Here is a 60,948-nt window from a genome sequence, read left to right as displayed (position 1 = left end):
TTCCGAACCTTAATCTACCGTCATCCAAACTATTAATCCATCACTTGAAGATAATGATGCAAATTTGTACATAGTTTGGACAACCAAAACTAATGGAATTGACAATTCAAAGTTACTGAACAAGTCTTAAGCAGGGTAGCAAATTGCGCATCAGCTTCATCTATTACTGGTAGCTTCTTTAACTCAACGCTCTCCCTAATGAAATGTCTTTTCAAGAGCAGTGCAACAGAAAAACAGAGAAAATATACCAAGCTGAATCCAAATTAGGAGCTGAAGCCATACCTGCATCCATGAGTTTGCTCGACTCGGTCAGTGATGCTGCTTAAGTTGGGGTCCCTCTGAAAAGGCAGAGAACTGTAACCAGTAGCCTCACTAAATTGTTAAGACTCCAGAAACCATATAGCAACTGTATTTTCATTCATACTTTCCCTTTTCAGGGAAGTAGAAACAAGCAAAGGATACAGGTAAAACGATGAATTGAAAATACTTGGCCAAGTAAAAACAGCCTGCAATGAAAAGCTAAACCACAAAAACTAGTCCTGCGGAAAATCGATTAAAATTACATATATGAGATACGAAAATTCCAGTGTCAGTTACGGAAACTCTCATTGTAGATGGAATAAAAGAAAGGCATACATTCAAAAGTTCTGCCACTTAAAGATTCTAATCCTAAGTCCTCTAAACTTCTTCTGCATCTGCTTTACTCTTTTTCTTTTTCTTCTTTTTCTCACTCTTATCAGCCTCGCCATCACCAGCGCCGGCAGAAGCCACAGTACCATTGTCCTCAGCATCTTTGTTTTTCTTCTTCTTCTTCTTCTCAGACTTTTCTGCTTCAGGTGAACCAGCTTCAACATTATCCACGGTGCCATTCTCTTTGTCCTTTTTCTTCTTTTTCTTTTCTGACTTCTCAACTTCAGGCTCAACTTCTTCGCCTTTGCTTTTCTTCGCAGGAACTGGAACAGGGCTCTCTGTGGCTTCCTCTAGTTTGCGCTTACGCCCCTCCTTAGCTTCCTTTTCATCCTTATGTTTGTCCTTCTTTTTCTTATCCTTCTTCTCCTTGTCTACGAGAGTGGTCTCCTTCTCTGCCACAGCAGTTTCAGTGGCAAGTGCACCAGCAGTGCTTGCAACAATAGAATCCCCACCAACAGGCAAAACCACATTCCTCATCCATTCTTGCGGAGTATTCTCAGTGGGCTTCCCATGCTTATCCAATTTTCCTTCGGCAATCAATTTCTTCTTCATGGATGCCCTCGGTCCCAATCCCCACTTTCTTGGGTAAGTATCCCGATCCATCACCACCCTCTTAATCTTTGCCACCACACCATGATCACAAGTTGCCATCACAGCAGTGGTCATCTCAGCAATTCCCAATGCAATGGCTTCTCCTTTGGTAGTCATCAGCACAACTTCCTCTCCTACCTCGATATCGTTCTCAAACCTGAGCAGCCCTGGAATCATTAACTTGGCACCGTAGCAAATGGCATTCACTGCTGAGTCCTTGACAACCAATCTCTTATAACTAGTCAAGAGAACCTCAAGAGGCATGATGACCCTCCTCAAATAACTCTCATCCCTATTAGTGTCATAAGCCCACTGAGCATCCATGACATCGTGCATTGTGACCATGTTGTCTTTCTCACCCATGATCCCAGACCTGACCCTCCTAAGCTCCTGCATATGACCTCCCACACCAAGAAGCAGACCCAAATGCACACAGAGCGTACGCACATAGGTTCCTGCTTCGCAAGAAATCCAGAAAACAACCAAATGTTTATCTGCATCATACTCAAGAAGCTTGCTTTCATAGATAGTCCTAATCCTAAGCTGCCTTTTGACGGCTGATATCAAAGGTGGCCTCTGAAAGACAGCCCCAGTCAGGGATTCAAGGGCCCGAGCCACCTTGGCAACATCAGGCACAGCTGAATGCAAGCGGGCAACACAAACATACTCTTTCCCTGCACCCTGCTGGGACTTGACAAGTCGTGTGGCTCGGTCAATGCAGACAATGAGATTACCTGTAACCTTAGGATCCAGGGTACCGCTGTGGCCAGTTTTCTCAACACGAAGGATGCGCTTAATCCAAGCGACAACCTCGTGCGACGAGGGGTTTGCAGGCTTGTCAAGATTGAGAACACCATATCGGATGTACTCAGCAAGAGGCCTCTTAAGGGGGGAAAACCCTGAGGGTAGAGGAGTGTAGTGTCCCGTTCGAACATTGAGGCGGTCATAATTTTTAAGAAGGATAGGCCACTGAGAGGTGTCCAAGGAGGGAGTTGAGCTCTGGGGCTTGATCATGAAGTCTTTGTCCAAATTGCTGTCCTTGTCCCTATGTTTCTTCTTCTTCTTCTTCTCTGAATCTGTTACTTTCTCCACAGCCTCAGTGGCCAATCGGTCATCATCAGATGAAACCATTTCCTGCACATTAGACAGAACAAAATATCGCTCAATTTTTTCTCGGAAAAAAAAAAGACCCAACAAAACACAAACAGCAGGTACCCCAACAGATGTACAAAACATGCACAGTGATAATACCTTTCCTATACACATAATATATAAAATATACAATAGTTATCGGTGCAGCGGCATGTTTGGCTAGCACATGAACAACAATATCTCCCACCCCATAACTTCTAAAACACAAAAGAAGAAATTTATGCTTAAATTTTACATGAAATCAGAGCATCCCTCAATCATAACAGTAAACCCACAACAGTGATTAGGTTTCCACCTTGTTTATGCAAACAGATTACTCTTAGCATCTATCAAACCCTTTGATATTTTCAGAAATGTAAAAGCTACTGACATACGAAACTCAGAAAAGCTTCGGAATTTGTCGTACGAACACATGAAACAAGCGCAGAAATACGAAAAAATTGAAAAATGATTATCAAGCTCTGGGAGAAGTCGAGGAGATAATGAGTACCTTTGAATTTTGATTCCGGCTGCGGGCAAACCCTAAGGACTGAGACGGTTGAGAGAGATAGAGCGCGGCCACCCTGTGCGTCTGCGGTTCTCACTCACTCTTCGCTTTGCTTCTAAAACCCTAATCTGGGGTTTAAAAGCACCTTTTAATGAGGAAAAGGACAATCATGTCAACACGGCCTATGTGCTCTACGCTATGCATATGAGGGTAAAGTCGACTTTTCGACTTCTTCATAATTCATTGGGTGAAATTATTAAGAGCAGCAAGTGCCTGTTTACCACAATGGTGAAAATATGTTGGGCGTTTACATGACAGTATGAATTTGAACCTCATCAGTGACTAATTTAACATTTAATTTAACAAAATTTATCATTTGACAAAAAAAGAATTATTAAGAGAAACTCCATCCCACTAGCCTCTTATCCTATGATCTAGTAATATTTATCTTCATTTGTAAATAAAAGGTTTTAAGTTTGATTCTTGTTAAACATAAATTTGAATCATATTATTGATATCCTATTATAAAGCATGAGCCCATTTCCCCATCCCTTATTATATATAATTTTGTTTGTTCAATAAAAAAAAAAGAAAAAAACTTTACCCCACTTAGGCAATAATTATCCCATCAATTAGACAAAGGCAATTACTACCTTAATGAATAATAATTAACAATAACATTTAGACCAGGTAATTTTTTACACGATCCGTTAACACAACACAAATGATACGAAAATAACGGTTTTTGGATCAACACGATAACTTATCGGGTCGTTATCGAGTTACACAATAAGAACCCGTTAATAATGGGTTCTTAACAGGTTTATACGAGAGTAACACGCGAGTAACCTGTTTCGACATGATAAAGAAAATGTTATTTTGATGATTTTAATTGAATCCATATCCTTTTTGTGAGAGTTCCGAGGATCCATTCCTCGTACATTACGTAGTCAGAATCATTTAAATATTTTTATTTAAAATTAAATATAAACAATACCTAACAAAAACTGACTACACGATTTACGATAAACGAACACAATTTACGAATCCGCACGATCCTCACCAAAAAGATTTGAAGAGAATCCTGTTGGATTTTAATTTTTTAAACTTACTAAAAAAACTTACTATAAAATACAATAGATAAGTGGATATGTATATATTGTTTATTAATTATTAATTTTAAAAATTTAAGTTTTATTTATTTATTTATTTTTATAGAATACTATAGGAGATTTAAAAATTATAAAACACATTAAAAATAAAAATATCAAGTAATTTAAAAATACCAAACACATTAAAAAAATTAATTAATTTATAAGTGCGAAAAATGTGAAAAAAAACTTGCAAATGCTTGTAATCACATCCTCTACGCTTTGAGGATTGGTACATTGTCGTTTAAATTTTTAAAACCATACAAACCCTCATGAATAGTATTTTTAAAGGAGTTCAAAATAAATAAAATTCATAATCATTAATGTATAAATCTGAAAAATGTGAAAGCATATATAAACACTCATGATTGCATCCTCTACGCTTAGACGATGGTTACATGGTCGTTTGGATTTTTAAAACCCTCCCAATCTCATGAATAGTGTTTTTTATTTGAGTGCAAAATTAATAAAATTAATAATAATTATTGTAGACGTGTGAAAAATGTAAAAAAAATAAATACAATAACTCGTAATGACAAACTTTACAACTTTTCTCACAGCCCGTCCCGAATTATTTTATTGATGGCGTGAAATGACTAAATTGCCCTTGGACGTCGAGTACGTTATATAGTGTTGTGGTTTGAGTTTGGGTTATAGACTAATCTAGCTAGTTCCTAAGTTTTTGGAACTTAAAGTTAGTGGGTTTAGTTGTTGTTAGTAACCCAAAACAGGACCGACCACACACATACTTACTCATACCCATACCCAACCCCGTTGACTCTTTTTTCTCTCCCCTTCTCGAGTTTCTTCCATTGTCTGTACAATATGTATGGACAAACCTCACCAAACAATTTCTTCACGGATCGAGGTTTTGGAGGCCATATTCGTGTTCCTGGTGAGCTCAGGAACTCATCCATACCCTTAGTTGAATGTGAATCCTTAAAAAACCTGAGAACCCAGGAACGCTGATCGTGGGTACTGTTCATGCACTCGTGATAACGGCATTTTCTTCAAGTTTTAAGGTTCTAGGAAGCTTTAGGATGTCTTCACGAAGCTCGGGGAGTAATTTTGAAGCGTTTTGGACATTGGGAATCTTGGGTTTGGTGAGTTGCAGGAGTGATCGGAATATCAAAGGATTTTCCAGCAACTTCATGTTGGCTTTAGGACTTTTGAGTGGTAAGAACTTGTTCCTTTTGTCCCAAGCTTCATTTCGGTTTAAGTTTCATGAGTTTTGGTTGAGAATTGAAGAATATATGAAATTTAAAATTTTCCCAGTTTCCGACGATCGCAGTGGTGACCGACGCCGGACTCTAGCGAACCAAGGAAGAAGGAGGAGAATATTGACGGAATATTCTAACGCCGTCAGGTAACTTTAATGGCATATACTTATATTTAACGGAATATTCCCTACGTCATTAGGGAATCTGTTTGGTGTGCCAGACACGTGCTTGCTCGTGAGCAGCGCGTCTGGCCGTGCCTTGGCAGGTGCGTGAGGGCGCGTGGGTGCTCGAAATTTTTTTCTAAAAATATGGGAATGTTCCTGAGGTTGAGTAGGTCATAGTGGTATATTCAAATACCCCATTTGAGCAATGTATGAGAAGTTATTTCCTAGTTTTGTATATGTGCTTTAAATAACGCTTATTTAGTTATTTCGCATATAGGTGAAACCTATCCGGAGGACGAGTGCCATCAATCGAGACTTGGAGGATACGACCCTTCGACATACCAGTGAGTGGGCTTTTGGTTTTCCATATATACACTTATATGCTTGAGATTTTCCCAGAAAATGAATTTGAATAATTATACGTTTTGAAATACCATGCAAAGTATCTGCGTATTTTATTTATGCATTAGTAGTTGCATATATTTATGATTGGTGATGCGGACGCACAAGTAAGTGCCAGGTAAGTTCATGAATTAAAGATATGAGATTGCTTCAGTTATGTGAGATACGATGTGATGTATTGAGAGCTCATAAACCTGCACCCTGGTGTTAGTGCTCCCGCCTAGAGTTAGGGCATAATCATTCACGTGATGTTCACCTTCCGCACCATATGCTCACCTTGGATCCAAGTAGGTTCACATGCTTATCCTACAGACCACATTAGGTGGTTCCTACTCGTAGGTGACCCGCGATCATTCGCACAACCTTCATGTGATCGTAGCACTAGAGCATATTTATTTTACACCTACTCTTGTCGTACATACCACTTTAGGTGGTTCCGACTTGTGTGCAGGATTTGATATGATTAAGATTGGTTATGAGCTATATACGCAGCCGCGCAGGTGACATTAGGTGGATCCGGCTGATATGATATCTGGCATTGATACATTTTAACTGAATTATTTGTGGCATTTTATTGAGATACTTTGGCATGGTATATTTCTAAGGATTTTGTCCTGAGCATGATTTCTGATATAGCATATATTATATTTTCTAGGAAATTATACAGGTTTTACAGCAAGAGGTTAAAACTTTTGAGAAATGAAATGATTTTGAAAAACTTTGTTTTTGCCCACTCACACTTTATGTTTTGCGCCCTTCCAGGTTTTAGGTAGAAGTGCTTTGGTGGCTCACAGAGATTTCGACGGTGGTTTTGACAGAACATCTCAAATGTAGGATCACTTTTAGGTGTAGTATAATTAGTACTTGTCCAGTTAGACTGCACTTAGGCTATTTATGCTCTGATTGTATATTTCACACTTAATCTCGCACTTGCACCTTATCTTATTTAGTACTCTAGTTGAATTGGTTTTTGTTGATTCACATTTCCTTATATCTTTATTGCTTCCGTACTATGCACATGGCTACGTTACCTTCACGTGATGGCTAGCATGCCTCCATTCTGGTCAGGGTGTGTCAACTTTCGTGAAGGGATCAACTTCGAAATTTGACACCAAAATCCATAAACCTTTGATTTAAATTTAACCATCCATTGTCGTTTACACTTTATTCTACTCACCAAATTTCATTTTTGAAAAATGGTCTTTTAGCAGATGTAGAAAAATGAAAGGTTCGGATTGTTGGTATGACATTCCTATATTTACGGTTAACTAAAACATGAGTTGATGTTATATAGTTTCTACAGACTTTATAAACTTTGAGCTATATTTTCACTAATGGTAAAACTCTGAACGTAATATCAACAATCCGAACCGTTCATCTTTCTGCATCCTCTAAGAGATCATGTTTTCAAAAAAGAAAATCCGAAAAAAAAAATTTGGTGAAAAGAATGGAGTGCAAATATAAACAACAATCAACGGTTAAATTCAGATCTATAGCTTATGGATTATGGAAAATCTTAGTGAAAACATCATCAATATAACTCTTGAAGATAATATATTAGCCAAAGTTGCAATATCATTTCTCTTGGTGATTGATGAAAATTGAAGGTTTTATTTTAAAAAACATGCAAGGTTCCTCAACCTTGAAACACAACTCTCTTCATTTTGCATATATTTGAACATTTGTATTTTGTAGTATGCACTAATGTTTTTTCACTAGCCTCTTATTTTGGGGTATGTAAACTTGAAAGACAAATGTTTTTTTTTATATTTTATTTTATTTTTTTATAATGTTTTGAAGTAATATTTATGTGACAATGTGATATGTATATACTAATTTAGTATTATGTTTTGGGTAAAATTAAGTTTTTCATTTTCATTATTTGTTGATTTAAGTATATTTTTCTTAACAAGTAACGGGTTTGGTTATATTACCTGATAATATTAACAGGTTGAGTCATATTACACGTTTATTTTAACGGATGTTACACGAGACGACCCGTTAAGTTATCGGGTATGACATAAAAACGAAACAAAGATGAAAAACATGGCACAAATGTCAAATCTAAGTACATTTCCACCCGTAAAATAAATTATCTCAAAGCTATTAAAACATATTATACAAAAAAAAAAAAAAAAAAAAATTTCACTTTCTTCTTCCTTTTTCCCTTTGCCCTTTTCTTTCTTTCTTTCCTTCACCTTCTCGAGGCCTCTCCCCCTCCTTATCTTTCCTTCCAGCTTCTCGAGACCTCTCCCCCGTCTATTTTTCTTTCTTCATATAGTAAGTGAAAGCTTTGAACATTGGAAGACCAACAACAATGGCTATGCTCTGAAAAAAATAAAATAAATTTAAGGTAACAAACATTTTGCCCATCAAGTTTGGATATAATTGTAACTTCATATGACATTTTTAAAACATTTTAATTTCATACGTCTAAAAAATCAGTTTCAATATAACGGAGTTGAGCAAGTACAATTAAATAGTTTAATTGTTTATGGCTATGATTAATTAATAAGTTAATTAATCGAATGAATAGGTTTGTATTAGACGTTGAGTTAGTATTGAGCTTTAAGGCCCAATGATATTCGAACCGTTAAGCCCATTAACTTAAGTTTTATAACAACTTAAAACTCAAAGGCCACAAAAGCTCAATGGCTTTACACAGCCGGTCATAGAGAGGGTAAAGATTTTTCTCTCTTAACTCTCTCCTTTCTCTCTAGTAGGCCGGCCACCATAGGAGAGGATAGTAGCATCTTCCTTTCCCTTGGTCACTCATCTCGCCAACATGGGAGAGGATACCAACATCTTCCTCTCCCTTGGTCACTCATCTCTTCTTCCCATCTCACATCAACATCTCTCTTTGATGTGGAGATATTAGAGGATCCCTATTTTGAGAAATTGGAGATTCCTATTCAACCATCCAAATTAAAGAAGCGAAAGATCCAAATGAGCAAAGGAATGAAGACCCTAAACAGCCTTTGCAAATGCAAAGAGGATCTACAAAGGTATTATGGATTCTCAACTCTCTTGTAAATTTGAGTTGAGCCTTGGTTTACCACACCACTAGACTTTGAATTCCATGATTAATATTTGTTTTTTAATACATATGAACATACTTCCGCTTTTTAATTGTTAATATTTCTATGTATATTACTCGAATGATATTTGGTTTTCCTAAATTTATACTTCAATAATCCATGGTCCTTAAATCTTTATTTATCTGAAAATGGAGAAAATTGTACCCCCAAAAAGGAAATTAACGGACAAAATTGTGCTGAGCAGATTACTGCTTAAGGAATGGAGAAAAAAAGAAAGAAAGAAAATGCATGGTGGAAAGAAGAAAATGCATGGGAAATGATTGATTAGCCAGTTATGGCAGAGTTGAGAGCACTATGAACATCAACTCCAATCTGAGCCTCAGCTTTCTCCAAATCAGTGGTAGCAGAAGAAAGCTTCTGGGTGAACTCCGCAAGCCCCTTTTGTACTAAGCTTGCGTCAATCTGGTCAATCGGCACTGCCTCCACAGCCACTATATCAGCAACAGAATTTGCATGAATGAAAGCAAACCCGCTGCTCACAAAATACTTTGTCACGTCGCTGCCTTCATGCACCGATAGGACCCCGGGCTTGAGCTCCGCGATCGTTGGAACATGGCCTGGCAAAACACCCATTTGCCCAGTTGTTGCTGGTACCATGACCATGTCAACCTGACACACATTCTTCAGCTTGTTAATAAATTGTGGTTGGAATCCAATAAAACAACCATCAATGTAGTTAAGCAGCTAGCTATCTGAAAGTTTGAACATTATAAGTTAGCCAGTGAATATATCACGAATACTATATGTTCACCAAGGCGAAACCAATAAACTAGAAACAAATCGAGTGTCAAGCTGCATTTTCAAATGTAAGTTCAGCCCAGACGAGTTTCGAACCCTAGCTATGCAGCTATGCCGGCCGAGTTTCAAACCCTAGCTAGTCACACAGATAGATATGAGAGGAAAGATTGCCATGAAGGAGGACCTGCTACTTCCAATTGAACGGGGTGAAGCATGCATAATGATTGTATATGTTCCTGATGCCTCTCAAACAAAGCATACTGATTGTATATATTATGTTTTCTTCTTTTGGGTTGTCACACGATTGCTGTATTCATTTGGACCAAAAAAAAAAGAAAAAGAATACCGCAATCGTGTGACAACCCAAAAGAAGAAAACATAATACTAATATAATATCTGAATCATTTGACAAACTAAATCAAAATAATATCCAGATATGATAAAACTGCATGTATGTAGTGAAGTGAACCAATAAAAAAACCAAATGAATCCATGAGAATTAAGGCAAAATCCCACAACATAAAATAATCATAATTGGAACGTGAGAAGCAGATGAATAAGTATCTGCTTCATGAAGAAATTGAAGGATTTCTTGGAAATCCTACAAGATTTATTCGTTTTTTTTTTCTCTGACAGATGGTTAGAACTTCATCTGGGTTCGAATCGTAGTGACAGGTCCACTAGAGATTAGAAATTGTGGAAGAAATAACAAGATGTTTCTTTTGTCCCTTCTAGGCATCGGCAATAAAGAAATAGTTAATATACTCAAGATAATTACATATTTACAAAATACCGTCTCACTTCATCATATTTCATCATATTCATGATGTAATATGGTTCCGAATGCAGATAAAAACAATAAATGTACAAATCATAATAAAAATAAGGAAGTAAACAATCCAAATATGAGAAGATACAAACAATAAAGCAAAAAAAAAAAAAAAAAAAAACCAAAACTTAAGTGGGAAATCACGTATTAAAAAACATGAAGGGTTAAGAAAAACAAAGCAAATGTTAAATCCAAAAGAACAGGCAATGGGGAGAAACGCAGACCGACCTCTTTGCCGGAGAGCTGGGAGGAATAAGGGAGGACGAAGTTGACGGTGAGTTTGGAAGGGAGGGAAGAAGGGGTGGGAGGGCGAGGTTCCATGTACGTTGATGGAGTGTGGGGTGGCTCCATGGTTGGACTCACTTTCTTCCATGCTTCCACGAAGGCTGAGTCCTTGTTGCTATTCGCTGGGACCTCCGTGCACATGGCTCGGACACTCGGTGGCCGACTGGATCGACCCAAGAGACGTGATGCTTGCCGGAACATGGTGCTTGCGTGCTGCCTTTCCGGGTTTCTTGTGTTAACCAAGGAATTCAGAACAAATTGAAAATGTTGAAAAAAGGCCTAGTCCCTTTTCCTAATGATTTTCCTCATTTTTATAGGACTCTGATCTGAAAAGTGAGTGGATTTTGGTGAAGTTGAGTGGATTTTGGTGAAGTTGTTACAGACTTTTGAGTTTTTTTGAAAAGAAAAAAAAATGCTTTTCATGCTTATTGGTTAATTTGCGTTTAAATTTAGTATTCATCTTCATTTGTAAGTGAGAGGTCTTAGGTTCAATTATCATCAAATATGACTTTGAACTATATTATTGCTAGCCCAATGTTAGGCTAAGCCTAGCCATTCCCTTTTAGTATAAATGATAACGTTTGTTAAAAAAAGAACTCATCGAGCTTTTTTTTTAATAAAAAAATTGGAGTGCACAATAATTTTTTATGGAGCGTCAATAATAGCATATAAAAATAATGCATATCACTTTAACTTCTCTAAGTGTCAGATTCAAGCCACTTAGGGGTGGTTTGGTATTGCTGTGCTTTAAAAAAAAACTGCTATGAGAATAAGCGGCTGTGCTGTGAGAATAAGCGGCTGTGAAATAAAGCAGCAAAGTGTTTGGTAAACTTTTTTGTAAAAATGCTTTTAGAAAAAAAAGCTGTATGATAGTGCTTGGTAAACTTTTATGTAAAACAGTTGTGACTGTGTGAAATGATAAAAAAAAATATAATACTCTAAAAATCTCTTTCCAATTTTATTTCAGCCATAAGAAAGTCCAACTCTACACCTTCACTCATATGAACTTCGGCTATCTATATAAACATAAGGTTTACAGCTAACATTAGTTATGGAAAAAGTAATTGTCAAAAGTATTGAAGCAAGAATTATGAAGGATGAAGCAAGAATTATGAAGGCTGAAACAATAAAATTCAAGCATTCCCCAGAAGAAACAAATGTAAATTGCATCTGGGTTCTTCTTCAAATTACAGAATTTACGAAATGCTGGCACATTCAAAGAATCACAAAAGCAAAGTGCTAAAGAGAAAACCTCAGCGCCAGTCTTGGCAGCCTTCTCAACCGCTCCAACGAGCTGACCAATTGGAATTGGTCCAGTTGAATTGGCCCCAACTTTCCCATACAGCTCCTGGTTCGGAATTTCAGACAGCACAGCCTTGGTGCAGAGACTTCTCGTTGGTTTGGCAACTGATAGTCCAAATCTTTGAAACCCATGTTGCAATTTTTGCTTTGAGTTCAGTAAAAGTGAGTGGTTAGGTCGATTGGGCGGTAAAATTGATCTAGGTATTTGAGAAATTCTCATAGGAACATTTGGGGAGAAACCTGGAGAAACCATACCCTCATTGTTTTTCCCGACACCCATACCCTCATCCTTTTGCTCTTCCCACCCCTCTTTCCCGTCAATCTCCCATCCCCAAATTGAAAAATCCAAACAAATTAATAACAAATTTTTACAAGAGAAGCTTACCAAAGGAACCTGGAGAAACCTGGAGAAGGAGAGAAGGAGAGAGATCGCTGGTTTTTGGAACGAGAGGACGAGAGAGTGGTTTACGGTGCAGTTTGGGAGGTACGCGAGAGCTCTGAAGGCGAGAGCGGAGGGTAATTGAAAGTTTCATTAAACGTAACACTGTTCATCCGTGTTTTCAAAATAAGCTGTTTTTGGAAGCTGATATTTGCAGCTTCAGGTCTTCTTCACGTTTTGGGCTTTTTTTCACCCCTAACTTTGAAATAAAGCTGTTTTTCAAAGTTTACCAAACAACAAAAATTCTCATAGTTTTTTTTCATCCCATCTTTTTTATTAAGGAAAACTAATGAAAAGGGCTTGAAAACTTTGAGTTTTAATGATAAGGACAAAATAAAGGGTAAAGTGAATAGTACCAGGATTGACTTTTTAGTGTAAAAATGTGGTTTTTCGTTAAAGTGAACAGTACCGGATGCTTTTCGTTAAAGTTCCCTTTTTATTAAGCACCTCAATCCCAAACTGCACCTTAGTACTACAGTCTAATGGTCTATCTCTTTACTTGTAAATGAGAGGTCTTAGATTTGATTCTTACCAAAAACGAATATGAACCACATTATTGCTGGCCCATTGTGAGACTTAGCCTACTCCCCCACCCCCTTAGGTAAATAATATCGTTTGTTAAAAAAAAAAATGTCGGATTCAAGAACTTTTCCTTAAATAGGCGATGTAAAAAAACTTATAATTTATTTCTTAAATAGAAAGTGATAAATTGCCTTAATAGTTAAAACTCTCCCCCACTTTCCTTTGTGTACAATATCGCTTGTACACAAAAAATGGTGCTTTACTGCAACAATGGTGGAAAGTAATTACATTTATGCATCATGACGCGGGTTTGATCCTCACCGACTCTGATCCTCTTAATAATTAACTGTCTGACCCACTAACGATATTGTTCTACTAAAAAAAAAAAATCACATATCCATCGTCCACAACCACAAATTCTACTAATACAAAGTCAATATAAAAAGATTTCTTTTATCAATAATATACTAAGATTGTTTTAGCAGCTGTTATTGACACTCTAAAAAAAGTCCTCAGACACTTCTCCTAAGCATATTTTTTTTTTCTTCATATATTTCTACATGGCTATAGTGCAACATGACTTTTGTAGAGTACCAATAATATATTTTTTATTACAAACGGTATTCTACGTTAATAGGAAGTTTAAATCTAAGATTTGGTGGGTTAAAAAAAAAAAAAAAAGGCTAATCACTAAGGCAATTCACTACTTGCGGGGTGACAAGGTTAACAATATTATACATATACTAAAACCCAGTTTCCTGTCACTGTTTTGCAATGTTAATGAACAGTAAAATGTCGAAAATGCCATTATTTTCTTCTCTGTTCTCCGTTGTTTTTCGTCCTTGGCACAGTAATTTACTTATTTGTCCACGCTGCCCACGTGTCGATCATCGTCGACTGCTCCGCTTCCACTACATCTGGAATCTTCCTTCCTTTTCCACCCCTCCATTTGCTTCTGGAATCTCTCTATTTCTCTCTCTCACAAACCAGGAACCTAAACATCTCCTCTCTCAAAATCGACGAACCACAACACGATCTCGCTCAAAACCTGCGAACCACAACACGAATCCAACTGCCTCTTCTTTCCTCTCCACTTCCACCACAACATTTTCGGTAAGCTCTAAAACATTTTTATGAGTGTTAATTTCTGAATTCATGTCTAAACTTCATTTGGAATTTGGTTGTTTCCTCAATTTCATCATCAACTCCTTCTCACAAATTTCATGTTCGTGTAAGTCATTTCAAATGGATTTCAAGCTGGCCTGCGGAGATTTGATTCAAATTTGTGGATTTGGGTAAGAAATTAAGAACCCCTAATCTTTTCCTACGGTTTTAAATGCCACATCATCACAATGATCCATCTAAAATCGCATTTTATATGATTCATTTTGCTGATTTTATTTTCTAGGATTTGAGTTTTTATCTCCTGATTATTTTTTGTGGAGGTATTAATTTTCCTTTTTGACTGGAAATTTAAGGGTTTTAAGTATAATGCTATCAAATTAATTCTATTTTTCTAATTTTCAGATTTTGGTGCAAAGCACGAAGTGCTAATATACTGATCCTGGGATTTTTTGTCTTTGTAGGATTTTGGTCTTTGAAATGGGTATGTGTTGTTTTTAACATTTCGGTTCTCACGTATTCTGGTCTTTGATTTCAGTTGTCTGCCTCTTTGTAAAAATAGTTGTAGTTTTCTGAGAAGGTTGGGACTTTAGTTATATTTTCTGTGTAATCTCAATTGAGTTTAAGACTCTCAAAACAATGGAAAACAGATAAGAATGATTAAATTTTTGTATCCGAATCGAGGAATTGTTTGCAACACTAAATCATCATACTGTTCTTCATATTTTGGAAACAGATTTTTATTTTTTGGTTTTATTATTATTATTATTTTTGTTGTTGTTATTAGTATGAATTTTGTTTGATGGGAGGCTGGTTGAGTGTGGAAAAGATTGTATGGGTCCTCTGTATTTGAAGGAAGATTTTCATAAAATTCCAGTATTTTTTTGCAAGTAAGTACTTTTGTGTGTTTGAGCACTGTACTATTGTTTCTTGCCATTTCCATTCTTATTTTTGTGTTATTTGAGGCTAAGCTATACATATTTCTTAATAACGTACTACCAATTATGTTTCCATAATCTTAATGACTTGCAAAGATTTGTGTTGCAATTACTCTGTGAACTTTAGTATTGTATAATATTTCAATCAGTTGAATATATTTTCAAATTTTAGTATCAGATTCTTTTGGGGATGTGAGCAATCTATATAAATCCTTTGTTTCCCTTTTAGATTGTGAAAGAAAAGGGGATACTGGAACTTTCGTGACCTTTGATAATCAATACATTTTGGAAAGCAGTTTTTTCCGTTTCTTATTACTTGATGTGGAAGTGGTACTCGTATCAAGATTTTTTACCATAATGTTTAGCTTCATAGTTGTGCATATTTCAGTTGATCCTCTCTTTTGCTCATCTTCTGCAGAAATGGATGAGTTTGGGAAATGGGTTGTCCGAATCCAAAGCTAAAGACTTGAAAAGAAGGAGATTTGAGTAGTTGGAGCGTTTCCCAAAAGTTTGATTCACGAAATTCAGTATCTTACTAGCTTATTCATGAAAACGTTTTTATGAAATGTTATTACTGCTTCTGAGTAAGCCTTTGTTTGGAGCAGGTTGGAAAGGCTCGAGGTGTTGTGGTGTCAATAGAATTGTGCTTTTCCCCAAAGTTTCAGATGCTTTGAAAGGTTTTACTCTTACTCTCTTGCTTTTGTTCAACTGTTTTGCAGTGTGATTTGATTTTTTGGATGGCTTTTCTGGATTGTTCTTAATTTTATGTTTTCTGTTTGCATTTGATTTGGTTCAATGGAGCTAATATGTAAATTATTAGGGTTTATTGGTAATTTTACTGAATTTGGCAATAATGCAGAAAAGGGTATGAAGCAATCGCAGAATGCAACAACCGCCGCCAATTGGAAGGGTTCTTTGTTTCTGGACTCTAGCTTTACTTTTGCTTTAACTTTCAAATCATCAAATAAGCTTACGTAGAGACATGAGTTCAGCCTGAATAGAAATATCCTAATATTGATTTTGGTTTGATTTTTGTTTCCTTATTCTTTTTATTTTATTTTTATTAATTTTCTGAACAATTTTATTTATTAGTTTTAAGTCCTAATTCACACAATCAACCAACATGCTTGCAATTTTGTCTAATAGTCTAAAATTCATATAATCATTTTATAAAATGGGATGTGTGAGGAAGTGTATCTCAATTCGAAATTATACATTTATGTTGAAATTAAGCATGTGTTTGATATTTGTGAATTTACAACTGCTTAATGTTAAGGTAAATACTGATTACAAAATTTTTGTACGGTTTTCAATCCCGCAGCATCTCGCGGGCTATTCTTTGCTAGTCTTTTCGAAAATCAAAGTCTGAATCAATTCCAATGTTTTCCTAGATAAAGCAAAGTTAATAGTTGACAATAAGTTACAGAACATAACGGTGTTATAGTCAGTTCCATATAATCAAATGTAATTTATTTTGTCACTTAGTACTACAATTTAGTGGTATTCTTCTTTACTTGTAAATAAGAGGTCTTAGGTTCGATTCCCGTCATAGGCGAATTTGAATCCCATTATTGCTAGTCTATTGTGAGGCTAAGCACACCCATTCCTTTTAGATTAGATAATATGCTTGTTAAGTCATTCACTTTGAAAATAAATGTGGCTCAAACTTCCAACCACAAAAAAATGACCAAAATAAACAAGAAATTATACGTATACGTCTATGGTAATTAAACTGATGTCGTCCTCCTATAAAACTGGATCACGAATCAATGATAATCAAATGTCGTTTTTCCTTCACTGTGATCTTCAGTTCTGTAGAACAACTTGAGATAAATTTCTGGCTGTGAAAATTTTGGTTAAACTTTCATGTACGTGAAATTCCGTCTCCGAATTTCACTATTTTTGTATTTTGCAGTTACTTATTTAGAATCTGTAGACCTTTTGGGAATCACTCGTAGTATTTTTGGGTAGAACACGGTCTTATCAATGTGTAGGCAAAAACCGTCCACAAAACGGAGTAATAATGAAGGAGAAACAAGCAAGCAAAGGCAGGGTTAAAATGATCATTTGGACCATCTATTTCTGAAAGGCTGCAGCAAAGCCGGAGTAGCTTTCCCGTTTTAGAAAGCTACGTGTGTGGCCCATAAAGGTTTCCCACGTTGACCCACGACTGACCCGTTTCTGGGCAATTTTTGCAGGCAAATTTCCGGCTGCTTACGGTGGTTTGTCCCGCTGAATTTATCCACAACCAAAGAAAGCTCTCTGTATTAGAAACGGCAATTTTTTACATTAGACTATTAATTTCTTGTATAAACTAACTGATCGTGCTATCTACACATTCATTTTTATCTCTCACGCACTATTAACGTGCGACCCGACCCGTTAAATATCCATCCAAATACAAATATTAACGGGTTGGGTCGGGTCGGGTTAACGGGTTAGGTCCAAAATGCCAAGTCTAGGTGTATGAAATGTGTGGGTGTGAGGGTAGTTTCAATTAGTAAGTAGGGTGTATTAAGATAATTTTTAGTTTAAAAAGTAAGCATGAGGTGTTTTAAGTATGTGGAGTGTCTTCATCAATATGTAAGGTGCTAATAAAACAACCCTTTTGTATTTCGCAGTTACTTATTTAGAATCGTAGACCTTTTGGGAATCACTCCTAGTATTTTTGGGTAGAACACGATCTTATCAACGTGTAGGCAAAAATCGTTCACAAAACGGAGTAATAATGAAGGAGAAACAAGCAAGCAAAGGCAGGGTTAAAATGATCATTTGGACCATCTATTTCTGAAAGGCTGCAGCAAAGCTGGAGTAGCTTTCCCGTTTTAGAAAGCTACGTGTGTGGCCCAGATGGCTTTCTCCCCTTGACCCACGACTGACCCGTTTCTGGGCAATTTTTGCAGGCAAATTTCCGGCTGCTTACGGTGGTTTGTCCCACTGAATTTATCCACAACCAAAGAAAGCTCTCTATATTAGAAACGGCGATTTTTTACATTAGACTATTAATTTCTAGTATAAACTAACTGATCGTGCTATCTACACATTCATTTTTATCGCTCACACACTATTAATTTATGCCATTGATCTTCAATTCATTCGATACAATAGAAAACCCACGAGAGGTAAAAAAAGGTGTAGATATAGCACCACCCTAAACTGACAACCTATGCTCTGTCGTCTTTAATTTGCCCTAAAATTTTTACACTCCATGTGCCTCTATGATTCCATGGAGGAAAGCTGCACACCTATAACCAATTATTTCATACAACTTTCAACCTATTTACAAAAGAAAGCAGCCACACCGATGCCGGAGCAGAAAATACCGGCGAAGAAGCCACACCGGTGCCGTGCCAATGCAAAACATAAAAGGATCCTTGCTTACAGCAGAATAGCAGAAAACCATAGAACCATCACGATCTCTATTGTCTTTCGTTTGTCTTACGGGCCAGACTCTTGTGCCCAAAAGGCGTCCGGATCTGGGATATATACAGAAGGATCTTCGATTTCCAAATTTGCTATATGCCAGTCCACAAACCGCGCTTGTATTAACTTCAATAGCAGGAGAATCGTTGGCAAAAGCCACCATTTATCATCATCCCTGAGACCACGCACAAGTCATAAGGAAATATACGTCACATTGATATGTATGTAAGATACAATGCACATATGAAGAAGATAAAAAGAATACTATTATGCAGTGGAAGAATACTAGTCACGCCAGGGCTTCTCGCAGCATAAAACCATCAGTGCAGTGAGAATATTCTTCAACTTCCAAGACTTCGACACAGTTTGTGCAGCTATGTGAGTAATAAAAAGTCCAAAAAGGAGAACCGTGTTGTGTGATTAAATTTGTTTTCTCAAAATTTTCACTCTCTACCATAACCAAGCATGAACAGTCTTTTGGATGCCTTTCTATGCAACTACAATGGATGATTAAACTATTTTCTGTTGTTCGGTTTTGGATCCTTCACAAGGTTGTCACATTTAAGGCACTAAGGCTAAACATGATTGCACCCATCGGAAATTTAACATCAGCTCATTTCTAAAATTTTTAGTGGTTCACCAAAGTTGAGCAGAACAAAGAACTCTTCATGCTCTACAAACAGGTGAATATGGTAATGGCCACAAACCACAGATGAATTGGATTCGTCACCTTCTAATATTGAATCGATTACACTAATTTTGTAAACGTTCCCCTCACCTTGTCCTGGGCCTCCTGGCTATGCCAGTGCAATCACAGTTCTTATGGATAGAAATATTGGTCCTAACTACATAGTTTCCTATCCCAATAATGTTGTATTTGAAAAAGATTTGCAGATGTACTATGAACTTTAGACACCCAAATCAATATAGCCTGGTGAAGCACAAGTCTTTCATTTATCGCATAGTTATGGAAGTGATCTTAATCCGCAAGGAGCACTATAAGCAATCAGGGTAAAGCGGAAGTTTTCACAGAGACATTAACATGCGTAACAAGGAATCTGACTATTAGTTTCAACTTTCAAGATAGAATGAAGTTGAGTTGAGGACTCACCTTCTAGTGTTCCATGTATCTGACTTGCCAGGTGGCCGGAAAAAGGAAAATCCATAATAAAAAATGCCACACATTAATGCGACCACCTGCAGAAGTCAAAATTGATTATATGATTATTAGAATAATACGCGACTGCAGAAGAACTGAACACTAATGCTTAGGCTCATCCATGCATCACAGTAATTTTTAATGAGTATGTGTACATAAAAGAAGATATGTTATAATTAGATTAAGATAAAAGGAAAGCCAGGAGCATCTCATGAAACAAAATTTGCACTCTACAAGGGATGTGACATAGCTCAGTGTCTCATTTATAACCATAAGTTGGCCTAACTTGCGATAGGGATTTCAAAAGGCAATCCCGCTAAACCATATTTCAAGCTCTGAAACTCACCACATTAGAAAGGGATGTAGCATTCCACAATGCATATACACGAGCAAGTGAAGCTCTTCTAAGTTCCTTACTGAATAAAGCATTTAATCCAGCGAGGAAGGGAGAAAGCAAGGATAGAGGTAGTATAAGCAATACAGCAAGGAAAGCCCCCAGAGATATCCAGTAGAACTGAAGCAACATAAGAAGAGTGACAGAAAGGTCTGCTAAAAGCATGAAACTTATCAGCAGCAACAGGGTGTCCTGCAACATGAGTTTTATTAGGTCTTGGACAGCATCGAGATTCAGCCTACATTTAAACACCACAGAAGACCTATTTGAAGTACCTGATGACCAACAGGTCTTGTGTTGTGCAGTAAGAGAGAAAGTGGAAACAGGAAGTCCCTTTTATAATCCAAAGATTTCAAGGTAGTATGATTTATAAGACCTCCATTAATTCCTCCAGTTATCCTTTTAACAGATAATGCATGACCTACCAACGGCCAACTTTGCTGCATCTGCTTAAGACATTTTCTTGTACATGCAACATTAGACCTGAATTTTGATAGACAATGTAATCAATAATCAACCATACTAAACAATAGATACAGGGTTCAGAAATTAATCATGTGAGCATTATAAGGGTTCTAGCAGGCTATTTACTTTATCTCCAAATGACGTCAGTTACTCGGAAGTTTACACCTACAAATGATCAAATAAAAAAGGAAAATAAAAATTCATTGTTCCCTCCATATCATGCCAGTCGTACTAGTTTGATAAAATTTCCAATGAACACTGACATAATTGAATGGCGTCATCCTGATCTCACAATTGTACTTTTCGTTACTTTTCAACATGAAGATTTATTTCTTTGGTCCCACTATTTTTTCCTTCCCAGTTCTTGGTGGAGGGAGAATTTCTTCCATTCCAAATCAAAGTCCAGTGTTGGAATATATGTTGTCCCACATCCTAGCGGCTTAAGCTTTTGAGAATTTAAACAAACAATTTTATCATGGTATCACAGTGGAGACCCTTGTATCAGACTCAACAACCATCCCCTCACATTTGTCCAGACTCAGCCGTTCTGTGGATCAGTTATATCAGGTCATGCGCAGCATGCCTGGCTAAACAGAACATGTCTCGTGATAACATGCCCATGCAATACCATGTTCCATTTTAAAGCTTTCAACCAAAACTAATCGGCAAGAAGTGGAGAGGTCCAGGCTCTTATATTTATTTTATACACAGCTTATGATTCCAGATGTAGGATCGTATTTATGAACACATTGTACTTTCAGTTCCATTTTGTTTTCGATTTGTCAACTAAAGGAAAACTAATCTATTACCGTGTTCTCAACTTCAAATCAAACACAATTTTCATATAGGTAGATTAGACAAGGAAAATTAACATCTTCATCAGAAACAATCAGTCTGAAAGGTTCAAAGGTTGCATCTTAAATTGGTTGTGGAAACTCAAAATGGAAAACGGATAATCTCATTATATGTGTTTTGAAACATAAAAAATTGGTGATCCAGTGTGTGTTAGCAATCAACCTTCTCTTGAAAAAAAAAAAGAAACAAAAGTGCAATTGCTCAAAGTTACCTTGGTAGCTCGTTACCATTTCTATCCCCCATATCAGACTGGTGCACACTTTGAAGAGGATAATCCCCAACGACTACCAATATCCCCAGCTGATAATAACCAGTAGCTGTTGCTTGAAACCATCCAAGTTCAACTTTAACCCCATGAAATGCAAGTTGAGGGTTTGCATGGCTGTTTATCCAATTAATCACAGGAATGAGGTGAGAACGAATAGATCCATGCCTCACCATCCTCAACTGGGCATTCAAACCAGCCACCAAATGATTCCAAACAGTTTCTGGAACATGCTGAGAATAGAATGACATAATTTACATCAGATATAGATAACAAAAATAATGATTATATGGTTACTTAAGTATCATGTGAATCCACAGACCTGACCAAGGAGGTTGGTCAACAACGTATCATTGTGAAGATTGTAAGGTGACATATAGCTGCCATCACCACCAAAAATTATGCACATGGGAAACCTTTTCTGTATGATTGATACCATATCTAGACGCTTCTCATCACCACCAAGGAAAAAATCAATATATGCCACCATTAAGTCTGGTGTTGCTCCAACCTGCATCATTTTCAATTCTGAATATGAGAGATAGAAAACATAGACCATTGAATAGCTAAGTGCCAAAAATAGAAAAGTGAAGAACCAATGAAAACCCTATTACACAACAGAACCAAAATGACCAACGAAATTTGACAAAGTAGGAAAGGAAGTACAACCCGTTTACTCATTCATAATGAGACCTCGACATAACCAGTTCATACACTCAATGTTTGTTTCAATGCCTTGAGAGGATTTTTTTTTCTACAGTTCCTCTCCTAAACAATCTACATAATCGAAGAGACATTGCTCCACAAACATCTACTTTTTTCTCCCCTAAGCCCACTTCTAATGCACCTTTTTTTTTTACTTTACACCTTTTTATTTTACTTTAAAGTGAAGTCAGTAGAGGAAATATCCTAATCTATTAGTGAAAAGGAACAGGTAAATCGTGAATGCAGCTCCATTACAGACTGAGGTATAACCAAGGGAACTTTGGAAACCTAATAGAACCTACAATACTTACTTTATTGTTCACTACCAAGGATTTGCAGTTAAGGAACTTGATGATCAATTCAAAAAATCATCCCACTATGATTTTATGATATGCAAGCAGATTGATAGAAAAAGCGGCACATCCAGATAACAATGTTCAATGACATGTAAAATATGTTATAATTGCCTGACAACCTTTTCTATAGTCCAGATAATAACCTGCTAACTGATGTACTTATTTTATTTTCTTTGGTAAAAATTCTCACATAAAATGACCACTTGGGAGTTGGGATATAATCCTTGTGTGATTTATTTTCATTTCCAGAGATCGTACCATTTTTTTTCGTTTCAGCAGTGAATGATAACTTTCACTAATGCTTGAGCTTGATTGATCCTAAGCTGATAAAGGAATGAATCTTGCCAAGAGTTGAAGACAGGAATCCCACTTTCACATTACATTACGGATGGATGCATGAAGAAAGATAAACGAAAGATCCGCACTCAATTAATGATGTTAAACGGCATCTGTAAGTTGTCTACTTCTGAGAGCTCGAGCAAGTTCCACAGAAGGTGTTGAAATCTTTTTGGATTAAATTTTCTTTTTTTATTTCTAAATCTGGTGAAATGAGCATCCAACTGAGAGGAACAGCCAGCATTAGTCTCTAACGACCACTAGAGGTTCGCCAATCTTGAAAACCTACGGAGTATGTATATGAACTATGAAGCTTGAAAAGAAATTATTCATATAATAAATGTAATTACAAAAATACTGGTAAGGAAGTGTAATAGAAAGAGTAAAACCTTCATCCCTTTGTACAAGGCTCGTGATCTGCAAGACCGAAGGCATGAATGGTCATATTCTGACTTCACATATTCCTGAAGGCGGTGAACTTTATTTCTTTGCCGCCACTGTTTCCAGGACCAGGAACAAGGATATGCAAGAACTGAAAGTATACTATGCACAGACCCTTCCCACCAATCATATGCAGCAACAGAATTGATCTCATCAATAAATCTGTTAAATGCATCTTCGTACCTGTACCCAAAAGTAAGGGTTGAAAGTTGAAACACAAATAAATATTGTAATTTAGTAGACAGAACAACGGAATACTAACCTAAGTGGTGCTTTCGATTCAAGACTTATCTTGGACCAACAGTTAACTAATTATAGTAGTTTTAAGAGAGAAATGTGTTATTTACTAAAGCAAAAAGTCCCGAGAGAAAAAAAAAATCAAATCAAATGATTAGAACCAACATGTTGGTTTCAAGTGTACTGATACCAATGGGCAATACCCACCCCAACCATAATCCCAGTATCAGATATACTAATTCAAAAGATCAACACCGCATAAAAATTATAGTGTCGTATGGTCTCAAAGTTCAGTTATTTTCTTACACAATTTCAATGACCGCACTAGGTGGAGAGTATGGAAGATGCCATGGTTCTCTGAAAGTATTTGGACCCATAAAGTACATCCGATGAACATGGCTTTGAGTTTCTTCAACTCTGGTTCCCCGCACCTAAGTTATTATTATTTATGAAAAAAAAAACACATAAATAGGTCAAAAATTCTGAAAGTCAATAAAATCATCTCTGATAAAAAAAAAAAAAAAAAAAAAAAAAAAAAGAGCATAAAAAATGAAGTGATACTTATGTATACCTCAGATAGGGAAAGAAGATAGGGTAAGTGATGATGACTGTGCTGTTCAATTGAACCACCCCTCTGGTAAGAACAGGTTCCAACCAATTTGATTCTCAATGTACTTAACAACAGAGCAAGAATCCCCAAAATGCATGACAGTAAAATTGCAAAAGGCCAGGGACCCCCAAAGGTATACAAAAGCTCCTCAAGAGGTGTATAGCATTTTGGCATCCTATACTTGTCTGATACACATTTATAGGGACATGATGGCTGAGTCACCCCACCTGCAGCAAGTGCGCACGATTCATGAGATGAAAGCCAGCATTTAAAAAGAAAGATCATAAGACAAAAACTCCATTGGTAAATTTGGGAGGGGGGGGGAGGGGGGGGGGGGGGGGTGGGGGTTGGACAAGGTCATCATAGTACCTCGCACATAGATAAACTCAGAACGACTGGGAAGAAGATCAACAGAACAGGGAGTACAAAGATGTGAATCAGAGCCATCAACATTTTTGAATGAGCCAACAGGACATTCCTGTAAAAGAAATCAATGCTCAAAATCCTTCAAACAAACCCAAATGGATCAATAAACCTCTGATTTCTATATATAGAATCTGCAACGCTGAGACTCAGCCCAATTCTGTCCAAGGGTTCAATCAATTCTTTTATGATGTCTTACCCAGAAAAGGAAGGGAAGGGCAAAAATTGTTGAAAAGGAGTCCAAGAAGTCAAGCTTGAGGCCAAGAAAAGCCCCTGCTGCTTTCCTTTCTGTTATAGTGGTTTCTCTGAATTTATTAGTAGAATAAAGCTAGTCGTGTCAAGGTGGTGTGTTTCTTAGGTCCAAGGTCAAAGACACAACAGATGTGAAATCCAATTTTTTTAAGCATGTCCAATTGGTTTAGGTTGGGTTCATGTGAAAGTGCATGGGGTTTCCATCATTTGTTACGACAAATAAGAAAAGGAAATATCAATTACAAAAAATGCCACATGAATTCCTATTTAAATGGGTTGAGGTACATATCAAGCAGTCCTCTTTTAATTCCTTTCAGGTTGTTTTGGAAATCTAAGGTTGCAACCAAGGTTAGGTTTTGTCTTGGTTATTGGTACACGGGAAGGTTAACACCTGAGATTTTCTCCAGACACATGCAATAGTTTGGGGGAGAATGCACCGTGTTTTCTTCTCTTGCTCTTTTAGCTCGAAGTTACAGCTTTTCATAAATGGTATAAAGTTTGTTCAGAGGTGGCAAAACACTGTTTTTCTTTGTTTGGTGAGAATTTTAAAGTATTGGGTGGTGGATAAAGGCTTAATACATATGGATCATATGATGATGTAGATTATTAGAGCTATTTGGACAGAAAGGAGTCAGCAAATCTTTGAAAATGTTAGAGGGTGGAAGTGGAGGAGATGTGGGAGAAGGTCAAGTATTGGGCAGCGCTTTGGTCTTCTGTCTCTCCTGTCTTTAGGAACATATCTCTATCTGATATTATACCAGGATAAGAAAGCTGTAGTGTCATTATTAATTTTGGTTTCTTAACCTAGAGACAGTTTCTCTTACGAAATAAAATTTCATTTGTTTCGTATAAAAAGAAAAGAAAAGAGACAATATCAAATAAAATTTACCTTGCAGAAGGTGCCGTATAGGCCCTTAGGGCATTTTTTTCCAGTGATAGTGCCATCATTTCCATGACGACCTCCATCATCCCCAGCACCTCCACTAACAGACACCACCAAGAAAGTAAATGCTGTTATTGGGTTTTTTTCGTGCTATACCTTATTAAAAAAAGAAAACCATTCAAGAAACATTGATTCCAAGATGAAAATTCTGAGCTCAAAGATGCTTAAACCAATAAGCTGCATGTAGATCTGAATGGAAACTTAAAAGACAACATGTAATATTGAAAACAGAAAAGCATGTTTCAAAACACTTTTAGCATAGCATATAATCACTTCCACATGCAGCGTATTGGTTTTAGCATAGCAAATTATTTTTTGTATATGGAGTTTCTGCATTTTATGAGAGGCCCCACAGAATCTGGCATTAAAATCATGCACAGAATTTGGGTGTAAGGAAGTGATAGTGCTGTTTTCCAAGAGTATCAGAACAAAAAGCTGGAAACAACACACAGCGTACTGTGTTAATTAACTATTTGTCATCCAAAAAGGATATTCAAAGAGTTGAAAGCAGCACCAAGTGTACCAATGTGCAGCTTATGTAAAATATAAAGAAACTAAATTTTACCTGCTGTTAATGGAGCCACTTATACTAGCAACCGGAACATATTCATCTCCAAAATCTATCTTAGACCAATGAAAATGAACTCTTCCACCCCCACCTCCACCTCCACCCAGCGGACCACCTTTTCCCCCAGCAACGGATAAAGATGAACTCTGTGTAAGTAATCTAAGCTCCTGAAGGAAAATAAGGATTGTCCCACCTGAGCCTCCACCAAGTCCACCAATCGAAGAACCATTACCCTTTCTAGCTGCTTTATCAAAGCTTTGACCATCAGCACTCAAAGTTCCAAAGACATCAAGCCTTAAGAGTGGCCACTGGATGGACCCCATGACTGACAAGCATGAGATTGATTGTAAGTGAGATTCAAGTACAATGTCAAATATATGTAAACTATTAATAAAGTTATGCTGAACTGTGCAAGATCTTTTACTGTTGCAAAATCTTTGTTACGTCGTGGGTTAACAATAACCTTATATCCTAACACCACCCGCATATGCAGGACACTTTCACCACCAGAGCCTAACACATAAATTTCAGCGTCTGTTGGCAGGTTGCAGTTGCATGGATTTGAACTGAAGATCTCACGAATACTATGAAAAATTGCTGGTTTACCTCTATTCTTAAAAGCTGCTATGATGTGGGCACAATTTAATCTATACTATAACATTTACCAATCATTCCCCCCTCCAACCACATATTTGAACTGAAGATCTCACGAATACTATGAAAAATTGCTGGTTTACCTCTATTCTTAAAAGCTGCTATGATGTGGGCACAATTTAATCCGTACTATAACACTTACCAATCATTCCCCCTCCAACCACATTCCCATACGACGGATTCGGACCCTCAGCTCCACTCCCCAATTCACATGGGAGATCTGCATTGCCATATTCATTACCACCATTGCATACCCTCCCATTAAAATATCCAGAGCCCCCTCTTCCCCCATGTCCAGCACCACTACCAGCTCCATTTGAATAGTTTCCACTTCCAATACCTTTACTGCAACCTGAAAAACATGGTTTTGATTTAGTTAGATGCTTAAAAGATTGCACATCTTAGTTCCCGAATAAACTCCTTTACCTAGTTCTGATGCAGTGATCAGGCCATTATTATTAACAATAATAGTCCTCGCCCTGTGGATGTGAATAACACTTCCCTTCACAATGCCATCTACAAGAAGATCCTCAACACGACATATCTGTAAAATGTTAACAAATATTATTTTAACAATAACAATGAGCCTACAAGTTGATACTTCAAGGGGTAACCAACTGGTAAGAAAAAGTTATTTCATTAAAGAGTTGAAGCCGGATATAGAAGAAAGTAACCAAAAACAGAAGTGTTGGTATTAGAAAAACTCATGGCCAGCACCATAAGACCATAAATGGAAGTCTGTACAAACTTGGACCAGTGTCCTGCTTTTACTCTACAGGGACAAAATATAGATAGATGGAAAGAAAGAAAGTAAGAAAGAAGAGACGGGAATTCCTCTTGCAGGTAAAAAATAACATTATGATTTATTATTTAAACTTAGTAACTAATATGGTTCCACCAAGGAAAGGTTAGATTCTGTATAGGAATTAAATGACTAGAAATCTAAGCATTCAAAAAATAGAGACTTCTAACCTTAAAAAGTAACAATAAAACATGCATAAGAAAATAAACAACAATTAATATACAGCAGATATCGCTGAATATGCATTAAAATCTCCATGTATCTCTAATAAAATTCTGCCTCTTACTTGAAGTGAAAAGGAAAGTGTATAATTAACATGGCAATCATCTGGTGGAGTAATCAAATCCAACGGGCATGTTTGACTCTCACACAGGGATTTTGTTACCCTACAAAATTGGATTCAAAACAAATATTCATAGAACTTCTCAGGCCAAATAAATAAGAAAACGTAAGCTGAGAGCAACAATACGCTAAACTTCATACTCACACATTTCTGCTAGCATCATCATCCAATGGAGCCTGAAGTAAAGAACCAGCACCAACCTGTTGTAAGAAGCATAAAAAGTTGTAAGGCGGTTTTACAAATGGAATTCAAGAGTTTCACATCCATAGAAAAGAATGTAGCAGAACTCATACAAAAATATCCACTTTGGTCAGAATAAAGGAAACAAAATGGAGCACTAGGGAGAAAAACACACATATAAAGTTAGTAATAGCAAAAATGTCACAATCTAAAAGCATTGAAAACAAAAACTTCTCATAGGTTCTAGATAGGGCCAAGTGTCGATACCACATCTTATTTAAAACAAATATCATATAGGATTGATGTGAGGATGATGATGATGTTGATAATGATGACAACAACGAGATAATGTATACTTATAAAAGAATCGATAGACAAACAGGATTGATTTTGCAAATCTATGAGCTCTTGCTTTTTCAAATTAGAATTGCACTAAAATATTAGAAGCAAACTTTTAGAACATGATAGAAAGAAAGTAGTAAAATAATTTCGTGATACAAATTTATCCACGAATGGCTTACTGTTATGTTATAAAAGAGAGACAAGGAGAGTCGCTGGGCTTTTATTGCATCACCATGGCCAGTCAACTTCAGTAGTCCCTGACCATATACACCCAAGTTTGTATTTGAACTGATGACAGAGTTATGCTGCAAAACACAAAGCACCAACCCAGATTTTCAATTCCAAGAAAGGTGAAAGGTATAAGTGCAAGAAATTTAAAGCATAAATTAGGATGAGGTTCAGACAATCATACCCTCAGAACAATCAGATTCCTGACTTCAAGAACGGAAGCAGTAACAATGGTATTTCCACCACCATCTATTTGAATTTTGGAGTTCCACATGAGTAACATCTTGACAGAAACTCTAAATGCACCAAAAACCTTCATTTTAATTAAAACAAAGAGAAAGCTTCACTCAATTAGTTCATGAACAACACTCATGAGTCAGCTTATAACATAGGCAGACATGATTATATTACAGCTATAATACACAGAATCTAAAAGTACAAAAAAAAATTCTAATAAAACTACATATAGAAGTTGGATCCACTTTGGTGTTCCGCCTAAGAAACCAATTCTATTCCTTTTGACTTTCTTGGTCGGGTACCATAAAAAAGTTATGTTAGCAAAATTTGTAAGTGCCATAAAAAAGTTTGAACTTGAGCTTAGCCTCATCTTTCTAAGGCAGCTTGAGCTTTGGTTCGAGCCCCTTCATAGAGGTAATGTCTCAAGCTTAATTGAGATTAGATCAACCCAAACTCAAACAAGTCAGATAATGAACCTGTCTTGGCTTTCTTGGCTTGTTTTCATCAAGGATTTAAACTCCAGGCAATTGCTTGTAATTCAATAGAACATTCTATTTACGAAAATGAAATGTTCTAATAGTTGCTTGCCTTTATGATGGAATCACTCATCAGAAGTTCTTCAGCAACAAGCTCAAATTCTGAAATTGGATACTCAGACAGTCCAAAGATGATGCTGCCTCCACGGTATAGACTGATTTGGCCTCTCACCTTTCAATCAAAGAGGATGTATTCATAAGTTCAGTGCATGTATCTTCTGTACAGTGTATAAAATACAGGAATCCACTTATACTAAAGGTGAAATAAATACACGATAAAAACGTAATACTAGACACAAGCTTCTTGAACAAGTCTATGGACATGCCATAGTACCTTTAAGATGAAAAAACAGGTGCCTGAATCAAGTCTATATAACAGGGGAGATCCCACAATGAAATGTTATGAAGCCAGATTTTATGCATTATATAATTGTCACACCACCATGGGAACAGAAATATTTTTATAAAAACAAATAAATTGTCACATGAAAACTAATTAATTACTTGAGAAGACTTAAAATTGGCAACCTGAACTCTGGTCCAAAGAAGTGGAACCAACACTTTTGCATTATTCTCCACAAAAACATGAGACCATAACGGCCTGGTAGGAAAATCGAGCAAAGGGGTTTCAGTTGCTGTTGTGATATTGTCATTTCCAACTCTTAAACTAAGTAAATCTGCATTAAAGTATGTGCCAGCTGCTCCTGCATTCCCAGGACACCCGATACTCAAACCACCTGACATGGAAAAAGCATAATAAATTCAAAAGCTCCATTTTTCTGTAGAAAATAGCTTTACAAAAGAAAACGAATAGTTCTTCTAGAAATAATCAATGTTGGAAACTAGACATAAGCTTGTGTTTGTGAGTCTTTATAAACACTAGACGCTTAGAAACTGAAAAGTTTATTACTTGAAAGTACGTATAGCAATTAATAGAATAACACAGATATGCTTTTTATCATTAAAAAAGAAACAATTTTATTAGAAGCAAACTAGTACAGACAGTAAACAAATGTCCACCAAGAACCAGTTACATACAGATTAACAAAAACAATACCATAATGGTAACGTTATCCTAAAAAGGCCTTCCAATCTAGAAAAATAGACGACAGAGAACAATGAACAATCCATGTACTCAAGCCCAAAGTGAAGTCAACAACCTCATCCTTTCCCACACAGCTATTCCTCCATATGTTTTAAGGACGTAATTTCTGCATCTTGAAATAGGGGGAAACAATGACACCCTTGTAAAGGGCATATTTGTAGTAGTGACACCCCCTTATTATTGTTAAAATATTTGTATTGTGGTAGTGCTACCCCCTTATTATTTGTTAGAAAATTTCATATTGTAGTAGTAGTGCCACCCCCATATATCAACATAAGGCTCTGCCTCTAAAAGTCATACCATTAGAGGCAGGGTGCGTTATACAGTGGTGCCTGGATATATATTGGAGGCAACTAGCTACAAAAGAAAAGTGAGGCCGGAACATCCTTAGTCAGGAAAAGTTTTTACATCTGTCCGATAAACAATACAGATTGAAAGGTCTCATACGTATACTTTCTAAGGTTTCACATAAATTAGGACTTTTGATCTACTTTCTAGTAGATAGAACAACAACAACAACAACAACAACAAAGCCTTTTCCCACTAAGTGGGGTCGGCTATATGAATCCTAGAACGCCATTGCGCTCGGTTTTGTGTCATGTCCTCCGTTAGAACCAAGTACTCTAAGTCTTTTCTTAGAGTCTCTTCCAAAGTTTTCCTAGGTCTTCCTCTACCCCTTTGGCCCTGAACCTCTGTCCCGTAGTCACATCTTCGAACCGGAACCGATTTTCTCTCATGTCCAAATCACCGGAACCGATTTTCTCTCATCTTTCCTTCAATTTCGGCCACTCCTACTTTACCTCGAATATCCTCATTTCCAATCTTATCATTTCTTGTGTGCCCACACATCCCACGAAGCATCCTCGTCTCCGCCACACCCATTTTGTGTACGTGTTGATGCTTCACCGCCCAACATTCTGTGCCATACAACATCGCTGGCCTTATTGCCGTCCTATAAAATTTTCCCTTGAGCTTCAGTGGCCTACGACGGTCACACAACCCGCCGGATGCACTCTTACACTTCATCTATCCAACTTCTATTCTATGGTTGAGATCTCTCTCTAATTCTCCGTTCTCTTGCACGATATATCCTAGGTAGCGAAAACGGTCGCTTTTTGTGATCTTCGCTAGATTGCTCCGATCATTAGTGTGGATAAGTATATAAATGGATATAGATAGGAAAGCAAACACAAGATGTACGTGGTTCACCCAGATTGGTTACGTCCACGGAATAGAGGAGTTCTCATTAATTGTGAAGGGTTTACACAAGTACATAGGTTCAAGCTTTCCTTTAGTGAGTACAGGTGAATGATTTAGTACAAATGACATTAGGAAATATTGTGGGAGAATGATCTCGTAATCACGAAACTTCTAAGTATCGGAATGTGGTATCGTCTTGACTTGCCTTATCTGTCTCATAGGTAGATGTGGCATCTTCTCTGGAAGTACTCTTCCTCCATCCAGGGGTGGTATCTTTAACTGGTGGAGATGCACAAGGTAATGTATCAATTTCACTTGAAGCTTACTTGTAGTTTCAGGCTTGGTCAAGCGCGATACAAACCATGTAGTAGGAGTCCCTCAAGTTGCCGAGCTAGGGGATTTGCTGAAAGAGGTGACAGACAAGGTAAGCAATCAGAGCTCTGGCTGATTGTTCACATTCTCCCTATCTTGCAGGCAGCATGAAGGATAAAGAGAAGAAAAATGAGAAGAGATGATATGGGATACTTTTGCTTTTGAAGAAGTAACTTTCCACAGGCTTATTCTTGAACTGAGCTGGAGGGTTTTCTGGTTTCCTCCAGAGTATAAGGCCGACTGAAGAAATTGAGGGTCAAAACAAGTCCATCAAATCTAGAGTACGTTCGACCCTACTGATATGGGATACTTTTGCTTTGACAGAGTAATGGATGTATCGGCACGTGTGCTGTTACGCTTGTCTCCACATGCTTCCTTGTATCCTTCTCACTTGCCCTATCTGTTCCTCAGGCAGATGCGGTATCTTCCCTGGAAGCATAAGATGTTGAAGATGAGTACTCGAGAGCAATGCCAGGTAAGTAAGTTCCAGGCTGGAAGCTTGATTCCAAGTGCTGACTGATTGCTCTCTTTCTCCTTGTCTTGCAGGTAAGAACAAGGCCAAAGGAAAAGACAGGGAAAAAGCATGATATGGGATACTCTTGCTTTTAACCCTGATGATATGAGATATTCTTGCTCTAGTATAACTTGTTTGCAGAGGTATTATCGGGGGGAAAGAAAGCTGAATATTTCGAAAGGCTTCGTTGAGAGTGCCCTCTCATATATGAGGAAGGGTTGAGCATTTTTGCAGGTCTGTCTGTCCGTTGGGGATGGAGGTTGACATATATAGGAGTCTCCTTAACAACAAGTAGTAATGCTATTCCTTTACCCTGTCAGAGCACTTTGAAAAAGTGGTCTGTGGTATGTGGAAAGCTGATGTTGCGTGTGAAGATTACAGACAGCTTTATCCAAGGAGATCCGGCTCTTGTAGTTGGGAAAGTGTTGCCTCTTCGGTTTTCGAACAAGCAATCCTATCAGGGATCTGGCTCTCGAGATTCGGAGAACGATGTCTCTTCGATTTTTGAGAAAGTAATCATGTTGGGAGTCTGGCTCTCGAGATTCGGATGGCGGTGCCTCTTCGATTTTGGAGCAAGCAATCTTGTTGGGAGTGTTTTCTCGAATGTGAGTAAAGGTTGGGCATGTTTGCTAGTCTACCTTGCCGCGAAGCACAGAGGTTGACACACAGGGACTTTCCAATTATCCAGCAATGGTACTGTTCCTTTACCCTCTCTTCGATTTTTGAGAAAGTAGTCATGTTGGGAGTCTGGCTCTCGAGATTCGGAGGACGGTGCCTCTTCGATTTTGGAGCAAGCAATCTTGTTGGGAGTGTTTTCTCGAATGTGAGTAAAGGTTGGGCATGTTTGCTAGTCTACCTTGCCACGAAGCACAGAGGTTGACACACAAGGACTTTCCAATTATCCAGCAGTGATACTGTTCCTTTACCCTTGTGGGTAATAATATGGGGTAGCTAGACCTTCAAAATTTATGTGTCTAAACTTTGTTAGTGCTGTTTCTTTGCTATTCTTTTACCCGTCTTGGTCAGAGCGATGTAGTGGAAGCTGCAAGCTTCACGTGCTCAACTTTGGCAGAGAACTTTGGCAAAGTTATCTGTGATACACATGAACTACTATTGCGTGTGGGAAGTGGGTGATTGAACAGTAAGACTCATGTGCTTTCTACTTCACCAGAAGTCTTCGACAGAATGCCCATAATTTCCGCAAAGCTGAGTGTGCGTGTGACAGGTGCTGCCAAGGCTGGAAAAGTAGGTGCCTCTTCGATTTCTGAGATCGGCCCTCGTGGTCTCTGAGCAGCCCAACTTTTGAGAAAGCAAGCGCCTCTTCGATTTCTGAGATCGGCCTTCGTGGTCTTTGAGCAGCCCAACTTTTGAGAAAGCAGACGCCTCTTCGATTTATGAGATCGACCCTCGTGGTCTCTGAGCAGCCCAGCTTTTGAGAAAGCAAACGCCTCTTCGATTTCTGAGCAGGCGCCTCTTCGATTTCTGAAGCTCCGTCGAGTGCAGATTTTTATAGGGGCTGACATTAAGTTCCAAAGCACACTTGAATCTCCACCAGTAGAAGCTCCATTCTTACACTTCTAAGATCTTGATTTGTTCGACCTCTTCTCTCTTCAACACCTTTGAAAATGTCTGGCCCCTCCGACCGTCGTTTTGACTTGAACCTTGTTGAAGAGGCAGCCCCGCCTTCTCCAGACAACATATGGCGCCCATCCTTCGTCTCCCCTACTGGTCCTCTTACCGTTGGGGATTCCGTTATGAAGAATGATATGACCGCTGCGGTGGTGGCCAGGAACCTTCTCACTCCCAAAGATAACAGACTACTTTCCAAACGATCTGATGAGTTAGCTGTTAAGGATTCTCTGGCTCTCAGTGTTCAGTGTGCAGGTTCTGTGTCTAATATGGCCCAACGCCTATTTGCTCGAACCCGCCAAGTTGAATCATTGGCGGCTGAAGTGATGAGTCTCAAACAGGAGATTAGAGGGCTCAAGCATGAGAATAAACAGTTGCACCGTCTCGCACATGACTATGCTACAAACATGAAGAGGAAGCTGGACCAGATGAAGGAATCTGATGGTCAGGTTTTACTTGATCATCAGAGATTTGTGGGTTTGTTCCAAAGGCATTTATTGCCTTCGTCTTCTGGGGCTGTACCGCGTAATGAAGCTCCAAATGATCAACCTCTGATGCCTCCTCATTCTAGGGTTCTGTCCAGTACTGAGGCTCGGAATGATCCCCCTCCGGTGCCTTCTCTTTCTGGGGCTCTACCGACTGCTGCGACTTCTCCTAAGCAACCTTTGTGAAGGCTCTCTCTTGTTTGTTTATTTTGACTCATGTATATGTACATATTTGTAGCTTATCGGGGATATCAATAAATAAGTTTTCCTTCATTTCAACGTATTGTGTTAAATACACCAAAGCCTTCTTCGCTAAGTTCTTTGAATTTTCTTTTGTTGGAGCTTTGTGAGTGGAGCATGTAGGTTGAGGTAGTGTTCCCTTAATTTCCTGAGTGAGGAAAACTTCTCGGTTGGAGACTTGGAAAATCCAAGTCACTGAGTGGGATCGGCTACATGAATCTTAGAACGCCATTGTGCTCGGTCCTGTGTCATGTCCTTCGTTAGATCCAAGTACTCTAAGTCTTTTCTTAGAGTCTCTTCCAAAGTTTTCCTAGGTCTTCCTCTACCCCTTCGGCCCTGAACCTCTGTCCCATAGTCGCATCTTCTAATCGGAGCGTCAGTAGGCCTTCTTTGCACATGTCCAAACCACCGTAACCGATTTTCTCTCATCTTTCCTTCAATTTCGGCTACTCCTACTTTACCCTGGATATCCTCATTCCTAATCTTATCCTTTCTCGTGTGCCCACACATCCAACGAAGCATCCTCATCTCCGCTACACCCATTTTGTGTACGTGTTGATGCTTCACCGCCCAACATTCTGTGCCATACAGCATCGTCGGCCTTATTGCCGTCCTATAAAATTTTCCCTTGAGCTTCAGTGGCATACGGCAGTCACACAACACGCCGAATGCACTCTTCCACTTCATCCATCCAGCTTGTATTCTATGGTTGAGATCTCCATCTAATTCTCCGTTCTTTTGCAAGATAGATCCTAGGTAACGAAAACGATCGCTCTTTGGTATTTCTTGATCACCGATCCTCACCCCTAACTCGTTTTGGCCTCCATTTGCACTGAACTTGCACTCCATATATTCTGTCTTTGATCGGCTTAGGCGAAGACCTTTAGATTCCAACACTTCTTTCCAAAGGTTAAGCTTTGCATTTACCCCTTCCTGAGTTTCATCTATCAACACTATATCGTCTGCGAAAAGCATACACCAAGGAATATCATCTTGAATATGTCCTGTTAACTCATCCATTACCAACGCAAAAAGGTAAGGACTTAAGGATGAGCCTTGATGTAATCCTACAGTTATGGGAAAGCTTTCAGTTTGTCCTTCATGAGTTCTTACGGCAGTCTTTGCTCCTTCATACATATCCTTTATAGCTTGGATATATGCTACTCGTACTCCTTTCTTCTCTAAAATCCTCCAAAGAATGTCTCTTGGAACCCTATCGTACGCTTTCTCCAAATCTATAACATTACCACATTATGAACAATTTCTTGTACGCAACCATTCAGATGGATATATTTACAACTCTAACATAAGAACCAAACATTTATAAGTTTAAAATTTTTTGCTCTATCTACCAGCTAAAGATGTCTGAAAAATGGTACAAACCATGCACAGTGACCGTTACATCTTCTTGTATGCTGTAGCAATCAAGTGATATTCTTCCACCACCACCTCCACCCAATCCTCTTCCGCCAGCAGCACTTACAGTACCATATCCCTTCCTGTGGACAGGACCAAAATGCAAACAATTGAAAAGAATCAGAGAAGTTAATTTAGTTTGAATGCATTCTTTGAAGTAAATAAATGCATAAGCATATCAACATTCATCTACCAACATTCTCAAGAAAAAAACAAAATGAAATAAGAAGAAAGAATGTTAATCCTATAAAGGTTTTGATGAAGTGTTCATCATTATGGAAATTGATATAATTTTAAATTGAAGGTGAAGTGAACAATGAACAAGAGAAACAAATTGTTCAGTGTCCATGTATCTCTATAAAAATGCCAGTGGATAAACATTTTCAGCCTTGTTGAGTGAAGGGCATGCAAAACTGGAAGGTGGGAACAGAATAACTTTTGAAAAGTATAAGGGCAGGGGTCGAAGATCTGTGGTATAGAGTGAATGTTTGGTCATCCTTATGGTCATCTTTCCCTAAACACTTGACTGACGTTCACGTTAGTCCAACTCATATTGATTTGGCTGGAATTTTGTAGTGTGTGCTTTTCTCTGTTTTGCGCTTCTTAGTTTCTCTTGCCTAGGTCAACTATTGTCCTCTATGAACTTTCTTTTCCAACCCATAAAATAATAACAAATAAAAAATGTATCGACCAGCCCTTAAACAGTTTTGTGCATCATCCACACCCAAAGTAGAAGGACAATATAAAAAGTATCTACTCACAACTTTACAGCATGTACAAAAATACTTCCACCAGATCCTCCTCCGCCAGTAGTCCCTCCGTCCCCTCCTTCTGCAGTTACAGACCCATTTATATATACCATATCCTTGACTAGAAGCTTGACACGTCCTCCACCATTCCCTCCAAATGGAATTTTAGTAGATGTACCACCACCCTTGCTCCCATAACTCCATGGCTCAGACAAAGTTGACCAAGTATAAACATCACCACCCCAGTAACTTGTCTGGTTATTTTTCAAGCAAGAAGCACCTCTGCCGCCATGCCCTCCACCACCTCCATCATAGCCCACTGGAGTCCCACTAGTTTGAGAAGGCGGCAATCCACCCAAAGATGTTGTATTAATAGAAGAGTTGTATTCCATAGTCAGATTTGCCGCCGAAAAAACTACAGAACCAGCAACTATTTCTGCAGAGTGACCAATTTTAACATTTCCTGACATATTAAATGTAATCATGCAGCCTTCTATTGGACACACAATTGATACATGAGGGAGAATCTCCAAGTTTCCAGTCCCACGAATGTAAAGGTCAGAACTTAAATACAAGTTTGAGTTTAGCAAGCATGTAGTATTGAATGATCCAACACCCTCTAGGTCCTCACAAGATACTTTATCTTTCAACAGGGATGATGGCACTGGGATCTTGTAAGTTGAGGTGCTTCTTTGAAAACCATCTATTATATCTGAGCTGAGATTATGCAACCAGTCTTTTGAAACAGCTCTTGCACTTCTGTACTGCCCTGAAGTAAGAGAAAGGGCAGAAATGCAAACATGCCCCGCCAGAATGCAAAACCAAAGGTACCATTTCATTTGTAAAGGAGACATTACCACTCAGAGTGACGGAATAATTTACTCTGTCATATGCACATAGATTTAACATAAATGTAATTTTTCAGTTCAGCTTCAGCATGCAGTAGTAGTTGCACAGAAAAATATCAGGTTTGTCAAACCATCTTCATGAACATTGCCACTTCTACTGTCCATTAACATTCAATGTTGTCCTGCAACTACAGCCATCAAGTTAAAGATGACTTTGTATCAAGGAATGGAGAAATCAAATAAACATAGGAAAACAAACCAATAATCAGACTACAGGGTACAGGGAAACACAAAACAAAACGGACAATTTAAAACTCAACACCTAAAACAGCAGCTTCAAGTTACAAAACGTCTAAGTCTTGCAGCAGCCATATCCTTGACCCACCGAATCAAGAACCAGTAAAACAAGCACCACCTGATGGAGATAACTCAACAACACAACTCAATAATATAACTTTTACTCCCCTTTCTATTGTTGAGACTTGAGAGCGAGACTTCAACCTGGGGGGGCACTAAATAAAACCGCAAGAAAACCGCTTCAGCTAACAGTATCTATTTTATCCCCTTTTCTATCTTAAAATAACTTCTTCAGTCTCAAGCCTAGTTGATCAGAATGCATAAGATAAGATCTAAATATTATGTTGGCATAATCCTTTTAAAACCCACACCTTCAGTTACTGCCGCCTCTAAAAACATTATTATTATCAGTATTTTGCTATTTTTGTGGAGTAGTTTGATATTTTACCGCTACAAAATATGCTTCTATGTGCCCAATCTACCTTCCAGGCCGTTTTCCATTTAAAACTGTTCAGCAGAATCTCATAATAACGCTAGACGTCTGCTGTTTAGTCTGTAAGAGTCATCCTAAACCCGAAAAACTGATGTAAATAGGAAATTGGAAAGTTCTTCTAGAGTAAGTACGACATGGATGAGACACCAATCATTGGAGGGGCCTAGATTCTAAGGAAATTCCTACAATACACTAATAACAACAGGGAGTTTCTACGAAACAGTACTTAATTACCAAACAAACAAAGAAACATTGCATAATTTTCTGATATTTCTAAGCGGCCGTTTAGTATCCCAACTCCCTAAAAGTTACACAATAAAAAGCTAAAAAGAATCCTTGACTATCCGTTAGATTCCACAAGTGATTTGCATCAAAAACACGAGTGCTCGATGCAATGACATGAAACCACATTGGGTAAATTTCCTAAAAGACAAAGTTTTAATCACGTACAAATGCATTAGTTAGTTTACGTTCAACCCCACTAGATAAACACTTTGTGTGTAGAATACTAGAATGTCATACTATAAGAGAAAAACCTTAGTATGGAACAATTCATTTACATTCAAAGACTCTTTAATGCATTTTCAACACCCCGTCCTTTCGAAAATACCAGCCCCAATTCACTATCCAGATATCATACTAGTCTTTCCAATTAATCCCGCACCGCAATTACAAGCTTCATTCATTGCCCGGAAGAAAAAAGCACAATAACGGAAGAGAGCTAAACAATCACTCACAAATTCAAGAAGACATACACGCACAAACGCAATCACTCAAACCAAGTGAACACAGAAAACAGTAGAGAAAAGGGGATTCGGCGTTCCATGATGATCTGCCATTTCAGCTTCTGGACTCACATTTATACAATAACTAGCAGAATCAAGCAAACTAAACCACGAACAAAAAACTCCGAACACATCTGTCAATTCAAGAAAGAATCAAACAATTCAAATTCCGAATTCAGTCAGCAGAAATAGCATGAAAATTGTACCGTTCGGGCGGAAGAGAGAAGGCAGCAGACGAAAATTCCCAAAGCGCTGGCAAAGGAAGCTTCGCTTTTTCTTTTTTCCGCGCTTTGCTTTTATGTACTGTTTTTAATTGGATTGGACTGTTTGTTTTTCCTTCTCTGTTTGTTTGTTTTTGTATTTATTCACAACTGTGGAGAGAGAAAGAGAGAGTAGAGTCGAGTGGAGAGTGAGTGAGAGAAAAGTCTGTTACGGACGAGTCCGAGGTCTCCACGGCGGCAGAGGCTCTCTTCTCCTCTCCCAAAAGCTACGTTTTGCTAGCTGGACTTTTATTATTATTCAATTCTTTTTTCCATATATTTTTAATTGTGATCATTTCCCGTCATTACAATTATCTTAAAAGGATATAAATTTAAATTTTCAAATTTTGTCTGTCAAAAAAAAAAAAATTTGACTCCACAAAGTCCAATTTTTTCTTTTTTAGACCAATCAATTTGGCTCTTATTTCTGCTGCCAAAATTTGATAACCTTCACTATCAAGCCAACTCCCATTTTTTTGCTGATTTTGGGGCATATGATTTGATTTGATTTGATTTGATTTTGGGGCATGTTTATTCGTAATAAAGTTATTTACTAAATGATTTGAAATTAGAAATGACGTTGATTTCAATTAATTGTTGACATTGTTTTTGGGAACAAGAAAGAGATTTTATGTGAGGAATTTTTTTTTTTGGAGTTGGCTACAATACATATATGTAATTAATACATTTAGGGTGTGTTTGTTTCATTTTTTTAGATGAGACTGGACTAAACTAGATTAATTACTAGTGTCGTCCCATGTTTGGTATGCACATGGATTAGGTTTAATGAGATTACACATGACCCCCTTGGATTATCACATTTTTCATTATTTTAGTGATTTCGATGACATCGATAATTATTTAATCTTGCGTTTGTTGCATTATTTAAACTTCTATATTCATATTCATCTTTTAGGGTTCATATTGAAAAATAATGCATAGTGGAGTAAATAAGTCATTTAATATTAAATTTTAATATGGGATGCATTTAACATTTTATTTTTTTTAATGCGGGTAGAAAAGAGAGAATATAAATTATTTAAAAAAAAAAACCTAATAAGGTCAAAATTGTTATTGCATAGTGGAGTAAATAAGTAATTTAATATTAAATTTTAATATGGGGTGCATTCAACATTTTGTGGGTGTTAATATAAAAAGCCTTACTTTTTCTATTATTTTGAATGATTAAGTTTAGGGTTTGTATGTTTTTTTTTTTAAATATTTGTTTTATATGTTTTCTTTGTAAAGATTTAGACAGAAAATATAAAAAGGTGGTCATGTGCCAAGCACATGACACTTTCTAACAGAAAATTAGATGGAGTTAAAGATATTTAACGGTAGGGGGTGAATTGGCCACTTTAACATAGTTTAGGGGGTCAATTGGCTGAAAAAATAGTTCATGGGGGAAATTGACACTCACATGATAGTTTAGGGGGTTAAATGACAGTTTACTCAAATTTCAAAGACGACATCCCTTGCCCCCTTAACTTTCCCTAATCGGTTGAGGCGGGGTTGAGTTTCAAATTTGACTTTAGCTTTGCTTATAGTCGTGCTCTTTTCTTTCCATTTCCTTGGCTCTGATGGAGCATGTTCTAATTGGTTCTCTATTTAGTCTATGCATCTGGCTCGGTTTATTTTCTAAAAGCTTCAGTTTATAGTGTTTGTTTTCTGTTCTTTTTTTTCAAATTGGAAATGTTGATGTTTCTTAATGTGTTTTGGTGTTGTCTTTGATGTATTTTGCAGTTGTCTTGGTGTAGGTAGATAATGTTTCAGTTTCGTATTTTTAGTTTTCTTCCTTTAGAGGCATCTAGTCCTTACCATTGTATCATCGCGTTTTATTAGTCAGGTCTTGTTTCCTATTAAAAATTTGAAAAGTGAGAGAAGTTGTTCATTTCTGTCTTTCCTACTTTCTTTTCTGGCCATGATACTAGGTGTTATACATTTCTTGATGATTTCTTTCATACGAGATTTATAAAAATAAAGTTGCATGCCACGTGTAAGTTAGCAATCAGGGCCATGGCTCTGAGTTCTTTACAAAGGAAGATGCTCAACTTTGCTCTGTTTTATTTTCCTTGCTATTGCTGTTTGATGTTTTGGTTCTCTTTATATCATGAATTCTTTTGATTTAGTTCATTTTATAGTATAATTAGTTCTTTTGTCAATGGCTTTAATCAAAGAGATATTATATATATCATGTCTTCGTTTTTTTCCCTTTTGTTTATAGTTTGAAAAGATATGGATTGAAGGAAGCTTTTATTGATCTTTTTGTTAGAGATGTCTCATTTAGAGACCATTTCTATTTGTATGTTTCTATTTGTACGATTCTTGTGTTGATAATGCTAAAGGCCAAACAATGACATGCTAAAAGACGCGCTTTGATTGACCATTCACTTGTTAGACGAGAGATTGGTTTGTGTTATCTAGATGGTATAATAAGGAATAGTGATACTGAATGCGTCAACGAATTAAGAATGGATATAAAGACTTGTGGTATATTATGTGATGTACTTTGTCAAGATTGGAGGGTTAAAAGGATAATTTGGTGTCTCTGGAGAAGTAGGTGTGTATGACCTTACAAATACTAACACATCATACTAAGAATCATAATATTGGTGGTAGATTTATTAGTCGTGAGAGGCTATAAGTAGGTATTTTAATAGTGTGTTGCAAGGAATTTTGTGATTACAGTATCCCACTAAAAGCCCATCATCATGTGCCTAGTGATTCTACAAATCATAGGTGGCGATATTTTAAGATATATGTGTTAATGATAATATTTTATTTTAGCTAATACTTTTTTTATGCATATGATTTTTATTATGCAAAATGATTGGATTGCAAATTATTGAATGTAATTCATTTTAGTGATTGAATATTATGCAAAATGATTGGATTGCAAATCATTGAATGTTATTCATTTTTATTGATTGGATCTTATGAAAATTGATTTGTTTTATTGTGCTTTAGTATTTTCAAATATTTGTTGTTTAGGTATGGATAGTGACAATAATCTGAATGCTACTCGAGAGCCGAAAGGAAAGAGGAGTAAATGGGAAGCATTTGAGGAAGAAGCTTGCTATCCATTCTTGGGGATTTTGTTACTAGGAAGCACCAGTGTGACACAAGTGCTTTCAAAGAAGGTACTTTGATTGTAGTTGCGAAAGCTGTCAATGTTTTATGTCATAATTCGAATATAAAGACAAGTCCACATATTGAGTCAAAGTTGAAGAAATGGAAAAAAAAACATATAGTCTAGTCCTGGACATGAGGATGATGTCAATAAGTGCTTTGAAGTTGACAATGATGAAGCATGACAAACTTATGTGCAAGTTCATATCCTATATTATTTACTGATTAGTTTTATTCTTGTAGCTCTATTTTTAACATATGCTAAATATTAATATTGCTATGTTGATATAATCTTAGAAAGATAAAGATGATGAGGGATGAAGAAGCACACATTTTCCACTGTATGATAGATTTGCATATATATTTGGAAAAAAATCATGCTATGGGTAATGTTGTTAAAACCCCTACTGAAATGATGGAGGAGCAAAACCATAATGAGGTTGATGCAAGTTATATTGGAAATAAAAATGATGTTTCTCCAATGAACCAGCAAATCCAGCAAAGCAACCAATCTGCAAGTAGTCAAAGAAAGGAAAAGAGGCATGAGAAGTTTAAATCATGGAACTGAGGTAATTATCCATGGATTGATAGAATTTTATGTTGAAAGTGGAAAAAGGATGCAAAATGTAGGCACTACAGATCATAGTGACATAGTTAACAAACTTAAAGCAATAAGTCTTTCTCCTATGGATCAAATTGATGAATTGACTCTTATTGTGGGAGTGCTCAGGTCAATAGATTCCGAACTCAAAAAAGTGTTCGTCCAAAAGCTTTTAAGCGACAAAGCAAGCAGATGATTATATTATGTGGTGCCTTTTGATATGGATTTTATTTTACAAATTGTACAACCTTAGGTTCTAGCTTCCAACTTAGTCTTGCACTGTGAAATATTTTGCCTAATGTTGGCTATTTTTTTGTGAATCATGAAGATCTACTTTTGAATGATAATATTGTAGTTAGCTATTGCAAGTATGTTGCAAATTATTGTAACTAGCGTATATTGTAGTTATTGTAAGTATGTTATTTGGTTCTCGATTTGCTAGAAAGTCGTTGGCTTTAATGGAAGTTTGAAGCAAATATGGTATAAGGTTGTTTGCCAGTTTACAATAAGCAATTAAATTTTTTTATTCATTTCTTTTCAAATGTGGTGTTTGGATTTCAAGCTGAACAATTAAAACAAAAAAACAGAAAAGATAAGTAGGAAGCATCCAAAATTATCTTTTTATACAAGCATTTGTATTGTTAAGTTGATGACAATTTATGTAAAATAGCATTTTAGGTCAATTTCAAGCTGGACAATTAAAACAAAAAGAACATAAATAGAAAAAAAATAAACAAACATTCACATTCCAATATCAAAGGACTTTTGAGTATGTTTAGGGAAATTCCAGTATCAAAGAACAAGAAAGGGTTGAGTCTCACTCTCATCCAATATTGTTAATTTTGATAATTTCTTTAAAATAGATCAATAATTTAGTCCCAGTCCGAGTATACACCAAAGTTGTGAAGACCCGTCCCTAATTTTTGTGTAATTTCTCCCCGAGTGTGTAAATTGACTTTTATGCCCTTGTTGGCAAAGTGACGTGGATGTACTTGTTTGACTTTAAATTATTTTCCCCATTATCGTGATTAAATTGTACTTGTTGTTACGAGTGTGCGTAAATTATTTAGTGTTAAAAACACTGTTTTTTATGAGGTACGGTAGATTTCTTGGGATTTCATCTGTACAAATCTTATCGCTTCTTTTCTTTAAAAATTGACCTGTGCCTTACTCACTTTCACCAACCCATCAAACTTTCCATCAAATCCCTCACAACCAATCAAGTCTTTTCCTTCATTTCACTCCCTACCAATTAGAAATCACCATCACTTCTTTCCCCAATCAGATTTCATTCTCACTCTATCTCTCTTCTCATTCTTTCTCCTTCTAACTCGTACTTTACCCTTCTCTGCAACAAAGAATAACAACACCAAATCTTCACAAATCGAACCAGTGACCACCACCATCGTGCTCTACTCGACTTCACGAACACAACCGTACCAACTGATCACGAGTTGGTTGAGTTTTGAGTGGTCAACGCGGAGCAACTTGGAAGCTTCGACTTGGTGGGTTTTGTTCCGATGAGTTTCAGGCCGAGTTACAAGGTTTTAGGACGTGGGGAAGCTTCTACACAACTCCTTAGGGTCCCTAGACTAGTTTTGGGGTCGAGTTGACATCGAAACCAGCGAGTTCGAGGAGTCGAAGTTTAGGCTGAAAGCTTTCGAGGCTTTTTCAGTCCTCTTCCATCCACCTTTTGGACTTTTAAGAGGTACAATTTTGTTCTCTTTGTCATAAGCTTTAAATCCATATAAATTGCATGGAAAATGATTGAGAAATAAGCAAGTTATGAAGGTTTGAAAATTTTCCAAAAACCGGCGAAAATCCCTAATTTCTGATGAACCAGATGGCAACGCCGGCTGCGGCGGACGGCGGCAGACAACGAGGGTCACCGGAGAAGACGACGAATATTCCGTTAGAGTTAACGGAATATTCTAATGGCGTCAGGTAACGTTGTTACTATTTAACGAAATATTCCTAATGTATGTTAGGGTTCTGTCAAGCGCGTGGTCGTGCATGTAGCCATGGGTTGGGTGGCTCATGAGGGCACGTTCGGCCTCCGGCCGGCGAGTGGTTGACATGTGCGGGTCCGTGACTTCGAGTAGAACATTTTCATATATTCAAACCTTCCGTTTGAGCAAGCTATGGAGAGTTTTTCCTAGTTTTTCCATATATGTGTTAATTAAGTAATTATTATTAGTTGTTTCGCATATAGAGAAGATTTATCTTAAGGACGTACGAGGACAAGCGAGGTTAGAGGGCTACAATCCATCGACATATCAGTGAGTGGGCATTTTGTTTTCATATATATGTATATAACCTTTATAGTTTCCATAAATGCTTTTAAATTGGTTTTATGCTTTTATGCCATGAATTATTTAATTTTAAAAATGTTGTTATGTGGTTGAGATTTATATATTGTCATGGCATATTCATATGCATTTTTCCTACTCATAACTATTGCACTATGTGAAATGCTAAAATAATCCTACGGGATGTGCAGGTAAGTTCAGGTAAGTTTATTATGCTGATTGGAATCATTGAATCATTATGGCATGCATATATTCATGTAGTTCGCTCATCATTGTTGCACCTCGATGTTAGTGCTCGCCTCGGGCTAAGGTCAGTCCTTCACGTGATGTTCACCTCCTGCATCACACGCTCACCTTGGATCCAAGTAGGTGTCAGTCATGTCGTACAGGTTGTATTAGGCGACTCCGACTCGTAGATGATCGCGATTATCGCCAGTCTTCACGTGATCGTAGAACTAGAGCATATATTTATTTTACACCCAGTCATGTCGTATAGACCACATTAGATGACTCCGACTTGTGTGCTAGCATAGATTGATGATCAAATTAGGTCAGTCGTACAGGTCGCATTAGGCGACTCTGACTGGTATGCTATCATAGATTGTTGAGCGTTTGATTTCACTTATACTACTGTCGTGATATCGTGATTTGGCTTGCTTTTGGTTTTACTGCTGAGTTGCATTTGATTTCATACCTATATGTAGTATGATTTTCTGGAAACTATACATGTTTTACAACGAGAGGTTAGTATGTTCGGAAAATAATTGTGTTTTACAAACCTTTATTTTTGTGCCTACTCACCCTTCTGTTTTTCGCCATTCCAAATCCTAGATAGTTGACCTACTCTGTGGACACGAGGCTCACCCGACGATTCTGACATAACTCTTTTTAATGTAGGGACGGTTTCTAGTTGTCTACTAAGTACTTTTCTTCCACTGCACTATTTGTCATCTATGCTTTGAACATTTGTATTCTATGGGTACTACACACTTCTGCGTACTCATTTTAGTAGTTTAGTTAAGTTCTAGTTTCCATTTTAATTTATCCACATTTTTACATCATTCACACTATGGTTACGTCACATTCAGGTGATGGCCAACATGCCTTGACTCCAGTCGGGGTATGTCAAAATTGGTGACATTTTTATTTTCATTATCTTACTTCTTAGTCCGACACTGAAGCAAACACTTCACTAAGTCAGTCAAGCTTAATCTATTCTAAGCAAATCTAGCTTAGTCTTTAAAGCTAGTCTAGTCTGAGATAGTCTGGTGCAACACAAACTTATAACATTGATCATGAGATACATCCGATGGCCAGTAAAATTTGGATAAAGGAATTGGTTGACCCGCAAAAGGAAGAGGTGGTTATGTAGAGGAACTGGTTGACCTGCCAAGTATTTTATTTCTTGCACATATGTACTTGCAAGCTCAAAGACATTGCACCAACTCTAAAAACTAAAGTATTGTCCCAAACAACTTTAGAGAAATATTTAGTTCATCTTAAAATTTTATTTGTGAAATTGAATATTTTTGTACTCATTGACAATTATTGTGTAGAGGTGTGTTTCCTTGATATGGAACTAAGAAAAATTATAACTTATTATAAAGTGGAGTTTATTCCTATACATAACTCGTTCCAAGTTGAGGCCGGAATTTTTATGACTTTAAGGAGGTTATTCCTTTATAGAATACTACTCTAAGAGAGATTTTACTGTTTTTGGTTTAGGGTTAGCATGACAAATCATGGGAGGTGAGGTCAGAGGTCACATCCATATTTATGAATTGTATTCAAAATATTGGAATTTACTATTTTGTTCCTAACTAAATAAATGATAATGTTTTGAAATCCTAATTAAGGAGGGCAAAATTTGGTACAATAAAACCTTTTATAAAGTCATAAATCTGGGATCAACCCAATTTTACAACTTTAGAAAGGTTATTACTTAATAGAGGTATTGACTTATTTATCCTTAATGGATATTGTATTTCCTAAATATGATTCATTGGGTGCCAAGTATTTAATTTCTTGCACATATGTACTTGGATGTTTAAAAGCATGACATCAACTCTAAAAACTAAAGCATATACCAAACAAATTTAGAGAAATATTTTAGTTCATCTTAAACTTTTATTTATGATATTGCTTATTTAGTGTTCAAAAAAGTAGTCTAGGCGGCGCTTAGGCGTTAAGCGGAGGGCTGCTGCCGCAATTAGTCACAATCGTTTACGAAATTAGAAGCCTATTAGGCTGCCGCTTGGGTAGGATTAGGCGGGGCTAGGCGAGACAATGTGGATCTAGGCAAGACAAGGCGGGATGGATGGGGCTGGGCGAGGCCATGTGTAGGACTTCATCGAAAACTGGAAATCTTTTAAGGGTAGAGGAGACGGCAGAAACTCGTAGAGAATAAGATGTTTAAGTTATTTGTTTGATTAATATAACGCTATGACGTCGTCGTTTTTCAGCCAAAACTTACCTCTTCTACTGACTTTCTTTCTTGTTTTTATATTCAATTCTTTTCCTCTCATGACCCCACCATTTCATCATCCGTATAACTTTTACTTTTACTATCTCTTTCTTTTCTCTTGTAAGGCCCCACTTTCCCACCAAACAAATAAATATTTATAAATATGTTTCAAACTTAGCAACATATACTTATATTTTATAAAATATCTTACATGTTTTTATCAATAATAACCAAAATTTAACACATAATTTCATAAATGTCACTTTTTATAACTTCTTTAAAAAATAACAGAAACCCCACTTAAATAGACTTAAATACCCTCCCTTGGTATTGAAACAACCAAAAGCTTAAATGCCCCCCCTTGGAAGGCAAGAGTAAAAAGATTCTTGTGCGATAATCAAAATCTCCCTTAAATAGACACAAATACTCTTAATTCATACAAATAACTAGTTGTTGATTAAAAGATTCTTGTGCGATAATCAAGTAGTGCTTTCCCTAATATTTTTCTCATTTTTTTATTAGTACAATTAATTGACAATTTGTAGACCAAAATAAGAAGAATAAAAACGCAAATAAAGAAAATTTTCTATATCGTAAACCCTAATTTTTCTAATATGCACTAAATGAATTTCAATTAGCTTTCCACTAATAGATCAGCAAATAGTATTAGGTTTGTCAATCTTCTCTTGACAAAAGAAACATAATTTTTCTAATATGTACTAGAAGAATTTATATTCTGTAAACATTAAAATTAAGTTATTTGCACTTTCCAAGAACACAACAGATCTCTCGATTCACTACCACAATCAACGATAACTTTCAAAATAGAATTTGGACAAGAACAACACCCTTAATAATGCAAAGGTGTGGAAATTAAATACGAAGCACATTTAATCTAAAGGGAAATTGAGATAAATAATGTTACAAAAATTGACAGTTCATTATTCCATAAATATTCAATTGAAGGAAGAAATTACAAAAGTAAAGAGAAAACTTAGATGAGATAAAATGCAAAAAAAAAAAAAAAAAAAAAAAAAAAATTAACCATGTACACTCACCTTCGTTTAGGGGTGCACAAGTCTCCACCAATAGTTGGTGCTTTTACTAGGTCTCCACCAATTTTTAGGTTTAATCGTGAGAACTCTTCATCTAATTGGGTTTTAGTTTTTTAATTTATTAGGGTTAAAGTTTAAGGGTATTTGTGTACATTTAACTGATATTTTGGACATATTTGAAAGTTGTTATAAAAACTGACATTTTTGAAATTAGGAGCTAATATTTGATAAATACCCATATTATCTATATACTAAAACTAGGTTCTCCGGACACTGTTTTTCACTGTTTGTGAACAATGAAATGGCGAAAATGCCCTTTATTTATTCTCACTCCCATGTTTTGTTGTTTGCTTGGTACAGCAAAATTCCAATTTTGCCCATCTTTACCACGCATCACTCATCATTTAACCCTCTTTTTTTGTTCATTTTTCTTGATCTTTCTTTTGGCTTATGCTTCTTTCTTTCTTGGCCATACGTCGATCATCGTCGAAGGCTCCAATCGGACTTTCTTCCCGACTTTTCCTCCCGTTTCCATTTCTCTCTCTGCAGTCTTCTCTCATCTCCTCTCCTCATCTGTCACTCTTCCTCTGACTTTCATTCTCCATTTAAAGGTCGGAGACCAAAGCTTAAATATGGTTCTTGACAGGTTGCTGGTTCTTTGGCCAAAACCATCGCCTCCACTAATTCATCCAAATCGAAAGAACCCTCTCAATCCCATAATTCTTTTCAACTTTTGCAGAAACGCTTATGTGCCGTTCACCGTCGGTCCCCTTTTGCCTCAAAGGTGTCAATCTCCTAAATAATCGACCGATTTCGACCTTTTTTTCTTGATTTCGATCAACTCCGACCACCTCTAAAGTCGGGTAAGGTATCAATCTCTTCTTCTGCTCACAGGAGGTAACTTCTCAAAATTTTCAATTTCAACTTCCAGATTTGAGAATTTCGAATTTGATTTTTCATCTTCTGATTATTTTTTTGCAGAGGTTGTATTAGTTTTTCTTCATTTGGAATTTTGGGTGGGTGTTTCTTACAGCACAATGTTATCAAATTTGATTTTTCTAATTTTTTATTTTGGGGTTTTGCAGGGAAACTCCGCATGTGTAAGTTTATCTTACATTGCCAGTCCTAAACTCAGATAAAGAATGAGGGGGAGGGCGTCGGGTAGTTGACAACTGGCATTCCTAGGTTACGTCGAATCCTTATGAAAATGAATCCAGAACGAAATTGCGCTAAAGCTAGGGCGTTACTTGTAAGTGGCACACTGTGTGGCCCGAGCACAATGATAAATGAGTAAGGGTCGTTTTATCTCCATCGGCACCCGGATGTAGTGTTAAATGAGCAAGGGGGTCATAGAAACTTCATTTTGAACGACTCCACTCAAAGTTGTTTGGAAGCATATGCGCCTATCAACTTTACACATGACACACAAAAGAAGTAATTTGATCCTATTAGACAGGGGGGTGAAGAAGCTAGGACAGAAGGGTAGAGTTCAAGAGAGTAGACTGCATTTAGGAAAATGGAATATAGGAACTTTAAAGGGAAAATCTATGGAAGTAGTGGAAGTTATGGTGAGGAGAATGATAAGTTTATGTGCCTGCAAGAAACTAAGTGGGTTGGTCTTAAGGCAAATGATATAGAAAACTCAGGTTTTAAACTTTGGTATTTGGGCACAAATAGAACGAGAAGTGGTGTTGGCATCATCGTGGACAAGACCTTGACATAAGATGTTGTAGATGTCAAAAGGGTAAGAGATAGAATTATGGTAATCAAGATTGTAATAGGACAATAACTCATCAATGTGATTAGTGCGTACGCACCTCAAGTAGGGTTGGATATGAGTTTGAAGGAGAAATTTTGGGAAGAACTTGGTGCAAGAAATTGCTCAGACGGAGAAGGTATTTATAGGAGGAGATTTAAATGGACACGTGGGCAAGGAGACATGCAACTATGGGGGTTTTCATGGTGGCCATGGTTTTGGGGAAAGAAATGAGGATGGGGAAGCCATCTTGGATTTTGCAATGGCATATGATCTCTTCTTAGCCAACATCTTCTTTAAGAAGAGAGAAGAACATGTGATCACCTACAAGAGTGGATCGGTAAAAACACAAATAGATTTTCCTCTAATGAGGAAAGGGAATCTTATAACTTGTAAGGATTGCAAAGTTATACCGGGAGAGAGCTTGGCTAATCAACATCACTTGTTGGTGATGGATGTACATATCAAAAGAGAGAGAAAAAAGAACAAGACCTGGAAGTGCCTAAGGACTAGATGGTGGAATCTAAAAGGAGAAAAACAAGTCATTTTCAAAGAGAAAGTAATCACTCAATGCGTGTGGGATGGAGAGGGGGAAGCTAGCCAAAGGTGAGATTCCATGGCTAGTTGTATCCGAAAAGTAGCAAAAGAGGTATTAGGAGAGTCCAAGGGCTTTGCTCCACACCAAAAGGAATCTTGGTGGTGGAATGAGGAGGTACAAATAAAGGTAAAGGCTAAGAAGGAATGTTGTAAAGCCTTATACAAGGATATGACCGATGAAAATGGTGAAAGGTATAGAATAGCGAAGCAGGAGGCGAAGAAAGCTATGAGAAAGGCTAAGCTAGCGGCTTATTACGATATGTATAAGCGACTAGATACCAAAAAAGGAGAGTTGGATATCTATAAACTAGCTAGAGCAAGGGAAAAAAAGACAAGTGACCTAAACCAAGTGAGGTGCATCAAGGATGAGGATGGAAAAGTTCTTGTTACAGAGAACGCGGTTAAAGACAAATGGAGAGGTTATTTTCATAATCTTTTCAATGAAGGACATGAAAGAAGTACTTCTTTGGGGGAGTTGAGTAACTCAGAAGAGTGTAGAAACTACTCATTTTACCGCCGAATCAGGAAGGAATAAGTGGTTGTAGCTTTGAAAAAGATAAAGCATAGAAAAGTAGTGGGCCCAGATGATATACCAATCGAAGTGTGGAAATTCTTGGGAGAGACGGGTATAGCATGGCTCACAGACCTTTTCAATAGGATTTTGAAAACAAAGAAGATGCCAAATGAGTGGCGAAAGAGCACTTTGGTGCCTATCTACAAGAATAAGGGTGACGTACAATATTGCATGAGCTATAGGGGTATTAAGCTAATGAGTCATCCAATGAAGTTCTGGGAGAGAGTCATTGAGCATAGATTGAGGCAAGAAACATGGGTTTCGGACAACCAATTTGGGTTCATGCCATGGCACTCAACCATGGAGGCAATCTATCTCTTATGAAGATTGATGGAAAGATATAAAGATAGGATAAATGATTTACACATGGTCTTTATAGATTTGGAAAAAGCATATGATAGGGTCCCAAGAGACATTCTTTGGAGGATTTTAGAGAAGAAATGAGTACGAGTAACATATATCCAAGCTATAAAGGATATGTATGATGGAGAAAAGATTGCCATAAGAACTCGTGAAGGACAAACCGAAAGCTTCCTCATAACTGTTGGGTTACATCAAGGCTCATCCTTAAGTCCTTACCTTTTTGCATTGGTAATGGATGAGTTAACATGACATATTCAAGATGATATTCCTTGGTGTATGCTTTTCGCAGATAATATAGTGTTGATAGATGAAACTCAGGAAGGGGTAAATGCGAAGCTTAACCTTTGGAGAGAAGTGTTGGAATATAAAGGTCTTTGCCTAAGCTGATCAAAGACGGAATATATGAAGTGCAAGTTCAGTGCAAATGGAGGCCAAAATGAGTTAGGGGTGAGGATCGGAGATCAGGAAGTACCAAAGAACGACCGCTTTCGCTACCTAGGATCTATCTTGCAAAAGAACGGAGAATTAGATGGAGACCTCAACCATAGAATACAAGTTGGATGGATGAAGTGAAAGAGTGCATCCGGCGTGTTGTGTGACCGTCATATGCCACTGAAGCTCAAGGGAAAATTTTATAGGACGACAATAAGGTCGGCGATGCTATATGGCACGAAATGTTAGGAGGTGAAGCATCAACACATACATAAAATGGGTGTAGCGGAGATGAGGATGCTTTGTTGGATGTGTGGGCACACAAGAAAGGATAAGATTAGGAATGATGATATCCGAGGTAAAGTAGGAGTAGTCGAAATTGAAGGAAAGATGAGAGAAAATCGGTTACGGTGGTTTGGACATGTGCAAAGAAGGTCTACTGACGCTCCGATTAGAAGATGCGACTATGGGACAGAGGCCCAGGGCCGAAGAGGTAGAGGAAGACCTAGGAAAACTTTGGAAGAGACTCTAAGAAAAGACTTAGAGTACTTGGATCTAACGGAGGACATGACACAGAACCGAGCGCAATGACGTTCTAGGATTCATATAGCCGACTCCATTTAGTGGGAAAAGGCTTTGTTGTTGTTGTTGTTGTTGTTGTTGTTGTGGGGTTTTGCAGGGAGTGCTAATATACTTATTTTGTGGAATTTTTGTTCTTTACAAGGTTTTTCTGGCTGATGAAATACCTTTGCCATCACTCTCTAGGTATGATTATATTATGTTATTTTCTATTTCCAAATTATGTATACTGAATATTGAAGTATCTAAACTTAAATTGGTATTACTTGACAGGAGGCTCCTGCTTATTCTGGAACCTGGAGCGGTCATATGTAGAAGCTACTAGGTTATGCATGCTCAATCCATTGGTGTATATAAAATGATTAAGGTATGAGATGCATTTGTTTTTACTCAATGAGTTGTTACATTGTTTGCCGATGTTAATTTTATTTTCTACATGTTAGCGAAGAGGGCAAATTTCAAATGTATTTGTTGAAGTTCCTGTTTTTGATTTTTGGAAAAGTGTCAAGTAGTTTTAATTTCTTTGTGCAGTCTTTGCAAAGTGTTTTTTTTTCAAAGAGATATTTCTTCATGATTGTGTATTGCTGCGATGGCGACTAGAGGCTGCCGGTGGCGGAGTACGTGCACCATGATACCCTTGCCAAACATCTCTTCAACTGTATGTGCCTCCTGTATTCAGTTATTCAATGAATTGTTTTTTTTTATACAGTTTTTGGCCATTCTTTTCTGCACAAGACATGAGAACATGTTTGACACATTGCTTGAAATATGAGGAGGAACACTCTTTATTTGGAAGTTGCACTAAATTTCAACGAATACGAAAATAAAATGGTTGCATCCACTGTCTATTTGTAATATGAAAAGCCAAGCAATTGAAACTTAAAAATTTTCAATCTCGATTTGATGACAGCCCTGCAAAGATATAATTTTCTCTTCTTTTACATAAGATATTGGGCGTTCATCACTTTAAAGAATGCATTTGTTCTACTTGAGCATAATATTGTCATCTCAAACCACTTTCACAAAGCTGATTTATTATCTACAAATGTGCCATTTTCATTTCAATTTGTGACTCCTATTTTGCTTTTCCCATTCTCATATTCTTGACAAGTGACCACTGAAATTTATCTCCGATAGCTATTCAAAGTGCTTCATGTATAAATTCATCTCACACCTTCTTGACAGGGGAGAATCAAACCATTGAGTGGGCTTTGCGACCAAGAGTTGCTTTGAACATTGCTGAAGCATTGTATTACTGCAGTAGTGAAGGACGCCCATTGTACCATGACTTAAAATCATATATGATTCTCTTTGATGAGGTGATGTCTCCAATTTCCTTTCCCAAATTTGTTTATTTAGTTATTCAATTTTTACGAGAAGAGAGATAATTTTAAACACGTATAATTGTGGACCTTTTTTTTTATAAGTAGACATATTTTGTTCTATGTTAAGACTTTTTATCTGAAAAACTACATGGATTTATATGAGATCAAAGTGGTAATTTCATGGATGGTGTTGCAGGAATGGCAATCCTCGGCTCTCGTGTTTTGGATTGATGAAAAACGGTAGGAATGGAAAAAGTTACAACACTAATCTTGCTCACACCCCCTGAATATCTAAGAAATGGTAATTGCCTATTTTCCTTATTCATGATCATTATTTATTATACCATTTTTTATACACCTTGCTGAGGGATAAACTGAATTCTGACCAAGTCAATGAGTAAACTTATACGAATAAGGAGTTATACTGTATAATCTGCTGAATATTGCTACAATACCCTCATCCTGCGAGATTTAGAATACTTGAGAATGATGAGTTGAGATCAATGTACCAATTATTGCTGTCACGTGCTGTACACTAAGACTAAAGTCTTAATGCAATTTTGAACTTTGCAAAATGAACTCTATGCACTGCAAACCCATCACTAAGACTAAATTCTCATTGCAATTAATAATGTGACTAGAAACTGTTATGTTCAGCTTTGGGACTGTCCTTTTGGATCTTCTCAGTGAAAAACACCTCTCCTGATCATGTTATCTGCTACATTTTTGAATCTCGATATCCCCTTAGTTTTGGTCTTTCTTTTGTTTTTCAGCTGCTTTTGTGCTGAATTGTTGCTCTTTGAATTGTTTTGAGGATACCCAATTACCCAAATTGTTCAAACTTGGTAATTCAATGAGTTTTTATGTGCATTTTTTATTTGGTTCTTCTTTGAAATGAATATAAAATGAGAAATTGGATGCTTTTTATCACAGTGGACAAGTCGTTACAAGCTAATCATACTGGTAATAGAAATTGAATTTGTACTTTAGAATTAGCGTTCTTCTTGAGGTTCAACTGCTTGGAAAGGTATTTTGAAATTTTATTTTAAAACTAGTGTTCTTTTTGATTTAGAACAAAGGGTCAATAATTTCCTTCTTACATTCCACATGTATGTAAATATAGTATTGCCTATTGTAAATGAACAATGAGACATCAATCACATGTGCGTACATACTACATTTCCAATTCGAACTTATGACATGTGTTATAGGATTTTAAAACCCGCAGCAAGCACTAATCGCTAGTCCTACATACTAAAACTCAGTTTCGGGGGTATTGTTGATGACCAGTGGCCGGACGCTCTTGCCCTTTGGTTTCTTCTATGCTTGATTGTCCTGTTGTTCCTCTATTCCACAGTAAATAATCGGTTTTGCCCATATTGGCCATGCATCTGTCATCATTCATCTATACGCTTCGACTGGATTTCATCGCCTTACCATTTGCTTTGCCTTTGTCTCTTGCCAATCACTTCTTTTCTCCGTCTGGTCTCGCCTTCGTTTCCTCTGAAATCCTGTGTTCTTCGTTTCACAAAATATTCACCAAAGATATCGCCGTTTTCCTTTGTTTTTTTTTGGAGATTTTCTTTAGGTTCTCTGTTTTCAGAGGAGTTTTGCATCCCTGTAAACCTAGATTTCTCGGTGTTTTGTGGAAGGTCATAAAATTGGTTTCCAAGGTTTTTTTTTCCTGATCTTGCGATTGCTGAAGCAAGAGTTTCAAAGTATTTCCCTCTTTTTTTCGTCTGCGATTCCGCAGTTGCGATCGGCTTTCCAACGAATTTTTAGTACAGTCTAGGCACGATCTTCATCTTCAAAATAATTATATTGAACTCAGGTAGGTTCTGTAACACCAGTATGTGAGTTCTGGAGTATTGAGAAGTACACTGAAAAGGTGAAAGCCGAAAAGTCCAATATCGTAGGCGATGCTTTACTTCCCCATGAGATCATAAGCTATGCGAATCCCTGGAATTTTGCACAAGCGGCTGAGCTTCAGTGGAAGACAATGGTGGAGCACTTCTTTTCAAAGCAAGGAAATCTGAACAACTGCTTGGCTGTGTGTGAAACGGCCTCGGTATACAACTGTAGGTACACCATTGACACGGTGGTGGCTTGGACACTCTTGTTGTCTGAGCTGAATGAAGAGCCATGGAAAGGAAAGACAATCAATTTCAGTAAGTCGCCTCAGGTGTTTGATTTGATTCTCCAAGAGGCTGTGAATGCTAATTTGAAGCCGGAGCAAATGATCAAGAAGGTGTTTGTGTTCACTGGGATTGAATACTTTGACGAAGCTACAGCCAGACGGTGGGACAAGGCTTATCCGGCCATACAGGGGCAAGTTTAAGGAGAAAGGGTATGAACATGCGGTGCCAAAAATTGTGTATTGGATAATGCAGGATGGTGAGCCGAGGAGGTGGATGGAGCCTCGTACATATCCAGGGGTGACCGTACTAAATGGCTTCTCCGACGATTTGCTCAGGTTGTTCTTGGACAATGATGGAGAAATTCGCCCCGACTTTGACATGGAAGCAGCCATCTAAGGGGAAGGGTATCGGAAGCTGGTTGTACTGGATTGATTACTGAGGAGTTTTGATAACCCTCAGTTATTATGTTTATTTAGTTGTCTTAACTTTTCTTGAAGACCAAAAGCATTAAGTCAATGCATAAGATCCACTTTTGAATCGCAGCAGCCTAAGGGATGCTTCAATTTCGTTGATTGCAAAAATGTGTATTGTTGCTTACAAATCCCAGCAAGGCTCAAGCCATTCGTTTTGGGGAGTGATTTTCGTACACCATTTTTCACCTTCTGCGTACACCTCCTCTTTATTTAGCCCTAGATTCTCTTTTGATTTGGTGGTTAGAAAATAAAATAAAATAACCCCCGGTATTTATGTTTGAGCTCGTTCAAGTGGTTAAAAGCATTTATACCTCCGATCGGTTGAACTTCCTAAACCTTTTTCTTGCTTTCTTCCCAAGTCACTGCTTTAGCACAAGCTTCAGATGCCGATATTCCGACACCTCAACAGCCAGCACAAACTCTCATGCACCAGCTTTGTTCTTACTTTAAACTGTTACCAAGTTCTTCCACTTCAAAGAAAATATTCTCTGTCAAAAGAAAGTAACGAGAACAAAGAAAACCGTAATATATATATATATATATAACATCGTAGCAACACTACCTACCAAGTGAATTAAGGAAGAGAGCTGACAGAATATGGGCACGAGACAAATCCAGGTTGCAGACCAAACCCTAGTTATCCACGAGCTAGACGACGTCAGTGACTCAACAACGGGTCGAGCTCTCACCGGCTCATGGGTTTGGGACTCGGCCATTGTCCTATCCAACTGGATGGCCACTCAAGGCGCAGTCCACTTTCACTTCCAAGATAAGTCCGTCTGTTAGGTACTCAAGTCCAAGGGAAGAGCCCAACCCAAAAGACTAGTCCAATAGGTGGGAGGATCCCAAGGACTTAAGAACCCCTACACCCCATAAGTGTAGTCGATGTGGGATCATAACATTACACCACCCTTCGGAAGCCGACGCCCACGGCGGCCCTTATTCTGGTGGCTTTCACTCTTAACGGCGGTGCACCCTTTGGTCATCCCGTTAAGGTAGCCCTTTCCAGGTCGCCCCCTCCGCAGCGTCGAGAACCTAGGCTCTGATACCAATATTAGGTACTCAAGCCCAAGGGAAGAGCCCAACCCAAAAGACTAGTCCAATAGGTGGGAGGACCCCAAGGACTTAAGAACCCCTACACCCCCATAAGTGTAGTCGATGTGGGATCATAACACCGTCCTCGAGCTCGGTGCTAGGGCAGGACTTCCTAGCCTGACAGCGGCTCGGCTTGGAGCGAGCCGAGTCGTTCTCACGGATATGGGGCCACTCCTTCCGGGGCTGTTGAGGAATGTGGAGGCCAACGGACTCGGGGACCGAGTCGAGGTGAGGGAACTCGTGTGGGGATCGGACGAGTCACCGAGTCAAATCAGCGAGTTCGACCTAATTTTGATGTCTGACGTGTTCTATAACCAAGAGGAAATGGTGGGGTTGGCCAAGACGTTGAAGAGCGTGTGCGGCAGAGGTACTACGGTTTGGGCGTCAACGGAGGTCAGGCAGTGGACCGCCGAGTGCTTAAGCGAGTTGGTACAGGAAGGTTTTGGACTCGTTGAGTTACCGAGTCAACTGGTGGAGGAAATGGAGGAGGGCTTGGATTGTTTTGCCATTTTCCAAGTCATACCACCACATGAAGATAACCAAAAAACTTTCATTGTCGAGGGCTCTATCTAAAGTTTCTTTATTTTCGTCCAGTGTACTTATTTTGGTTCGTTTTTCAACAACTCTCTTCTGAACAAAACCATATTATCTACAGGTAATCATTTACCACAATGGTGATAAAGTATTGAGTCCTTACATGACAGAATGAGTTCAAATTTTATCGGTAACTAATCTAACATCTAATATAACAAAATCAATCATTTGAAAAAAAAAAAAAAAAACAATATTGTCAACTCATAAAGCGTGGACTAATGAGTTAAGCCTCACAATAGCCTAACAATAACATGGTTCAAATTCATCTTTAGCAAAAATCAAACCTAAACATTTCACTTGCCAATGGAGAAATACCACTTAACCGTCATACTAAGTGGTGGCTTCATTTTTTTTTTTAAACTTGTCGCCAAAAGAAAAGAGAAGGAAACCGAGAGGACATATTCCTGGAGTCAATTACGCAGCATTTAAACGAAAGCAGATTACACAAACAAACCAATCATCAAACTTTTTATATACCACCAGGCCGGGGTAAGGGTTCTACGCCGAGCAGCACAAGCACTGAATAAATACTCGCTAAAGATTTCATCATCGTCGTCTATGCGATATTAAAATGTAGAGTATAATTACATGTCTGGAGCCGAAAGGGTTAGGCGACTTTCCCCGAGCATGCTGTACAAAATTTGTTGTAGAACTGCTTCTGTATATGAATAAATTGGGTCATTTCCCTGTCAGTCAGTCGCATATACAGCGCGCCCCGCTCTTCCAGTGCCGGAACCCTTTCGCCAAAAACCATGCCATGTAATGCTCTCATTTCACTTAACCATCTTTTTCTTACCTTTCTTCGGAACAATACAAAACTTCAAGCAGGTAATATCGGGGTTATCCTTTTCTTTCTCAGCACCGGATGTGTCGCTCTTGTTTGCTCAGAGACCCCATATGCTCATTTGCCCGCTCTATTTGACAGTATTCCCAAAACCCACAACATATCAACTAGAGGTTCTGGAGATAACCACACTGATCGCAACCGACAAATCTTCTGCAATTTAGGGCAGTTGTATTTGGGCACACAAGAGAGCACAAACCGAGTTGCTGAATGCAAAAGACTATAACCCATCACAGCCATTATTCCCTACTGTCTCTTAACCATTGTAGTGGATTTTCTGATTTTGGGAGCTCTGGCCCTGCTGAGGCTGAGGCTGAGGCTGCGGCTGCTGCTGCTGCTGCTG

General features: G+C 37.6%; 4 protein-coding genes and 2 long non-coding RNA genes across 11 annotated transcripts in view; 1 reads left to right on the top strand and 5 right to left on the bottom strand.

Moving 5' to 3' along the window:
* Positions 1-540: 540 nt before the first annotated feature.
* LOC103436944 (H/ACA ribonucleoprotein complex subunit 4-like) lies at positions 541-3,073 on the bottom strand. The gene is made up of 2 exons (XM_008375399.4): positions 2,924-3,073; positions 541-2,415 (listed from the first exon to the last, which is right to left on the bottom strand). Exon 2 carries the CDS (start codon positions 2,410-2,412, stop codon positions 679-681), a length of 1,734 nt encoding a protein of 577 aa, XP_008373621.3. The 5' UTR covers positions 2,413-2,415; positions 2,924-3,073; the 3' UTR covers positions 541-678.
* A 5,982-nt stretch (positions 3,074-9,055) lies between these two features.
* On the bottom strand, positions 9,056-11,100 carry LOC103409470 (ATP synthase subunit delta', mitochondrial). Its single transcript, XM_008348289.3, has 2 exons — positions 10,751-11,100; positions 9,056-9,564 (listed from the first exon to the last, which is right to left on the bottom strand). Exons 1-2 carry the CDS (start codon positions 11,006-11,008, stop codon positions 9,220-9,222), a joined length of 603 nt encoding a protein of 200 aa, XP_008346511.3. The 5' UTR covers positions 11,009-11,100; the 3' UTR covers positions 9,056-9,219.
* Positions 11,101-14,013: 2,913 nt separating this feature from the next.
* LOC103436943 (uncharacterized) lies at positions 14,014-16,157 on the top strand. 3 transcript variants are annotated; one of them, XR_011582332.1, is made up of 6 exons: positions 14,014-14,183; positions 14,307-14,365; positions 14,657-14,676; positions 15,549-15,638; positions 15,736-15,807; positions 15,990-16,157. It is a non-coding gene; the product is annotated as an uncharacterized lncRNA (long non-coding RNA). The 3 variants fall into 3 exon arrangements; XR_011582331.1 differs by having other exon boundaries at positions 14,598-14,676; XR_011582333.1 differs by lacking the exon at positions 14,657-14,676.
* A 2,020-nt stretch (positions 16,158-18,177) lies between these two features.
* Positions 18,178-40,506, bottom strand: LOC103437029 (uncharacterized). 3 transcript variants are annotated; one of them, XM_029104498.2, is made up of 24 exons: positions 40,224-40,506; positions 38,452-38,630; positions 37,607-38,363; positions 36,813-36,928; positions 30,413-30,621; positions 29,937-30,056; positions 29,296-29,424; positions 29,063-29,188; positions 28,506-28,561; positions 28,305-28,404; positions 27,643-27,760; positions 27,359-27,568; positions 26,560-26,887; positions 25,941-26,034; positions 24,746-24,854; positions 24,338-24,603; positions 24,073-24,197; positions 23,478-23,712; positions 22,014-22,202; positions 21,638-21,924; positions 20,382-20,589; positions 20,059-20,298; positions 19,665-19,750; positions 18,178-18,728 (listed from the first exon to the last, which is right to left on the bottom strand). In XM_029104498.2, exons 2-24 carry the CDS (start codon positions 38,501-38,503, stop codon positions 18,569-18,571), a joined length of 4,320 nt encoding a protein of 1,439 aa, XP_028960331.1. In that variant the 5' UTR covers positions 38,504-38,630; positions 40,224-40,506; the 3' UTR covers positions 18,178-18,568. The 3 variants fall into 3 exon arrangements, with proteins under 3 accessions (XP_028960331.1, XP_028960332.1, XP_028960330.1); XM_029104499.2 differs by having other exon boundaries at positions 38,452-38,624; positions 40,224-40,448; XM_029104497.2 differs by lacking the exon at positions 40,224-40,506 and having other exon boundaries at positions 37,607-38,612.
* An 18,133-nt stretch (positions 40,507-58,639) lies between these two features.
* On the bottom strand, positions 58,640-59,868 carry LOC139197190 (uncharacterized). The gene is made up of 2 exons (XR_011582330.1): positions 59,248-59,868; positions 58,640-58,851 (listed from the first exon to the last, which is right to left on the bottom strand). It is a non-coding gene; the product is annotated as an uncharacterized lncRNA (long non-coding RNA).
* A 333-nt stretch (positions 59,869-60,201) lies between these two features.
* LOC103409468 (regulator of nonsense transcripts 1 homolog) overlaps positions 60,202-60,948 on the bottom strand; it is a 12,853-nt gene continuing 12,106 nt past the window's right edge. For both annotated transcript variants that reach the window (XM_008348285.4, XM_008348287.4), the window contains exon 29: positions 60,202-60,948. This exon is cut by the window's right edge and continues 78 nt beyond it. In XM_008348285.4, coding sequence (XP_008346507.3) covers positions 60,862-60,948 — 87 coding nt within the window. In that variant the 3' untranslated portion in view covers positions 60,202-60,861.

Source organism: Malus domestica, chromosome 06, assembly GCF_042453785.1.
Source record: "Malus domestica chromosome 06, GDT2T_hap1".
In the NCBI taxonomy this organism is placed as follows: Eukaryota; Viridiplantae; Streptophyta; class Magnoliopsida; order Rosales; family Rosaceae; genus Malus; species Malus domestica.
This window is presented reverse-complemented; position numbering and strand designations above follow the sequence as displayed.

Coding starts and splice junctions, on each gene's coding strand:
- LOC103409470 (XM_008348289.3), bottom strand. CDS start 11,008: ATGTTCCGGCAAGCATCACGTCTCTTGGGTCGATCCAGTCGGCCACCG. Junction 9,565..10,750: donor CCCAGCTCTCCGGCAAAGAG/GTCGGTCTGCGT, acceptor AATGTGTGTCAG/GTTGACATGGTCATGGTACC.
- LOC103437029 (XM_029104497.2), bottom strand. CDS start 38,448: ATGTCTCCTTTACAAATGAAATGGTACCTTTGGTTTTGCATTCTGGCG. Junction 29,425..29,936: donor TGAGTGATTCCATCATAAAG/GCAAGCAACTAT, acceptor ATTAAAATGAAG/GTTTTTGGTGCATTTAGAGT. Junction 20,299..20,381: donor CAAGACCTGTTGGTCATCAG/GTACTTCAAATA, acceptor CTCATGTTGCAG/GACACCCTGTTGCTGCTGAT.
- LOC103436944 (XM_008375399.4), bottom strand. CDS start 2,412: ATGGTTTCATCTGATGATGACCGATTGGCCACTGAGGCTGTGGAGAAA.